Here is a 72,089-nt window from a genome sequence, read left to right on the forward strand (position 1 = left end):
CTATAAAAGATGATGAACTTCTTGTCCAAGAGGTATTTGGCCTGAATCTTAGGCTTGGAGGATCTTGGACTGGCACTGCAGCTTGGAGCTACAATGTGGGACTTTGACCTGGGACTCTGGCTCTAGGACTGCTTCTGAGGCCTCCTGGTCTTTGGCCCAAATCTTTAGAGTGAAGGACCTGGGGCTGGTGACTTGAACTGCTTCTGGTAAGTCTTCTCTTGGATCTTCTCCCTTTAGACTTTGGATTTGGGTGAGTTAAAAAAAAAACTGACCATCCTTTCCTGGCTTCTGGAGAGTTTAGTTCCTGAGAGGCCTCCCGTTCTTGGAGGAGGCTACATGGGTTGAATCCTTGCTTAATTCAACTCTTTACAACTGAGGGATTAATGATCCCTGTGTGGGTTGAGCTAGAGATTGGGGTGACATTTAGGGTGATAAGCTAGACTTCTTACTCTATCCTCTTTCACATTTCTTTACTTTCACTCTTTCCTTCTTTTTGTAAATAAAGCTGCTAAAAAGTCATTCTGACTTGAGCTGTATTAATTTTTAAATGGGCAACTACATTCTCTTACATTTAGTCCAACTATAAATTTAATCCCTACACCAGGCACTATCTTCAAGGAGCTCATGTTCTAGCGGGAGAGAAGATGCGCAAAAAATTATACATATGAGGCAGCTTGGTAGCACAGTAGATAAAGCCCCATCCCTAGACCTGGGAGGACCTGGGTTCCAATTTGACTTCAGACACTTCCAAGTTATTTGACTGTGGGCAAGTCATTTTATCCTGATTGCCTAGCTCTTACCCTTCTGTCTTACAGTTATTACTAAGACAGTAAAGTAAGGTTTAAAAAAAAATTATCTTAGTAATATAAATACAATGCAATGGAGACTAATTTCAGAGGGAAGAGGATGAAAGAGATAAGGAAAGGCTTCCTGTAGAGGGTGGGATTGAATTTAAGAGGTGAAGAAGATCAAGGAAACCAAGAGAGATGGAGGTGAAGAGGGGAAGCATTTTAGGCAAAGGGGACAAAAAAGGAAAATGAACAGAGGTAGCAGACCAAGTATCTTGTGCAAGAAACAGCAAGGAGGTCAGTATTGTTAGATCATAAAAAGGAAAAAAAGCTAGGTGGCTAAGTAGATAGGCCCAGAGACAGGAGCCTTGGGTTCAAATTTGGCCTCAGATGCTTCCTAGCTATGTGACCTAAAGTAAGTCACTTAATCCTGATTGCTTTGCTCTTCTGCCTTTAGAACCAATACTTGGTATCAATTCTAAGATAGAAGAGGAGAGGTTTGGGGTTTTTTGGTCTTTTTTTTTTTTTTTTTTTTTTTTTTTTAAAGAATAAGATTGGAAAAGTTGGATTGGGGAAGGTTATGAAGGACTTTAGAAACCAGACAGAGGATGTGATATTTGATCCTGGAGGAATAGGAAGCCTAAGGTACTCTAATGGAATACTCATTAGTTAATTAAGAATTGACTAGTAAGGTCTCTTACAAGTCTCCAACTAGGTAGAGAGAGGTTTTGAAGATTTTACCTTAAGAAAGTAACTGGAATCTTCATGAAGTTCCTTAAGGAATATGCTCAGAGATGCTCTACTAGGAATTTTGGAGGTTAACTGCCACTCTTTCATTGTTCTCTCAAAAGTAAGGAGGTGACGGATTTCCTCAAAGTTTGAGGGAAATTTGGAGGCAGTTGGTTTTGGAAAAACATTATATGAGTAGAGATGAAGTTGGAGAAAGAATAACTGACAGAGAAGGAAACTTCAGGTTGTTTTTCCCTGTTCTGACTAGTAGGGGAAGGAGAGATGTGATAATGAGATTAAATCTACCCTGCCCATCTTTAGATTTAATCACCAAAGGTGAAAACATCCCCACTTAACTCACAAGGTGGGTGGTCTGTGACCCACATGTGTTAGAATGAGTGACAAATTGGAATTTACTGACTGCTTCCTGGGCAGTCCTAAGAAAAGCGTCTGTTGTGATTGGACATGTAAACTAAAAGGAGGCCACAGGAAGTAGCCTCAAAAGAGGCCCCTTTAAAAAGAGACCTCAGTGAGCTGGGCTCTCTCTTCTGGTTCGTGAACAGGACCTGAAGGAGATCTTCTGGTTCATGGAGGAGTGCTGGCTGGGACCCTGAGGCTTTAGTGAGACTGCTCTTAAATCTCTCTCTTAGAACTACACATGGTGAGTGAAGAAGGCTGACTCCTTTAACCTTCCAAGAGGTACCAGCCTCTGGGAGGCTCCCTTGACTGGGAGAAGCCCTTGTGGCTAAAACCCTTGTTAATTAACTTTTAGGCTCTCCGGCTGGGCCTCTGGAGCCCTGCTGGAGTAAAACCCAGACTTAAATACAATTTCTTACTCTTACCTTCTTCTCATCTCTCTACTTCCACTCTCTTCTATATTTTGTAAGTAAACTTCCAAAAAAGTCATTTTAACTTGAGGTTATTCTTAATTGGGGATTGATAATTGTTCAATCCCCTGGTGACAAACCTTTTACTATTCAACCAAAAACCACTTTTTTCCCCTTACAGAGATCAACATCTCAGTGTAACCTGTAGTGAAGATTTTCCTTTTAGTAATTTAAGCTTAGAGGCTGGAGTGAAGAGACTGAGAAGCTGATTTAAATTTAAGATAATTTATAAGAATACTTAATTTAGGATAGATTTATATTTTGATAGAATAAGGAGGATTAGTGCAGGTCTGGGTTTCCAGACAGAAGCAATTTCTTGTGAAGCTTTAAGTTGGGTCTGAGATTAGTTAGAAGTTTTAGAATAGGATAAAACATATAAAATACTTTATTTTTCCTTTTTCTTTCCCTAAATTCTTATAGTTATAAATGCAATAGTTTTATATATAACCAGTCTCTAGTAGAATTTTCCAACTACCAACTCAATCAGTTTTCAAAATGTCAGCCAGAGAGATCACCTCCACCAAAGAGTTTGACCTAAAACCACTACAACTAGTGGATATTTATAATATCCAAACTCAATATCTAGGGTAAATATTCCCCATAATTAATATGAGGAACCAATTAAAATAGCGAGCCAATGAGAATTCAAAGGACCTGAAAACAAGAATATTGATTAATGAAAAGAACAAAAACAGACAAAGTTTCTAAGCTGTCTGAATTTTAAAGTGCAGTTCCGCACCACAGGGGACACCAAAAGGCAAGCTTTCTCTCCACTGCAAGCTGGTACTGTTGATACTCAGAGAGTATGCATTTAAGAACAGGATTTTTAATTATGTGGTTCAGCATGGACTATCTTAATATGGGTATGGTTACCCAAGTTTTTATGAAGACAATTCCAAGCTATATCCAGGGAATGCCATTATCTGACCCAGATTTCCAACTTTTATTGTTTGAGCATTTTGGACATTCTACAATGGCTCCTATTAGGGAGTGTGAGGATATTAATACTATTTTTCTTTAGGATGTTCATATATTACATCCTAAATATATCCACATCTATGGAGTTAAAGCAAATACAGGAAAATGAGAGATATCTAAAGATGCAATACTTGGAGGGAGTGATAACTGGACAAAGCAAATTGACTGAGGAAATGAGACTAAAATTGAATATGGGCACTAAGATTGAACAGAATACAGTAGGCACTAAATGGAAACAGGAGATAGCAAAGTTAGAGAATTCTGTGGGAGATTTCTTTCCCTTGAGAGAGTGCCAGTAGTTACTAGAGAACAACAAATGTCTAATATAAAATATCACAAGCGCTTTACCCAAACAGACATAGATAGTTTCAAGAAAAACATGCCATCATTTGAAGAAGATTCAGTGGCTATAATCAGAAAGTTCAAGAAAATCATAAAGCAATATGACTACACTTATAACAACATGGAAATTTTATTAGATAAACTATTAACAAAGTGTGAAAAAGAAAAAAAATTGTGTCAGAAACAACTGAGTGACCTGTAAATTTTCCAGACTAGGATATGAATGTTTCTGCAGATTATGAAGAGTTAATAAAGGCAAGGTTGGCACTGATGAACACTCTGAGATAGCATTCAAACAGACCTGGGGCTTGGACCAAATTTGAGAGAGTTAGGCAAGAAGCTGGAGAAACGCCCTCCAAATTTCTGGATAAGCTAGTTGATATGGGAGAATAGTACCTTTCCCTGGACATCTCTAGACAGAGATGTTAAGCAATTAAAAAGGCAATTTGCTAAGAACTCTTGCGTGGTTGTCAGGCAATATTTTCAACAAAATTATCCAGACTGGCCAGAAATGTGCCTTGATGAAATTAGAAGAGTTGCTATGCATATTTACCAGGCTGACCAAGACAAACAAGTGAATGAGGTAAATGAATTAGCTGGGGACATAAAGAGAGAAATAAGGGAATTAAAAATGAAAATTAAGAAAACAGACAAGCAAGAAAAAACTGTGATAGTCCCAGTAAGAAAGTATAAGCAACCAAGGCAGTTCTATAACCAGCAAAGAAATTTTAGCAACCAAGGTCCAAAGTGCTATTTCTGTGGACAGCATGGTCATTTTATGCATTGTCAGGAAGACCCCTACACCCTTATAATTGATTGGATTTTAGGGATAGTGATAAGTTTAAACCTAATCAATATTGTGATTTTAAAGTAATTAGTATAATTCCATTATAATCTTAATTACAATTAGTAGAATTCATGAGTTATAAGGATCTCTAAAGCATAAAATTGCTTCTAAGGGAGTTTCTCACCCCTCCCTAAGTCATATTTCCCTTCTATCACAGATGCTGACCATATGAGTTTCTTGTCCCATATGGTACATCATGTCCTGATATGGTACAAGAATGCTCACCCTTTCCTATTTGGAAATAACGATCTGCCCAACAGATCAGATGAGCCCTGAGATAATGGTCATCAGTATTTCTTAATAAGGGTATTGTCTTATGATTTGACTTTAAGACCAATATGGGTTTTCCCCTTAATAAACTAGCTGATCAGTTTTATAGTTGGGTAACAGTTTCCAAAAGAGTCAACCAGATGCTGAGACTTGTGATAAAATCATCATCCTTGTTTGGAAATATTCACTTTGTCATTGTCTTGGTATAAAACCCAGGTCTCTGCTGCTCAGCCTTTGTCGACTGCTGGTTTCTAACTCTGTAATTGGCATACAGCATGTGGATTTATATGGAGGACTTGGCCCTCTTCCTATAAACTCTAAAATTCTACCTTGACTTGGAGAAATTTGGCTTTTTGACTTTGTTTATCTAAATTGTCTATATCAGAGTGGTGGGATAAAAATTTCCACAACAGCATCAATGCAGATCCTGGAGGCAAATGTCTAGACAAAATGGAGGTTTTTTTCAGGAGCAATGTCAATTACTACCATGGAGATCAATTTTATAACAGAGGGTACTACAACAACCGATATCCTGGCTTTAGAAGAAGTGTGTTCCAGGATAGATTCCACTATGGCTATCAGGACAGGAGACCTGGTTATCCTAATGACTATCAGAACAGACATTATTAGGGGACTGCTCAGGGTGAAGATATGCAAACAATGCAAAATTATATCAAGAATGGAACAAGGCCAAAATACTCACAGGTGGTCAATGGCAACATTCTGAAGGCAAACTCACAGAAGGGGGCATATGGTGGAAGCAGTATCCTATGCACATTTCCCCAGGGAAATGGACTAATTAATGATGAAGACAAGGATATAGAAACACAGGCAATAGAAAAAGAAAAAGTACAAATGCAAGTTAATGAATTTGGAAATGAAGGCCAAGAAGATGAGTACAGGTTTCCTGATCCAGCAATTATGAATCTCATTATCCTGGTCCACATCCCACCTCAAAGCACAGAACCCCATGTTACCCTGAAAGTGAGAACTGCAAATTATGACTGTCTTTTAGATACAGGAACATCTAAATCAGTTTTGAAGAAGACACCTGATAAACTCTGTGATAGTGTGGGATCTATGCAATTTGTGGGTATTTCAGGAACACCACTAGAATAAAGAAGATAACACCAAGAATGGTTTCCCTGTGACCATTGAGTGTAGCGCATTCTTTCTTGCTAATGCCAAATTCACCAGCAAATCTTTTAGGGAAAGATTTACTTTGTAAACTGAGGTCTATAATTATATGCATACCAGAAGGGGACATTCCTCTAGAACTGTCAGAGAAATAATTAGAGCTTTTCCCTATATTGTTTTTAGAATGCCAAGATGCTGATATAGAGAAGCTACAGATATATGAAGTCCCTAAAGACATTCCCGAAGGTTTATGGGCCACATCATCAACAGATGTGGGGTTACTGAAGTCAGCGGTACCTGTAAAGATTGTTACCAAGAATGGTCTACCACCATGCATCCCAAAATACTTAGGAATAAGTTGGCACAAAAAGGAGATTTGCTTTTGTAATGTTGCAAACAAGGAATCTTGAAGAGCAGGAAAGACAGTTGGAGGAGTAGCAGAGGCTTGTGAGAAATAGAACTGGGAGGGGGACCTTTTCCTCTCTGAACTTGGTGGGAAATGGAAGACCTTCTGGATCTCAGGGTTCAACTTTTGAAATCCTGAGATTTTTCCCTGCTTTTCCCTTTGTGCCTGGAAGATCTTAACATGATCGTGTTTCTCCTATATTTCCTGAATAACATCAAAGTGGCTGATCAGTCATTACAGCAGCTGAAGGAGTCCTCGACCCATGAGGCTAGCTGAACCAGCCTGAAGCTTCCTGTTCTAACTCTGTGCCAACAGAGAGAGACTTTTACTTCCCTGTATATAAATTAGAGAGATGACAGACTAGAGGAAGGAGGAAAGAACATTTTGGGCCAAAGCCATTGGCTTGGCCTAGTCAAAGGGCCCTATACATAGTGACAGAGTAGGGTTTCCTACCCCACCCTCCTCACCCATCATTATTCCTTTGTTATAATAAACCATCCTGTTAAAACAGGCAGTCAGATAAGAATTTCTTCAGAAGATACAGTAGAAGTAGAAAGTAGAAGAACGGATTGGGGAAGACTGTCTAATAAGCCTTGGTTATGTCAAACCCAAGGCTGTCCATCATTCAGTCTTACCCTGGTAGGGCTGTGCTCAGAAAGTTTCTTGGAATCCAGGCATTTTGTTAAGTCCTGGGGAAACTGTGTATACCTCAACCCATAGAAATCCCTTATCTGAACACTGTTTCCTATCCATCCCTGTTCTCAACATCATCACAGGGATACCCCTCTGAAAACCTTTGGATTAAGGGGGAGGATGAACTCTACTAAACATATACACATACATTAGTCTATCACCCAAAACACATCATGGCCTTCTCTCTTCATCATTTATAACAGTTCGACTATCATTTTAACAAAACCACTATCTAAAGAAGCCATAGAGGGAATAAAATTCCTGTTATAGAATCCTTGATAAAGCAGATCATAGTACTGTGCATGTCTGAATATAACACCCCAATCCTACCAGTGAAGAAGCCCAAACTAGATGAGCAAGGTAAGCCAGTCTATAGCCTTGGACTTAAAAATTCTGTGCTCAAATCCCAGCCCTGATATTTATTGGCTAGAAAACCTTAAACTGAGTACTGCACTTTCCTCATCTGTACAAGGGAGAAAATATTTGTATTACCTACCTCACAAGGCTGATGGAGGGAATCACTGGGTCTTCCTTAAAGTGCTATAGAATATTATTATTGCCCTTTACTCAGCTGGTTGTCTTAAGTCAGAGAGCAATGTCCTCAGAGTATCAATGAGACACCTGCATATTGTCTTGGGTGGAAAGAAGGCAATTATTCCCAAGGTTGCACAGATGGCCCTCAGGGACCTATGATGAAGGGGGGGAAGTAAGGAACCCAGAATTTAGGCACTTCATTGAATAAGAATATTTAGAGCTAGGAGAAACTTGAAGAATCAAGGTAACTTACTCATTTCATAGAAAAGGTAGCTGAGTCTCAGAGCCAGGATTATTAGTCTCAGACTACAAAGCTACTTAATGGTAGAGAGGGCTAGAAGAACCCAGTCAGGTCCTTTAACCCTGAGGCAGTATTCTTTCCACTACATATATCTATTTCCTCTCAATGAGCCCTACCTACCACAGATCAAACATGCAGGCACTGTACACAGGGAGAGAGAGGCTCTCCTCACTCTGCAGTGTCACTTTCCACACTCTACCCTGGACCTTCATAGTAGCTTCCATTCCTTGGTCAATGTTCCAGCATGACCACTGGCACAGTGTCCTGTCATTCTATGAAACAAGTCAGAGGGACTCAGCCTTTAACATTCCTTCTGGGGAAGATGGGATGTTCTCTTCTCAAGGAGCAGGCCCTGGGGTGGAATGGGGTGTGGGCACACAGGTGATGCCTTTTCCTGGAGAAAAGATGTGTCAGCTGGAGAATCAGTCTGACTCTCCAGGGATAGGAGACATCCTATGCTCTACTGGGGGCTGGGGCTGACTCTACTCCCACCTTTCACTTTTCTCCTGGTTTGTGGCTTTGCTTGAAAGTCAGGAGGCTGTCTTTAGTTGAGGAAGGCCAAACTTGGAATCTCTACTACTGATTTCTGGGAATATCTTGTTAAGACAAGGCCAGAACCCTGGGACTATGGTCTTTGCATGGAAAACATGTATGGTTTCGGGGAGTGCAACCGGGGTCCCCAGAAAAAGTTAGCTCTGTTTGGATTTCAGGATTTGCAGATCACAGGGAGGGGGATATGCTTGACACAGCAGGTATGAGTGAGCATGGGTGGCACCCCCAAGCAGTGGAACATTCTCCTATGGAGCAATGCAGAAACTAGCCAGAGGGGTGTGTGTGTGTGTGTGTGTGTGTGTGTGTGTGTGTGTGTGTGTGTGTGTGTGTGTGTTAGAGAGAGAGAGAGAAGGAGAGAAAGACGGAGAGCGAGAGACAGAGACAGGGAGAGAGGAGGGAATCGGGAAATTCTCACCACTAAGATGGAGTGAACCCTATATTTCTTTAATGGATCCCCCCCCATACCGCCTGCCCCCAACCAACCAAAATGGAAACAAAACAAAACAAAACAAAACAAAACAAAACAGCCATCTCCCCCCACCTCGTGCCTCCAGCAGAGAAACTCCCCTGTAACTCAGACATACCTCAGCAATGGCATAGCAACATCCCCTCCTCCTCTCCGAGTAGCCCCCTAGTCCCCTCTTCAGCCTACTCATCCCCAAAAACCCGTGGCTTCTTCTCCTTCCTCAGGCTCTCCACCTGAGAGGAGTGCAAGTGAAGGAGGGGTGGGGGATGGAGCCTAGTCTACTCCTAGTCCCAGCACCGCCCAGCTTGCACTTTCCTTTGCCCACATACCTTGTGCTGCGGCTTCCAGTACCCGCCCAACTTCTGGAGGAACCTCTGGGCTCTGGGAAGGATGTGATTTTGGCCCACTGCATTATTGAAGTACTGGACCAAAGATATCCTCCGCGGGCCTGACAGCTCCCAGCTGTCCCCGCTGGCCCCTAACTGTACCGCGGTCTTCCCCTCGGTGCACCTAGTGCACTGTGGGCGAGATCTTTGCCTCCTCAGGTAAAATAGGGAGCTGAGAAGAGGCGAAGAGCAGTCATTCCCAGCAGCCCCACTCCCTCGTAGCGCGAGAAGCGAACACTAGCCCATGTGGAGGCGAGGGAGTGAGAATGGTGGAGAAGGAGCCAGGATAAGTCCATGGCTCACAAGGGAGCTCCCCCCAAGCAATCCCCTTTTTCCCAGCCAGAAGACTGGAACTCTCCCTTCTGGGTGGGACTGCGATATCCCTAAAGGAAGTAATTGGCCCGGGGGCATGGGGCTGGGGCTGGGGCTGGGAAGCCTGAGAAACGTTGTCCCCGCCTTCAGAATAAAGTTGTGGTAATGATGGATGGTCCCAATTGGTTTTGCAGCTGGCTTCCAGCAGCAGCAACCTGGAGCTCCAGGTGGAGGAACGAGGCTCCCCCTACCCCGGCTCCCCCAGGGTAGGCTGGTCAGGTTGGGGGAGAGGCATGCACTGTTCGGCCTTCTCTGCCCCAGCCCATGTTCCACCTTCTCTCTCCCCTTCCCTCCCCTTTCTTGCGGGTGTTGGGTGGGTACAGGGGTCCCGATTCCAAGAATTCTTTTGTCTGACTTGGACTCCCAGCCCACTTTCCCTTAGACCCCGAGGGGGGAAAGTTACTTCTCTGCTCAGGGATGACTGGCTCCCTCGTTTTACATCTCTAGCTGCTTCTGCATCTAGCTGCCTGGACCCCTGTAGAGAGAGAAGCCTGGAGGCTCCTGGGCCAGGGCGGGAAAACGAACTTCAGGCTAGCGGCCAGGTCAGCTTGAACTAACCCAACAAAGTTTCCCCTGGAAGGAGGCCGTTCCGCAGGGGAAACTCCGCTCTAAACTTCTTAGACACATTAGAAGTAGCCCATGCCCCCCTTAGGCTCCCTTTTCCCTTTTTCTAGCCCACCTGGGAGAGTCATCGGACCTCCACTGCTCCCTGCCCTAGTAACAAGCCTTTGCCACTCCACCATTGTGGCTAAAGTGTTGGATGGTGGAGGTGGAATAATTACAATCAAAAGAAAAACAAAATCATAACAAAACAGAAAAACCTAGCTCAGCTTTGCAGCCCCCAGAGATGGAGGGAGGGGAGCATTTCACTTTCTCATTGGGAGTGACTGGTGATCTGGAGATAATCTCACTAATCGCTTCCTGGGAGGGGCCTATGCCAGGCTGACTTCTAGTGGGGCTGGCTGTGGGCTGTGGAGGACCTTGGAGATGCTGCTGCTTCTCTGGGGCTGGGGAGCTCCAGAGCTGATGGGTGGAAGCACTGTCCAGCAGAGTTATCTTCTCTGGCCTGACTGTCTTCCCTGAAACCACTTGATCACTATGAAGGATGGAAGGAGACCATAGGAACTTGGCATCTTCTCTAGTCTTTGTGTTTTAAGTCATTTTAAGCAATTTAAATCTAATCCAAATCTCCACCCTGGCCTTGGCTCCAGCCCTGCATGTTGAGCTGCCTTCAGAAGGACATGGTCATTTCCACCTCCTACCAGCACCTTCATTTCAATCATTCAACAAATATTTATGAGGTGCCTAGTATATTGCTAGGCACAGGGAAGACTGAGGCAAAACAAAAAACCATAGAAGAAAAGAAAAAAAGCCCCAACCCTCAAGGACCTTATATTCTATTGAGGGAGTAGGATGATTAATTATTCAATCTCAACAACTCAAAGTCAAGCATATTATTGTACACTATTCCCTACCCCAAAGCTATTTGTCCTTTTGACTTGATTATTTCTATTAAAAGATTGTGATTATTTTCTATTGGAATTTTTGGTCAGTTAAACCAGGTCCTGTCTATTCAACTTCCAAAGTCCTCTCAAATGACTCCCATTTTTTCTGTTCCCACTACCAAAATCCAAGTACAGCTAATATTATAGAACTTAATTAACATATGATCTTCCCACTTCCATTCTCTAGTCTCGTTTGTCCTTTATACTGCTATAGTAATAAACATTTTTGTTGCTTTTCATGGATATGGTCACATTATACCTACACACAATTTTTAATTTCCTTTTTATAAATAATCATTTGAATATATTTTATTGATATTTAGTATAACTGATATTAATCACTTAGACTTCCTCCTGTATCCCACCCCTCTACACATCAGAAAGTCATCCTATCTAATAAATAATTTTTAAAAGATAAAATGAGCAAAATGATTCAAAATCAATATACTGAAAAATATGACAATATAATCCATGTTCCACACCCATGGATTCAATAGCTCTATAAAGGAAGGACTTTGGTTTGAAGATTTCTTTTCATATTTCTTCTTTGGGTCAAGTTTGTTCTTTATAATTTCTCAATATTCATTTTCTTTTTTAAAATACATTTTCTTGATGTCTTTTATTTTTTATACTATCAGAATTTCTCCCAGTATCTCTCCTCCTTTCTTTCACCCCCCTCTTTTCTTCCCTCCCTCTCTGATAGAGCTCTAACTGGAAAGTCTGGAACTTCACAGAGCACTTAGTTTTGAATCTCAAGTATATTATGTCATGCTGTTTATGGTAGTTATCTATGTTTGGGTCTGATTTGCCTATTAGGCTGTAAGCTTCATGAGTGTAGGAACATATATTTTCCTTTTCTAGTTTTAAAAAAACCCTTACCTTCTGTCTTAGAATCAATACTAAATATCAATTTCAAGACAAAGTGGGAAGAGCTAGGCAATTGGGGTTAAGTGATTTGCCTAGGTTCACACATCTAGGAAGTGTCTGAGGCAAAATTTGAACCCAGGTCCTCCTAATTCTATGACTGGCTCTATCCACTATTCAACCTAGCTACCTCAGGAATCTATGTTTTCTAAACTTTTTATTACTATCCCCCCCTGCTTCCCCCCCCCCCCCAGTGCTCAGCACATCTTTGATCAAGCAGATACATAATCAATATTTACTGAATGATTGTTAAATGAATTTTATTTTTTTAAACCCTTATCTTCTGTCTTAGAATTGATACTAAGTATCTGTTACAAGGCCAAAGAATGGGCTAGGCAGACCTAGTGAGGATAGTGGCCCAGCTCTGTGTGTGTGTGTGTGTGTGTGTGTGTGTGTGTGTGTGTGTGTGTGTGTGTGTGTTTGAGAGAGAGAGACAGAGAGACAGAGAGACAGAGAGAGAAACTTGCATTAGTGCAAGTATGGATGGTCTACAGCAGTGATTCCCAAAGTGGGTGCTACTGTCCCCTGGTGGGAGTTGCAGCGATCCAGTGGGACAGTGATGGCCGCAGGTGCATTTATCTTGCCTATTAATTGCTATTAAAATTTTAAAAAATAATAATTTCCAGGGGGCTAAGTAATATTTTTTCTGGAAAGGGGGCGGTAGACCAAAAAAGTTTGGGAACCACTGGTCTACAGCATGTATCATTAGAGGGAGCATCCATGTCAATGAGAAAGTGACTGATCCTCTGGGGTATTGCATTCTGGGCACCAAAGATAGGACACAACATGCAGCAGCTTGATAAATTTCTCAGTATCATATTTTGTGATTGTACAAAATGCCAATGCCTGGAAATTCAGTTCTTTATGGCCAAAAGGTGTGTTTCTCTGTGATGTCCTTTAAACCACACATATTATAGGAAAGACTCAAGCCCGCTTGAGGACAGTAACACAGAGGCACAATTCATCAGTCCTACTTGGGACCCACAAAAGCCTTCTCCAGTGTCCCTGTGGATGTTTGGTTCTGTAAAGATGGGGACAAGTTTGCAAGGATGCAGTAGCAGACCCAGAGCCCTGGCTGAAACTTAAACCTCTAGCAGGGGGAGTGGTGTGAGTGGATGGAATTCTAACCCTCCCCCACGCCCTCCCCACCCCGGGCAGTTTGAAGACTGGCAACCCCTCTAACTGAAATTGCCTCAGTACCAGTAATGGCTGCTATCAGACTTAACTTCTGCAGGGCTAAACTTGATAGTAAAAAGGGAATAATCCCACAAAAATTGATGACTTTAGCTGTTTGAGGTTTATTCCCTAAACTAAGATGGATAAATGGCTGAGGATGTCTTCACCACAGGTTCCTTGGTCTCTGGATCCCAACTGCTCACCACGTCTGCCAAGATGGAGGTTTGGCTTAGGTAATGTATCTATCCTGGCCTATGTGGCTTAGACCAAAGGACTTTCACACCCACAGACTTAACCAAACAAGGGTTTAATAACTTGGAGGGTTTGGGTAGATGGTATATATATATGAAAGAGGGAAAGGTAAAATCTATCTAAAAATCTTCAGGTGTTATCTGGATAGCTTCTCCCTCCGAAGGGGAAAGTCCCAAAATAGAAACTTTCTTTCCTCAACTACCTCACAAGCTAAATTGTATTTTTATATCAATTAATATCAAGTGCAAGATGGCTAAGAAAGTCTTGATTGAATCTGTAGATGTTTAGGTTTTGTTGAGACACTGGCTGTCAGGATTCCTTTGCAGCAGTAGTAGAATCAGAGTCAGTTAGACAGTCTTAATGATTGCCTACGTGGGGAAATAGCTATAATCCACTCAGCTCTTTAGGTAAGAGATAAACTAGGCTTTAGAGAGAAGTAGTAATCCTACCATTTCTTCCACCCAGTACCCTCTTCCCCCAAAGAGTGAAGTCACTCAAGCATGGTTTGCTGCTTTTATACCCACATTCTGAACTACCCTAACTGCCTCTCTCTCTTGGGGTTCTGTGAGGTAGGTCACCCCACTTAAGATTCTTCAAATAACAGTTCTTGGCACATGGTTTTGTACTTATAGCCAGCTCATTGATAAGGCAGAGGCACAGCTAAGGTAAGGTCACAAGGCTTTGTCTCAGAGAAGTAAATTTGGAAGGTACTGACAGTACTTGTATTCCTTTTGACTATAAGTCTAAGAAACAATAGAATCTAGCACCTACTGAGCAAAAATAATTCTTCTAAAATAAAACTCAAACTGATGGTGCTTCAGGGAAAGCTTCTACCCTGCCCACCTTGTTCTCTTCCTTTGTAGCAGCCTCTCCAGCCTTAGCTTCACATTAATGTAATAGGGGCTCTGTGATTATCATGGGGTAGTCTTCCCTTTCCCTCCCTCTGCCTCAACTGTGGGCACCTATTCCGTGTTGTTTGTTCCCAGTGCAGTTTGTGTATTTGCCACAGATCTAAAATTCAGGGTAGAGGGAATTCCTTTTAGTCACCAGGCTGAGCTAGATCATTTCTGAAGACTGGAAATTCAGTGAGTGTGTTTGGGCAAAGTATCACCCCTACATGTTGGCAACTGTCCTATGTTTGGTGGGTCATGAATGCACGTGGGTACATTGTACATCCTGTGACATTCATGTGTACTTTGCATCAGTATATGCTTGTCTCTGGTTCTGTGAGCATGTACAGGTGTACATCCACACATCAATGGGTGAGTATTTTCATACATCTGTAAGTGTCTGGGCTTGATCAGCTCAGTTGGTGAAGGCTCTGTTTTAAGGAGCCTCAAGGTCACGGATAATCCCTGGATGAGCCAATGAGCTTTTTGCTGCTGGGCAGCCCAATCGCTGGTTATACCCTTTGCTTGGACCAGCTGGTTTGCAAATGCTTGTCCTTGATTGAAAGGTGAGTTAAGTTAGAGCTTGGCAACAAACAGGGTCTGCTTTCCAAAGCCTGAGGCTAGGTAATGATGGGGAGGCTCAGCCACCACTAGGCTGCCCATTTGTTGGCCTTGACAGCTCCCGAAACCAAGAAAATATCTCCTCATTGCTGGAAAAATCAACTCAAATGGCACATTGTACAGAGCGGGAAGGGACAGCGCTGCAATTAAGCTATTGTGGGTGAGGAATGTGGAAATGTGGATTGCATGACAGCACTGGTATGACCTCTATGAGACTCTTTACTGCCTTGGGAGGGAGAGAATGTGAATCACGAAATGGTGATTCACTTCAAAAAATGTTTCTACAGGGGGCAGCTGGGTAGCTCAGTGGATTGAGAGTCAGGCCTAGAGACAGGAGGTCCTAGGTTCAAATCTGGCCTCAGACACTTCCCAGCTGTGTGACTCTGGGCAAGTCACTTGACCCCCATTGCCCACCCTTACCACTCTTCCACCTATGAGCCAATGCACAGAAGTTAAGGGTTTTAAAAAAATGTTTCTACATTTAATTGAAAAAACATTTTTTTCAATGTAAAAAAAAGTGTAAAAAAGTGTAAAAAAAAAAAAGGAGCTATTACAGGGAAGCTCAGTAGCCAGACCTGGAGATGGGAAGTCCTGGGTTCAAATTTGGCCTCTGACACATCCTAGCTGTGTGATCTTGGTTGAGTCACTTAACTCCAATTGCCCAGCCCTTGCCACTCTTCTGTCTTGGAAATGATACTTAGTATTGATTCTCAGACATAAGGTAAGGACTTAAAAAGAAGAAAAAGCTATTGCAATTGTAATTGCAATTATATAACAAAGGGTGATACATGTGTCCATTATTACATCAGAGTTTATGAGCCTGTATGGATTTGTCTAAGAGCATATAGCAGGATCATTGTCTTTTACATTCTGAAGAGACCTTGTGCTGCTTCTCCCAGTTCCTGTTACACCCCATTCTCATCTAAAAGACAGATCCAGATTTAAGTAATAAAACTTTATTCTATTCTCAATTAAAGCTGAAGATTAACAATGGTCTGCAGAATTAGAGAGCTTGATGGAGGGACTTGCCCCAGTCCCAAGGATTGAAGCACAACAGGGAGAAAGCAGGATCCAACAGGGATGTGGGCAGAGATGGGTCAAGCTGCCAAGGCCAAACCAATGCGATTGTTTTGCCGGTCAAATTCAATGTAGAACTTTCGGATGAAGGTTGCTCCCAGGACCCACAGAGGTCCTGTTGGTGGTGCGACATCCAGGCCATGGATGCCCACCAGGCACATCGGATCACTCTGTTTATCAGCCTGCAAGGAGAGACAAGTTTGGACTGATGCCCTTTAACAAACCCACCTCGTCCTTCATCCCCTTCCTCTTCCTCTGATCCCAGCTTTTAGTAAATACTCAATTTAGCTCCTGGTTATGATAAACATCACAGAATCTTGGCACTGGAAGGAAGAGGATGACAAGATCTCAGAGGCTCAGTTAGAAGGAAGCTTAGAAGGCATCTAGTCCAACCTGAAGGAGAACTCCTAATGCGATATGCTTGACAAATGTCATCCTGCCTTATGCCAAAAGCAATCTAGAAGAGAGGAACCCATTTGCTTCCTGAGTCAGCCCATTCCACCATGCATTAGCTATTAGCATCAGGAGATGGTTCTTTATATCAGTCCTGTAGTTATAAGCTTTTTTCAACCTCTTTAACCTTCTACCCATCTTTCCTAGCTCTTCTCTCTGGAGTCAAGCAGAAACATACCAATTCTTCTTCCTCCAGTTAGCCCTTCAAGTACATAAAGGTAATGATCACTTCCACCACCACCACTCCATCACCAGCTCTCCCCCCAAACTCTTCTCTAGGCCAGACATCCCTAGTATCCTAAACTGATCTTTTGTACCACCCTGTTTGTCCTCCTCTGCAAAATCTCTAGCTTATCAATGTTCTTCCACAAATGTGGCACCCAAGACTAAATGTAGTGCCTCTGATAGTCTGATCAGGACAGAATGCAGCAGAGCTAGTATCTGCCTTCACACTATAGCCTAAAATGGAATCAGCTTTTTTCCCCTGCTCTATCACCCTCTTGACTGATTTTGAGTGTACAGGTCACTGAATGTCTCTGATTTTTTTTTTTTTTTTTTTTTTTTTTTTGTCAAACTACCTTCTATCTACATCTCCCCATTCTTGCACTTGGGAAGTTACTTTTTGGAACCTGTGTGAAAGACTTCATATTTATCTATTATTGCCTGACCCTCGAGATTATCCATTTCAGATGTGCCAAACTCACTGCTGTGGACCACATATAAAGATCCCAATGCTACCTGAACTAGATTAAAACGTAATTAGGAGGAAGCTAGATGGCTCGTGAATAAAGAGCTGGGCCTGGAGATGAGAAACCCTGGGTTCAAATCTGGCCTCAGACACTTCCTTGCTCTGTGACCCTCACATGTCATTTAATGTCCATTGCCTAGCTCTTACCACTCTTCTGCCTCGGAACCAATACAGAATATTGATTCTAAGACAAAGGGTAAATCATTTTTTTAAATGTAATTGAGAGCACCTACATGAGTAAATGGATAGAGAGCCAGGCCTGGAGATGGAAGGTCCTGAGGTCATGACATTTCCTAGCTGTGTGACCCTGGGCAAGTAACTTAACTCCAGTTACCTATTCCTGATCACTCTTCTGTCTTAGGACCCATACACAGTTTTGATTCTAAGATGGAAGATAACATTTTTAGATGGAAGGTACATTTTTTAAAAATGTAATTGGGGGCAGCTAGGTAGCTCAATGGACAGAGAGCCAGGCATAGAGATGGGTGGTTGTGAATTCAAATCTGGTCTCAGATCCTTCCTAGCCATGTGACCCTAGGCAATTCACTTAACTGCAATTACTTAGCCCTTGCTGTTAGAACCTGAATCTAAGACAAAAGGTAAAGGCTGTTTTTTTTTATGCTATTAGGAAATGTTTAATAAAATAAACAAATACACAATATAATATAGACAATGCTAATTTATCACTTTTGAAGTGAATATGGGTCCCATAGGAATCCTTAACTGTTTAAATTTGATACCACTGAATTAGTTCAACTCATGTCCATTTCCAGACTCTATAAAAATGCTTTTTGTTGGTTCCTTCTTTCTAATGACTATGTAGCTTCTTTGAGATGTATTGACATTTTCCTTTCTTAACACTTATTCATTCATTAAATATTAAATGTCTACTATTATAGAGATTCCCAGAGATTCTTGCCTTTATGGCATCTGTCTCCCTCTTCATAAAACCATCTTTTCAGACCCCTATAGTACTCTCCTACCTTGGCTTCCCCCTTTCCCATAAATTCCACTATCTTCCCATTTCCTTTCAACCTGTGAAATTTAGACACTGCCATTCACTTAACTTTTTTTTTTTTTTTAACTCTAACCCTCTCTCTTAGAATAGATAAGGCAGAAGAGTAGTAAGAACTAGACAAATGGGGTTAAGTAACTTGCTCAGGGTTACATAGTTAGGAAGAGTCAGAGGCTAGATTTGAACCCAGGTGCTCCCAATTACAGGCTTGGTGCTCTTTCCTTTGTGCTACCTAGCTGTCCCCTCTGTTCATTTCTGATGATCAATCCCCCACCTCTAACCCCAATCCATACCCCACTGATGGTCCTCTCTTAGGGGGTAGCCTGCAGAAAAATTCCCAGTCTAAAGCTATCTCAACAAATGAGAAAAAATGTCAAGTGTTTTATAACTCTTAAAATAACATGTAAGAATCTCAATGTGCATAACTATATGATTACAGTTGTAAAGTGCCCAGTAAGGAGCAGCTAGGTGGCTCAGTGGATAGAGAGCCAGGCCCAAAGATGGGAGGTTCCTGTGTTCAAATTTGACTTCTGGTCCTTCCTAACTGTGTGATTTGGGGCAACTTACTTAACGCCAGTTGCCTAGCCCTTACCGCTCTTCTGCCTTGGAACCAATATTTAGTATTAATTCTAATATGGAAGGTAAGGTAAGGGTTTATTTTTTTTAAGTGTTCCTTAAGCCCAAGTTTTTAATCAGTTTATATTCTGCAGAAGGACAGAATTGGTTCACATTCCATTATTTACAAATTTAACTGCTTTAATATATTTATAATATATAATTTCATATAACTATATTACATATAAATGATATAAAATAAATATTTGGTTATGCATGATATATAATCTATATTATATAGCAAATATATAAGTATAATAAATAACTACATAAGCAGTTAATAGTATAAATATATATTTATATATACTACAAATAATATATTATATATTAATAGCATATTTTACCCATGTATTTAAATTTCTAAATACATGATTTATTTTAATTTTTATGCATTTATACATTTGTTATGTTTTTACATTTTAAAATGTAAATGATAGATGATTAATTGTAAAGTGAATTGTAAAGTGAAAAAAAAATAACATGTAAGTCCTATTATTTCCTGTCACTTCCCCCAGGATGTGAAATACAAATCCTCTCCAAAAATATACGTCTGACTTCTAGTTTGGATGGGAAAAGGTCAGAACACTAAGGTTCAATTGGAAAAAGAACCTAGGGTGACTGACCCTGTCAGGAAGGAGACCACCTCCACACTCTTAACCAGGGACATCTTTGGGCAGTTCTGCTTTCCTAAACAGGTCTCCCTCTACCTTCTTCTTCACCCAAGTTTCACAATTCTTTGGTACTTAGATTACCCAAGTAGCTGGAGGCAGCTTAGTCTATTTTTAATTGAGCCATTGAAATTTCAGAAGAAGTTCTAGATGCAGCCCCATTGTGACACTCTCAATAATAATAATAATCTTCAACACAAATATAATAATTGCTAATATTATGAAATATAAGTACTAAGTACATATCCAAAGTACTGCAAAGCTCAGATGTTCTCTGAGATGGCTAATGAAAACATTATTTTATCATTTTATATTATGAGGAAATCAGGGCAGTTTGAAAAGTTAAAGAACTTGGTCATGGTTCTCTTGCCCTGCCATATGGATAGCTTTAAAAGAATCTGTTTTCTTTTTGTTTTTATTTTAAATTCTTACCTTCTGTCTTAGTATCAGTTCTAAGACAAGACAGAAGAGGGAAAGTCTGGGCACTTGGGGTTAAGTGATTTGCCCAGGGTGACACAGCTAGGAAGGGTTTGAGGTCAAATTTGAAACCAAGACCTCTTGACTCCAGGCCTTGCTCTCTATCTACTGGCTGCCCCTATTTAGTAGAATCTTAAAGTTGGAAGCATTTTAAGAGATAATACAGGCCAACTGTCTTATTTTACAGGCAAGAAAGTTGAGGACCAGAGAGGGAAAATGAATTGTCAGCTAACTAGTGACAGAGCAGCCCCTAGAATCCAGGTTTCTTAATTCAGTTCATTTTAACAAACCTAAAGCACATACAATTGTTACTCTATGTGATAGGTGTCGGCAATACAAAGACTAAATGATAACCAGAACAGCCCTTAAGGAGTTCCCATTCTTTTAAACCCTTACCTTCAGTCTTAGAATCAATATTAGGTACTGGTTTCAAGGCAGAAGAGCAATAAAGGCTGGGCAATGGGGGTTAAATGGCTTGTCCAGGGTCACCTAGCTAGGATGTGTCTGAGACCAGATTTGAACCCAGGATCTCCCATCCTTGGGCCTCTCCATCCACTGAGCTATCCAGCTGCCCCCTGGATCTCCCATTTTATTGGAGATGACAGTATACACACGTGGATAAATAGATGCAAGATAATTTGAGAAAAGAATACTGACAATTGGAAAGAAGGAAAAATTTCCCAGTTGTACTTGAGGTGAACTTTAAATGAAGGCAAGAAATCTGAAAGGTAGAACTGGAAAGGGTTGGAATTCTAGCTTTGGGAAATAAAGTCTGCAAAGGCATGAGATGGAGTTTGGAGTTTCCAGTTTAGCTAATCCATAGAGTTGGTACAGGAGTGAACTATGCACTAAGATTGGAACAGATAGGTAGGAGTCAAATTGAGAAGCCTGCATTTTAGCAGAGAGGGAATATGGTAGGCTATGAGGTTTATACAAGGCATGATAAATTCTAATATTCTAGAAGTAGGGAGCTATTGGCGATTTTTGTGCAAAAGCATGGCAGAGTCAGAGCTGTGCCTTAGGAATATAATTTGTATAGTCGTGAATAACACATTGGAGAAGGACAAGACTAAAAACAAAGAAACCAGTTAAGAGGGTTTTGCAGACCAGTTATTAAAAAATGGAGAGGAAAAATAAATTGGAAACAAAAACCCTACAGCACTGATAAATAAAACTAAAAGCTGAAGACTAATAAAATTGATAAACCCTTAGCTAATCTGACTAAAAAGAAAGTGGAAAATCAAATCAATAAGATAGCAAATGAGCAAGGTGAAATCACAGCAAAATCAATTGAAATAAAACGAATAATCTGAACACAATGTGCACAGTTGTATGCTAACAAAACAGGACACAAAAGAAACATTTTTATGCTTAAAATGCTGCAAAGTATGGGCATAGATGGAGACCTTTTTTTTTTTTAATGCAAAAAGCATCTATCTAAAACCAAAAGATCATCATCATATGCAGTGGGGATACACTAGAATTGTTTTCATTAAATACAAAAGAGAAGCAAGGATGGTCTCTCTCTCCACTATTATTTGACATAGTTCCAGAATGTTAGCAATAACAATAAGACAAGAAAAAGAAAGAGAAGATAACAGTATTTCTGTTGCTGATATATTGGGCTTCTTGGAAAATCCTAGGGAGAGGCAGGCCTAGAAAGAGGAAATTCTGGGTTCAAATCTGACCCTTCCTAGCTGTGTAACCCTGGGCAAGTTACTTAACTTTCATTTGCCTTAATCCACTGGAGAAGGAAAGTAAGAGAAAGTATGGAAAGAGGGTCCAGGACAGATCTCTTTCCTCATTTAGCTGTATGACCTTTAGCAAGTCCCTTCACGTCTCTGAGCCTGTTTCCTCATCTGTCAAATGGGGATAATATTTATTTACGACCAACCTTACAGGGTTGTTGGGAGAAATGTGAGTTATTTCTACTATCCCATTCTTCTGGGTAGCAAATAAAGTACTTAATTTAGAGGCAGGAAGACCTAAATTCAAATCCCACCTCTGACATTTACTAGCTTTGTACCACAGGCAATTGGGGATAAAACTTATATACTACTAACTTTCTAGGGTTGTTGGGATACAAATACTTGTATCCCTTTCACTTTGGGGCTAATTAGTAAATGAACCCTCTTTTATGGAGGAAGTATAACTCTATGCTCAACAGTCCCCAACTCTGGTTTTTAGCCATTACTGTAACTGATTCTTAATTCCCATGGCCCCCTACTTAGAGAGAGAGGCAGAGAGACAGACAGAGAAACAGAAACAGAATGATCTAGAAGCTTACCTCTAAGACATAGTCAGGACCTTGGAGTGTGAAGTCCTTGCCATCAAAGTTGAAAGAGATATCCGGGAGTGTGGTTTTCTGGTCACATTTTACAAGATACTGTGGACAAAAAGAGTCCCAAAGCCTGTGTGAGTTCCAGATATTCTAGACCTCACATGTGCACAGATCAGTAAGGAAGGGCTGAAGTGTCACCTGGGTCCCCTTTTTCAGTGTTAGTCCAAGTTTAGGAGCTTACACAGTCAGAATAGAAAGTAACCTCAGAGGTCACCGAGTATCACGTATAATCAGAACAGGGAGATCCTCTGCCTCTATAGGGGCAGTGAGTGGATAGACTATTGGACCTGGAGTCGGAAAGACTCATCTTTCTGAGTGCGGCCTCAGATACTTACTAGCTCTGTAGTCTCCCAGACAAGTGATTTCACCCTGTTGGCCTCAGTTTTCTCATTTGTAAAATGAGCTGGAGAAGGACATGGCAAAACCACTCTAGTAGCTTTGCTAAGAAAACCCCACATAGGGTCATAGAAATTTGGACAGAACTGATGATGACTAAACAACTGCCTCTATAGCAATGGTATCAAACCGAAAAGTCACAAATTAACATTAGCTATGTTGTATTGTATTTTATCTATTTTGTTAAACATTTCTTTTCAACATTTGCCAGTTTTGATCTCCAGCATAGCCATCAGGTGATCACCAACTGATCACTTGCTTCCTTAGGTAATGGGGGATTCATTTTCAGTTAAGGCAGCCCAAAGTGGAATGGCACTTTGGGGCAGCCCTCATTTTTAGGAGATTTTTTTCATACATTGAGTTGAAATCTGGTTTGACTACTTGCACTCATTGCTCTTAGCAATGGCCCTTTGGGGACAAGCAGAACAAATTTCTATTTTTCTCCTAGTTGATAATCCTTCAAATGAATATATGTATGCATATGTATATCATATGTAAATTTTTTAATTTGAAATTCCCTCTATTTAGAGGCAGATTTGATCTATCTCAGGGAGAATTTTCTAACATTTGAACTTTTGGTTGTTGTTCAGTGTTCAACTCTTCATGACTTGGTGTGGGGTTTTCTTGGCAAGTCTGGAGTGGCTTGACATTTCCTTCTCCAGTGCATTAGGCAAACAGAAGTTAAGTGACTTCTCCAAGGTCACACAGCTAATAAGTATCTGAGGCTGAATTTGAATTAAAATGTTTCTGATTCCAGAACTCTATGCATTGAGCTACCTCAATGGTGCTGATGGTCAAATTTTGTTGCAATAAATAGAAATGTCTATCTTGTGTAAGGTGGTGAGCTCTTTATCAGTGGAAGTGTTCCAGTGGAAGCTGGATGAATACCTGTAAAGAATGCTGTACAGGAAATTTCTGAACTGCGTAGCATTAAGACTTCTAGGGTCCTTCCAACTCTGAAATCTATGATACCCTCTGAGTAATTATTGCATTTGCAGGGAGTGGGGCAGACTGAACTGGGACAACCATCTTTGAGATAACCACCTCTGAATCAGCCCCCAGTGGCCCTTCATTCTGTGGAGGGGAACTTCAGGATCCTGGTTTTTACTCAGCCTTTTTGGTAACCCCCCACTCTCTTCTTCTTCCCAGAGTTTGGCTTGCTCACCTCATGCCCATCTTTCTTAGCTCCAATTGCCTTCATCAGTGCCCCTATGGAATTGGATGGGCCTGTGATGAAGGATGTTCCTGTGTCCACAACTGCAACGCAGCCAGCCTCGCAGGACACCACCTGAGACTTGACAGCCACCCTGTATGGAAAAGTCAGAGACAGAAAGAGGGTTCATAGGCCAGCAGGGTCAGCCACTTGCCCCACCCCCCAGAGACTGAGAGCCTCAGATTAGGATCTTGGGGACAGAGCAAAGAACAGATACAATCCCTAATTCAAGGAGTCGATAATTGGATACAGGAGAGGGCAGATGTGATGCTCCAAATGCATGGAAAGGGTATTTCAGGGAATGTGTTATATAGGTGGAAAATAATTTAGCTGGGGGACAGTTGGCTCAGTGGTTTGAGAACAAGGCCTGGTGTCAGGAGGACCTGGGTTCAAATTTGGCCTCAGATACTTCCTAGCTGTGTGATCCTGGGACATCCACTTAACTCTGCTTTTCTAGCCTTTGCCTTTTTGTCTAGAGTTGTTTTTAAAAGAGAAAGTAAGGGTTTAAAAAATAGTCCATGGCAGTGTTCCTTTGTGAAGGATATTAGTGGATAGATAGAAGTCATTCCAGAGGTATCTGAATGTAGAGAAGTGGGTGACAAAAACTCTTTGGCTTGGCCAATGTAAGATGTGTCTGGATTTCAGGGTGAATTAGGAGGTGAAATAGAATCAGAACCAATGGCAATTCCTCACCCTTGCATCTGGATCTGCCAGAAGTGTAGACGGCTGGTGTTGATGTAGTGAAAGGTCCCTTGGTAATAGTTGGGGTCACTGCCTCCAAGTATCAGCTCTCCACCATTCTTCCCTGAACTCCTGGAGGGCAGATGACAATCTTTTCACTCTGAGGTTTGAGGACTCAGGGTCAAGGGGAAATTGGGAGAGGGGTTTGGAGAATAGGAATAGTCAAGTCAACAAACATTTATTAAGTGTATGTCAAGGACTATGCTAAGCATTGGACTGGGCCATGGGATATAGGAGGCAGTAGACAATATGAGAGAGCAAAGCCATTTTCCTCCTTTCCTGGATCTCATAGCTGGGACCTCATGGGCCCTTCATACCTTGAGTTTATATCCTGCTACATCCCTGAATAAGGAGCTCCTCTCCAGGGCCCCCAACAAATGGTCATTGAGCTTTCCCTTGAAAGACCCCATGATGGGAGAATTCATTTGCTCCCAAATCAATCCTTGCCATTTTTGGACAGCTCTAATTTTTCCAGGATGGGTCAGCCCAACCTGATCCAGCAGTCACTGCAGCAATTAGTAGAAAGGAGGAGGGATGGGGATGTGCAAATGAGCACCATGAAAATCAGATGCAAATTGGCACCCATTCTCTTGCTTTAGGCACTTTCAGGCAGGTCCAGGCCCCAAAGAGTGGGGCTTGGCACCTGGGAAAAGATTCTGGGAAAGATGAGAGGAAGGTAAGGATAGGAATGCACAAAGATTGTGACCAAAGGGTTGGGGAGGGTGGTTTGGTGCAGAGAATATCAGCAGGTAGCCTCCAATGAGCCTGGGCCTCTTTGGGGCTTCTCTGGGCTGGTAGAGTGTGTGACTTTGGGTCATGCTACTAAGGATGCTCATGGACAGGGAAGCTGGAGTCATGTTGGGATGGGCTTGCATCCTCACTTGGATTTCCTGTAGAGAGACAGGGAAGAACTGATTTATTGACGAATGATGAATTATTTGGCTACTCTCATCTCCCATCCCTTTCACAGTTAGGATTTCATTTAATCCCCAGAATACCCCTAGCAGTGTTTTAACCAGGCTTAAAGATTGGAGGTTCTGGATTCAAATGTGATCTCAAGACACTTCTTTAGCTATGTGATCCTGGGCAAGTTACTTACCTCCCCCATTGACTAGCCATTACCACTCTTCTCCCTTGGAACCAATACACAGTATTTATTCTAAGATAGAAAGTAAGGGTTTAAATTTTTTTAAAAAAGTACACATAGGGAAATGGCCAAGGAAATAGGAAGAGAACCAGGACAATGCTGTGTCATGGAAGGCCATACCAGAATTTTGAGAAGGCTGCAGAGAAGTCAAGTAAAATGAGGAAAACAATTGGGTTTGAAACTAGAAGGTCACTGTTGTATTTCCCAGCTGTGTGACCCTGGGCAAGGCACTCAACTCCATTTGGCTAACCCTTGGCCTTTTGTCTTAGAGTTGTTACTAAGACAGAAAGTAATGCCTAAAAAGCACAAAAAGTCACTACTGACCTTTTAGCAAAGATACCTTCACCTTACTTGAAAATTTCTCTGCATCTTCCTGGAATCATAGAATCTTATAGTTGGAGGGGTCCTCACAGGGCACCTAAGAGGTATCGAAAGCTGTCAAACAATACCCTGGTGCATCCCAAGAGTTGAGTCAGGGCCCAGATTAAAATGTAGTTGGAAAATGTTTAACAAAACTAAAACAGAAGAAAATGCCGAAAATATCAATTTGTTGTTTTATAAGTTATTCTGTGGCCCATTCAGATCCTTACATATGGTTTAGCGAAGCCCCTTTTCTATGTGAGTTTAGCACTGTTAAACTGAAAAAACAAAAACAAAAACAAAACTATAGAACTGCTGAAGTAGTTAGAAAGACCAAGTCTCTAATCAGGAGAGGAATAAGTCCAATATTTGGCAACTTCCAGAGGCAGGCACCAAAACCTTATAGAGTCTCTACTGTGGGACTCTGAGGACAGTATCCCTGGGAGAGGGATAAATCCTATATTCGACTATCTACAGAGCCAGATGCCAAAACCTTTACAGGGTCTACACCCTGGGACTCTGGGAACAGTATGCCTGGGAGAAATCACAGTGGGAAATTATAGCTCTAAGGAACCCCTAAACCTGGGGAATTTGTATACCTCCTGGGGAACTAGTAAATGTGAGCATGATTGATTAGATTTACAATGGCTAAAAAGAAATGAGGAATTCTAGACAGGATGATCAGGGAGAGGCAGATTGCTTTACAGTGGACACAAAAGGGAAAGATCCAGCCCAAAGGCTCAGCTACCAGAAATAAGGGACACTTTGACACTAGGGAGAATCTACTAGGACAAGAGGGTATTTAATATCTGATTTGAGTTGGCTAGTTCCACCTAAAGCACTTTAAGGTCTATTATTAGTCTGAAACTTCTGAAGCTGGGATTTCCTTCTGGGAGAAATCCTTATGTAACAGGTCAAACTTGATGTCTTTAGCTTTCAAGCTAACCAAACTTGGGGGTTTCTAGATTCCAAGTTGACAACACCATTGTCCAATGTCCAGCACAAGCCTGGAAAGTATCCTTGCACTATCCCATACCTTTCGCCAGAGGGTCCATTCAGCTTTTGCTTTAAGAACTCCAGTGAGAGGGAACCCATTATCTCACAAAGCATCCTCCACTCTTCTCACACAGTTCTAGTCATTAGGAAATTTTTTCCCCTACACCAGCCTAATCATCTCTTTATAACTTCTCTGGATTGCCATTGGCTCTGCCTTCTGGGAATAAATCTCTTTTGAACATGGTAGCCTTTCCAGTACTAGAAGACAGCTATCTTGCTCACCACCCTCCTCCCTAATCTAGTCTTCTTTTTTCTCCCACCTAAACATTCTACCTTTGTGGTTGCCCTCCTTTGGACCTCCTCCAGATTATGAGCATTCTCTTTGTCTTGTGGTATCCAGATTCAAACAGGGTTTTCCAGAACTGGTCTGAGCAAGAGGACTGGTCAGTAGTACTACCACCTCCTTATTCTTGGAAGTTATACAGCCTCAAATCACAATTGGTTTTTGGGCTGTGGTAGCCCATCATTGACCCGGTCTGCTCAATTGGCCCCCAGACCTTTCTCAATCAAAGGGCCACCCCCTACCTTGTTCCTGCAAAGTTGATTTTTTGAAACCATACAAGACTCTATGAATCCCTGTGAAATTTCATCATATGAGACAGTCTACTGTTCTAGCCTCCTGAGATGTGGGGGGATCCTGATTGTCCTATAGTGTTAATTATCCATCCTAGCTTCCTGTTTTCTGAAAATGGGATAGCCATGCCATCTAGAACCATCCTTTTCTTACTTTTTCCTTTCCAAAAATTTTTAAAATTTGGAATATTTTTCCATGATTCCATGATTCATGATTCCCACCCCCAGTCCCCTGTTCTTTCCTCCCCACTTCCAAAGCTGACAGGCAGTAGAATCATCCTTTTCTAGCCACAGAAGAAGAAATGTCTCTCTTCCCTACCAAGACCAATGCCTCTACTTCTTGATTTCTTGTCCCTCCCTCCTATTCTTCAGGACCCTTTCTCTATCTATCACAGCTCCTCTTGATTTTTCCATCTCTTCTCCAATGACTCTCCTCTACTCACAAACAATTCAGGTCCCCCTTATCTTTTTTTTTTTTTTTAACTCTTACCTTCTGTTTTGTATCAATTCTAAGACAGAAGAACAGCAAGGACTAGGCAATTGGGGTTAAGTGACTTGTCAGGGTCATACACCTAGGAAGTGTTTGAGGTCAGACTTGAACCCAGGTCTTCCTGACTTCAAGCCTGGTGCTCTGTCTACTGTGCCACCTAGCTGTCCTCCTTATTTCACTTTAATCTGGTTAGGCTATACTTTACAGAGCTGTGACAGTCTGGGAGATGGTGTTTGATGCTTCTGGCCTAGAGCACTGAGTAGTTAAGTGATTTTTCCCAAGGCCACACAGCCAGGCTATATAACAGGCAGAACTTAAACCCAGGTCTCCTAGCCAACTCTTTATCCACTCTTTATATGTCTAGACCTAAACTAATTAACTTCACATTCACATTAGTCCACAGCTTTTGGATTTTACTGCTTCACTTATCAGGATACCACTACTCTCTCATTCACTCATGCTAAAAACCTAGGAATCATCCTTGATCCTTCTCTTTGCCCCAACTCCCAGAACCAATCTCTAAGTCTTTGAATTTCTTTCTTTTTTGTGTTTCCAGACTCCATTATCCTCTCTTTCTACTACCACTACCTTGTGCTGCCTCTCAGTCTAGGTCCTTAACACCACACTCTTGGATTATTTAGTAGCTTCTTAATTGTATTCCCTGCCTCCTGGGTTTCTTCCCTCCAATCCATCCAAAGCAGAGCAGTTGCCAATTCAGTCTTCTAATAAGACAGCTTTGTCAAGTGGAATCTAGAAGCCCCCAAACTTGTAGCCTAAAAAGATTTAAGTGACCCCAGTCTACTTAGCTCGAAGGTGATAGCCTCAAGCTTGGATCCATCACATGAGAGTTCCTCCCTAAGGAAAGGTGAAACCCAAGCCTAGTAACTCTTTGGCACAGTAGGAAGGAGGTGTGGTATACTAGAGAGGCTTCTGGAGACTAGAAGAGACACTAGGCTTGGGTTTGGTTAGAATTCTCCTACATCATGTGACTTCTCTCAATGCTCCTGCTTTGTATTAAGGCATCCAATTTAATTCTATTTTTTAAAACCCTTCCCTTCCATCTTAGAATCAGTACTGAATATATTGGCTTGTTGACTTGGAATCTAGAAGTCCATCAGTCTTCTAAGCTGAAGGTCCTGAGTTTGATCCTCAAAAGGAGGGTGTGATACAGTGGGAAAGGCTTCTGGAGACAAGGAAGAGTCATTCAGCTTGGGCTTGACCCTGATGGGAATGATCATCCTCACTCAAGCTCAGATAATGTCTTTTATTGGTCTGAGACTATTGAAGTTGGACTTTCCCTTAGGGAGGACCTCTCATGTGACAAGGTCAAACCTGGGGCTTTCACCTTTAAGCTAAGTAAACTGGGATTCATTAAATCTTTTCTAGGCTACAAGTTTGGGGACTTCTAGATTCCACATCAACAGATTCCAAGGCAGAAGAGTGGTAAGGGCTAGCAAATGTTGCCCAGGGTCACATAGCTTGAAAGTGTCTGAGGTCAGATTTGAACCCAGGACCTCCCATCTATAGGCTTGCCTCTTAGTCCTTTCCACTGAGCCACTCCACAATTGCTGCCCTCAATTCAATTCTTACTAAACACATTGTTCATTTTTTGTATTTGTCATCACAAATATTTAGTCTTAAACTACCTGTCCCTACCAGTTGGTGTGGGCTCAGAGAATGAATCCTGACTACAGTCTCAGCCTAAGATGGACAGGAGGAGGAGGAGGTTGAAGTTGCTGCAAACACAGTCAACCAAAAGTCACTTTGCTGTCAAAGAAGTTTTATGAATGGGACCTTGAGTAAATACCAAGAAAGTTCAATGGCTGCCTGCCAATCTAAGATATACACTTGGTCAAGGAAGATAACACCTTCTAGTAGAACATTGTGTTCATCAATCCCTATATTGTTGAAATTTTTTTTTTGGTAGGGGGTAAAAAGAAAGTACTAAAGAGCCATGATTCTATTGATTTAGGGAGCTCTGGGTGGAGGGAGAAAGATCCTTGTATCAGTGCAGATTGACAATTGACCTGTTGCCTACAATCTTGGGCATTGCCTTTTTTCACTCTCTTGGAGATGAAAGTGAATTGTTTAGTCAAGGAATAGGTGGCAAAAAGGAGACTTAAAATCCTAGTCTTGCTGACCTAGAAGCCAGCACTCTTATCCATTCTGCTATGTTACCTCTCACATGTCCATAGAGAGAGATGACAAAGCATCACAACATTTCCCCTACCTAGAATAACTTTTCCATTCATATCTCTCCCATATATGTAGGGAAGCACTGTTTTTGAGACTGGAAGCCCTGGATTTTAGTCTTTACTTTAGGTAAAGAATGGCAACAAGGTACATTGAAAAGAAGATTGGATTTTCTTTTCTTTTCTTTTTTTTAACCCTTACCATCCATCTTAGCATCAATACTGTGTACTAGTTTCAAGACAGAAGAGCGTATAAGGGCTAGGAAATAGGGGTTAAGCGACTTGCCCAGGTCCACTCTGCTAGAAAGTGTATGAGTCCAAAAAGACTGTATTTTAAATCAGAAAAACATGAGTTCAAATCCCAGATCTTCAACTCAATTGTGTGACCTTGGGAAAATCCATGAAGCAGAGTAGGAAGAACCTTCCACTTGGAATTAGAGGAGAACTGGGTTTGGCTACTAACCAAGAGACTAAATAACAACATGGAACAGTGGAAGAATACTTAATCTAGAGCCAGAGATTCTGAATTTGAGTCTTGGCTCTGTACCTTACTTAAACTGTGTGATCTCATGTAAGTTATTTAATAAACACATTCACTTTTTTGTATTTGTCATCAGAAATGTTCAGTCTCAAATTACCTTTCAGCCTCAGTTTCCTCATCTGTAAAATGAAGGGGTTGGACCTAATGACCACTCAATTTCCTTCCACCTCTAAATTTATGATTTAATTACGCTATTATCTCATAATAGCTGTATGATCAGGGACAGGTCACAGTTATTCTCTCTGAATCTCAACATTCTCCTCTGTAAAATGGGGTGGAGATAATAACCCCTTACCTCACAGAGTTTTTGTGAAGATACCATAAAATATCATTTCATCAGCATCATTAGTTAGCTTAAAGTTGTTTCCATAACACTTTATAGTTCCAAATCACTTCACACACAACAACAATAACAAGGTACTCTCCTACCCTGGGCCTCAATCTCCTCTTGTAAAATGAAGCAACTGAACTAGATCAAGGTATTCTTTTTTTTAATTTTAAACCCTTAACTTCTGTGTATTGACTTATAGGTGGAAGATTGGTAAGGGTAGGCAATGGGGGTCAAGTGACTTGCCCAGGGTCACACAGCTGGGAAGTGTCTGAGGCCGGATTTGAACCTAGGACCTCCTGTCTCTAGGCCTGGCTCTCAATCCACTGAGCTACCCAGCTGCCCCTAGATCAAGGTATTCTTAACCATTTTTTGGTGACCTGGATCCCTTTTGTCAGTCTGGTATAGCCCAAGGTCCCTTTCTCAGAATAATGTTTTTGAATAATTGAAGGAAATGCTAAATTAACATTTTTTTCTCATCCAAGTTCATGAACCTCTTGAAATATACCAACAGAATCCTTGAGGATTTCTGGACTCCAAGATAAGAATTCCTGAACTAGATCATCTAAGTTCTTTCCAGTTCTAGATTTTTATAATCCCAGTTGGCTTCACCTATATGAACTTCATTTTATTATGAACTTAGAATTATAAAATTATTTCATGACATAAAATAAAGATAATAATCATGCCCTGCCTATGTCACAATAATCACAGCAAATGCAATAGAGAGGTATAAAGTGTTTTATAACATACGAAGTTTAGGCAAATGTTAGATTACATATACCTCTGTGAATACACAAAACAATGCTTTCCAAAGCTAAATAAAAATAATTTCCCCATGATATCTTACTGGTCTATGGGACTCCCTCCCACTAATATGGATTAAGGGTTCAACTATCTCTTTGAGGCACCCTGGACTCCACAGAGCTTTTGGAAGTGAATTCTTCTACACTTCTTGCTCCAGCAGAGGGCATAGTCATGGGCACAATTCCTTTTCTTTCCTCCTCACCAGGGTGTGGAATCCCAGCCCAGAAGAACAGCCTCACCTGCTGTAGTAGATAGAGAAGACATCTTTCTTCAGCACCCCTTGGGCCATTATGTTGTCAAAGACAGGAGTGATTCCGCTCATTGACCGCTTAGGGTAGCCCAGGCCCAGGACTCCATCGAACCAGGCCAATCCAAAGGGTATCAGGGGCAGTGCTGTGACTTCACCAAATAACTGAGTCACCTTGATTCCACCAATCTGTGGGTTTAAGAAGCCAGAGTAGAGAGCTGGCAGACCAGGGATATTGTCCTAACAGCCTGACCTGGTGCTGACCATGGTCACAACAAATCAGGATACTAGTCCTTAACTTGGGATGTAGTCCATTATTAGATTTGGAAGAATTAGGGAAGAAAAAGAAAAAAAATAGGTAGTTTGAAGATAGATTGAGGATGCAGCCTTTTTGAAGAGCTTTTTAAAGATTGGTATGGATAGATAGTCTGAGTGGTTTTGGCTTTTGGGGCTCCTAAGCTGCCATCTTGACTTTGCCCCCCAGATTTAGAATTCAAAGGAATCATTGAAGTCACTGAGTACAAACCCTTCATTTTATAGATGAGGAAACTGAGGCACAGAAGATTAAATGATTTGCCCCAAATCCCACAGTAAGCATCAGATTGAAGATTGGAGCCCTGCTCCACCCTAATCCTCTCTGGGTATGGCCAACACTCCCCTTACCCAATGAGTTGGATTGCATGACAACCTAACCCCTTCCCTATGAGCCCCCTGGGCTCCAGGCTGCCTTCTTATCCTCTTCCTGGATGCCCTTGCTATTCATCAAAACCTGATTTCACCTAGATAAAACTATGAATGGAGGTGTGGGAGGCATAGCCTAAGTTGTCCTGGGCCTTCTCCCTCAGGAATGACCTGACCTAAAGTCAAACCAACAGATCAGGACCTGGAGAAACACTGGGAAGAGAGGAGCAGATTGGACTCTGGGCCAAACTGGAATAAGTTGGATCTTTTGGTCTGTCTTTCACTTCCTTCTCTACCTCCTTTAGCTCCTTCTTCTCCCAATGACATCCCTAATGCCTTCCTTCCACTCACATAGATTCCCACTCAGTCACAGTCCCAAGGTATTAGTCCAAGCTTCAGATTATACCCTGCTCCCCACCCCCAATGTCTCTCTTCCAAAATAAACTGTTTTCAGGCAATTCATTTCCCAGGATCTTCTCTCTCAGCTGAGGGCCAATAGGATGCAGCATGGATTCATACAGTAAGTCCTTCCTTACCACTAATTGGCCTGTGATTTATCCTCTAAGCTAATATAACACCCAAATCCATTCACAGTGCTAGTGTCCTCTCTTAGGGAAATGAGGATAGAGGACTTGGAGAAAGAGGGAAAAGATTTATAAAAGAGAGATTTGTGATTTTCTCCAATCATATCACAGGAGGAAAAGAACAAGGAATGGACTAGAACCTCCAAGTATTTTACCCTTAAGTGAATCACATGCAAATTACACATAAAATACCATGCAAATAATGGAGATTTTCTTTTTTGAGGCAATAGTTGAACCACCTTTTAGGATAGGTATGTGGGCTGTATTACTTCTCCCTAGTGACCAAAGGGAAGTAGCAGAACTCCATTGTTTCCCAAGCTCCCTTTGTTCTCAGAGTAGGTTGACATCCATCACCTCTCCTTAACCCTCCCCCTCTCCCACAAGGATTCCTCCAAGATCCTAAATTATGGGAAAGTGGTAAGCAGAGCATTATTTCCTATGGGAGGAACTCACAGTCACTATATCCTGGCTCAGGAAGCCCTTGACCCGACCTGATGCATAATGGATGGTGAATTCAGACCCATTCGATTTGTAAGTAGAAGATTTTGAGGAATCATATCGCTTGTGTAACTCTGGGGAGGAAGCAAAGACCCAGGTATTAGAGGAGGAAACCAGGCAGGGCAGTAAAGGCAGGAATGCACTGAGGTCAGAAAGAGATTGGGCTCCCTTCTCTGCCATTAACAAGTGACCTCCTCTGTCCAGAAAGGGGCCAACAGATGCTCTCTAACATCCTGCTAACAGTCAAAGATTCTATAAGCTGGTGTCACTGGGTGGAAGCAGAGTTGGTTGGGTAGGGTTAAAAGTTTTAGGAATGTGCCTAGTTGTGTGACTCTGGGCAAGTCATTTAGCCCTATTTGCTTAGCCTTTGGCCTTCTGTCTTAGAGTCATTACTGAGAGAGAAAGTTAGGGTTAGGAAAAAAATAAAAAAGAGATGTACCTAAAGGCATCATGGTTGAATGGAAAGAGTCCAAAGCAAGGAAGACTTGGCTTTAACACAGATTGTCTTGGTGACCCTTGACAAGTCCCATACTGTCTCTGTGCTTAGCCAAGACCCCAAGTCACAGAGAAGGTGTCTATGTGTACTTGTTGAGGGTTTTCTTCACCTGGGAGTACCTATCTCAGTGAAATCCCAGGTCAGTCTTTATCCCTCAATAAACCTTTAAAAATGTTAAAAATTACTATCTGCTATGCTCCCCCCCGCCCCCCACTCTGTCAGGCCCTTAACTAGGTTTCAGTTTTGTTGTTTTTTCACATACTTCAACCCAAAGCCTGCTGCAAACCACAGGAAGGGTGACTATCATTTGGGACATAAACCCTGACATTATCCCTGTTAGCAGCACAGAGATTCTGGGGTAGCAGAGCTCATTCTGGGTACTTCCTGGGTGGACCTGGATAGTTGGGCTCCTCTAGCCTGTCATCTGTTAGCTTCGTATTTTAACCAAAGCAGTTATCTGGTGTTTACATATTGCTGAAGTTTTTATGGACTCTCAGCGTATGCTAAGCCCCACTGGCCTTAACCTAGGTAAGCCTCTGTTCTCTGATTAGCATTCCTCCTGAGCTTTGTTCCATCATTTAAATGAATCAGCTTAAAGTCTCTAGTCTTGGGGTGGGGAAATACTTGATGATTGATGGATTGTCAGAGATAGGGGCTAAGGACCTGTGACAGATACTAAAATGGTATTGATGGAGATCTAATTGCCAGGAGTTATGAGAGTTCCTTGAATGGAGGTTAAATGCCAAGGATGGAGCAAGCCTAAGTGTCAGTGAGAGAGGGCTAAGGGACAGAAACGGCAATTCATTGTAGGGAATGAGAGGGACCCAGTCTTGGCAAGGCAATGTTAAAATCCATGTGGCTTCCTAGTTGTATGACCCTGGGCAAGTCACTTAACCCCTATTGCCTAGCCCTTACCTCTCTTCTGCTTTGGAACAATATACAATATTGATCATAAAATTAAAGGTAAGGGCTTAAAAAAATAGCCATAGGGCTTGAGTGATGAGAATGGGGTACAAACATAGGGTCATGATACAAAGGTGGGGTGGGAGTGAGGAGAGGCTTAGAAATTCGGGCTTGTCCCAGGCTGAAGAAGACCCAGATGCATCTTGGGTGGCCAGGGTCTCAATGCTTCTTCAGGGAATCAGATTTGATTTTGTATTTCCTCCCCTTATTATCATTTATCTTTTCTGGTTGAAAGAACAAAGTCAGGACTCCTGGGTTCTAAACACAATTCTGATCATCCTGGGCTTTTGTTTCTACTTTTTAGAAAGTGAGAATTATCCCTTCCCCTATTGAAAGGATGGATGGGTAGATGAGAGGATAGGAAGAGGAATGGCTTTGATTTAGGATTGTTTGGGGACAAGCACAAAGGTCAACCTCCAAAACAGGAGAGCCTGGACATTGGTGCCCAGGGGCTAGGATCTTACCACAGGCTGTGTAGAGTGGGTCACATTGGCTGGAGGGTACCCAAAAGTCAGAAGAGCCAGTGTCAAAAACGACTTTGAACTTTTGGGGTGGACTGCCAATACTGATCTCACCATAATACTGGGTCTGTAGGTATAAAAAAGGAGAAATGGACAGAGGGCAAATCACCTTACTACCTTGGACTTTCTCATCTATAAAATGAACAGATTAAATGAAATGATCTCTTAAGGTATCCTCTAGTTCTAAGATGCAGAATAGTATACTGGAAGGTGTGAGGGACTGGCCTGCTTTTCAATCCCAGCTCTCAAAAACTAAATGTGTGGCCTCGGGAAACTCACCTAAGTTTGCTGAGCCTCAAGTTGCTCATCTATAAAATGAGAAGGATACCTTCTTGAATCACATACCTCTAGTATAATCAAAAACACTTTATAAACCTGAAAAGTATTGTAAAGACATGAATTATTTTTTATTATTTTTACTTTTCTATGGCTTGCAGTGTTTTTTCTTTGAGGTAGAAGCTGGTTATAACATTCCTAGAAGTATTCATGTTGGGGTTTCTTTCAAAAAGTGACCAGTGTGTTCTATTTCCATTTTGGCCACTGATTCTAAGTACTCTGGTTATTTCTTTTTAAAATTTCTTGAAATAATGTCTAGGCTCTTTTTTTAATGGTGTTCCATAGGTAGTCCATTGTTTCTTATATTTTTTTCTCCTTGATCCATTTTCTAGTTTAGTCATTTTTGCTATGAGATATCTTAGATTTTCTTCTATTCTTTAAAGTCATTTAGCTTTGTTTTATTGCTTTCTCATGAATTCACTGGCTTCTTTTAGGTCCAGTGTAATTTTTAAGGAATTTGTTGCTTGGGCAAAGTTTTTATCCCTTTGCAAGCCTTAATTCCTTTCTAATTCTTTATTTCATAACTCTTATTTATTTTCCAATTTTTTCTTCTAGTGCTCTCATTTAACTGATAAAAACATTAAAAAATAATGAATTAAAACTCTTGTTTCATATCTTCTAGAAATTCTAGTTTAATTTGTGCCCTGGGGGCTTAGAAAGGAAGGGTAAAGGATCATTAGTGGAGGACTTACATCCTCATAATTGGTGAGAACAATAGGGGACACTACATCATGCAAGGAGTTCTCTGCCATATCCAAGTACTCCAAGTGCTGGCCCCTCATCTTCATGCTCTCTTTGACTGTCATCATTTTCTTGAGGGCAATCCTGACCAGAAAGAGAGGAAAAAAAGAGAAGCATATTAGAATTTCCCAGGCACCCCTATTCTATCCCTTAATATTATTTCACTCATTCCCTTGCCCCCACTTAAGACTACTTCAACCACTTAGACCAAGCAGTAGAGAGCTGGGACTGTTTCTAAGATGGCCAGAGAAATTCTAGGACAGAGGTTTCAAGGGAAGTTTTAACTGAACCAGATTAAAATGTAATTGTGAAATGTTTAACAAAATAAATAAAAATAATGAAACATGAAGCCTTGTGATTTTCCAAGTCAATGTGTGACTCAGAAGGATACATTTTTAGTGGAGTTTGACACCGCTGGTCTAAAAGCTTCCTTGGCTCCTCTTGTTCAAGGACTTTTTCTTTCATTTAACCTTAATTAATTCCTCCAGCTTATTTTCTGCATTAAGATGAAAACTGCAATGCTCCGACCCCCCTCTCCACACACATATACACCTCTGCCACTTCTTCACAAGGTAACAAAACATAACTCTTCCATATGTAATTACAGAGGTATGAGTGGCTACTAGGCTGAGTGCTGTAGACATTTGGGGTCAACTAGAGGTTCTAATGGATAGAGTGCTAGACTATAATTCAGGGAGATTTGAATAAAGCCTGTCATAGACACTTACCAGTTTTGTGATCCTGGGCAAGTCATTTAACCTCTTCTTGTCCATAAAATCAGGACAATAATAGTATATACTTCACAAGGTTGTGTGAATTAAGTGAGATAACATAGCAAAAGTATTTTGAAATCTTTTTTTTTAAATTAAACTCATATCTTCTGTCTTAGAATCAAAACTGACACATAAAGGTGGGTACTGAGGGAATAAGATGATGGAGGAGTCTTGTGGAGAAGAGTCAGCAGTCCTATTGCTGAGACCCCTGAAGGATTTTTGCCCCTCTCTGTCCACCTCAGTGTTGCTGCCCTGACTGCTATGTACAAGCTGAGATGCATCCTTGATGACCAAGGAGGGCTCTAGCTCAAAGGGGTTTTGGAGGCCATCCAACCCAGCCTTCCATTTTAGAGGTTGGGAAACTGAGGTTAGGAGACTTACCCAAGGTCACACCTGAGGTAAGATTCAAACTCTCTTTCCACTGTGCCAGTCACACTAGCAATTGCCAAAGGGCCACCCCCTTTCCCAGGAGCATGATGCAAGAACTCATCTCTGTCCTAACTTTTATTATTATGGGTTTTCCTCTTTCCCAGCATAGTCTTCCTGTTTGAAGATGATGTGTTGGTAAATGATTAACAACTGGCTCTCCAGGGGAGGAATGTGCAGAAGACACCATTTAAAGCTTAATCTGCATTATTAACCTTTTTTCCATCAGTTTTTTAAGTTTAGACTATCAACAAAATAAGAAATCGAGGTCTGATTTGTACTTTTGCCAATTTCAGAGGTGTAGATGCTCCCCTTGAAAATTAACCATTAGCTCTAAGGAGCCTGCATGATTTACTCATGACATTTCCCTTACCTAGAATTCAGCATGCTCCTTTCTTTTCTCTGCCTTCTGAAAGTCTGCCTAGCCTTCTGTGAAGGCTTTCTGACTCTTCTGTGAAGCCTTTTCCCAGCTCACTTTTCTTCCCACTACTTCCTTTAAAGGCCTGTAGAATTTCCTTTCTCTACTACATAATAGATAGCTAGGTGGCACTAAGAATTGAGTTGTCAACTCTGGAGTCAGAAGCACTTGAGTTTAAATCCTACCTCAGACACTTTAATAGTTTTGTGACCCTGGGCTAGTCAAGTTACCCTGTTTGCCTCAGTTTCCTCTTCTTTTAAATATGCTAAAGTAGGAATTGGTCAAATGCTCCAGTATCTTGGCCATGAAAACCCCAAATGAATCCACAAAGGGCAGAACATGATTGAAACAATATATCAACTGAGTAATATAATAATTAATTAAAAAATGAAAGCTCCAGTTCCACCATTTTCATGATACTTTTCTAAACTATTCCCCACCAAGTTAGTTTTTCATTCTTCCAATCTTCACAGAGTATTGTGCTCTCTTTTGCTGCTTTCACTCCTTACATTGAATTATAATTAAGAAATTAATTATAATGAAGGGCCAGTTGGGGCAGCTGAGTGAATAGAGAGCCGGGCTTCGAGACAGGAAGTTCTAGGTTCAAATTTGACCTCAGATACTTTCTAGCTATATGACTCTTTTTTTTTTAAACCCTCACCTTCTGTCTTGGAGTCAATACTGTGTATTGGCTCCAAGGCAGAAGAGTGGTCAGGGTAGGCAACGGGGGTCAAGTGACTTGCCCAGGGTCACACAGCTAGGAAGTGTCTGAGGCCAGATTTGAACCTAGGACCTCCCGTCTCTAGGCCTGGCTCTTAATCCACTGAGCAACCCAGCTTCCCCCTAGCTATATGACTCTTGACAAGTCACATAACCACCATTGCTTAGCCCTTACTAGCCTTTTGCCTTGGAATTGATGCATGGCATTGATTCTAAGATGGAAGGTAAATTTAATTTTTTAAAAATAAATAAGTAAAGGGCTAACTTCCCTCCCTGGTTGCATGTCAACCTCTTAAAGGTTGGAGTCATTATATTATCATTTTTCTATCTACAACATCGAACACAGCATTAGCACAACTGTTTCTCTTCTCCTCGATAGTCTCTCATTTCTAACTTTTCTTGTCACTACTCTCTTTGGGTCTCTTCCTGCCTACCTGACCTCTCTCTTAGTGTCCCTCATTCTCTCCAGTCACACAGCCATCACTGGTACAAGCTCTCCTAAATTCTACTTCAGTACTTTCTGGATGATCCCCCCTTGCCTCAAGTCTCTCTCCCCTCCATTCATCCTCCACTCAACTGCCAAAGTGATTTTCCAAAAGCATTCCATCCTTCTTATTTTGGATGTTTCAGTCCTTTTGGACTCTTTGTGACCTCATTTCAGGTTTTCTTGGCAAAGATACTGGAGTGGTTTGCCATTTCTTTCTCCAGCTCATTTGATAGATGACAGAACTGAGGCAAACAGGGTTATGTGACTTGGCCAGGGCCACACAGCTATTATGTATCTAAAGCTAGATTTCAACTTAGGTATATGAGTCTTACTGATTCCAAGTCCAGTCTCTGACTACTGTGCCACTTAACTGCCATTTATGTCACCCTCTCTACTAAATAAGCTCTAGAAGGCCTTACAGTTATATCTACCATCAATTCTTTTTGTTAGCAGTTCTTTTTAAGATATGATATAATACTTTTGATTATTAATATATCCTCATCCAAGAGAAACAAATTCCCATATTAGCTATGACCAAAAATCTGTGTCCCATTTTTCCCCTCCCTCTCATCCTCTCTTCCCCAGAAGGGCGGGTCATATGATACAGGTTGTACATATATTATCATATAATACATATTTCTCTGTTCTGCATGTTGTCAAACAAGACACATAGTTCTTATACCAGAGAAATAAATGAAATATTAATTCCTCTGCTTGACTTTCAAAATCCTTCCTGACCTGGCCCCTCCCCATCTTTCCAGTCTTCCCATTTCTCCCCTCCATACTCTCTATGATTTAGTGACACTTGTCTTCTCTGTGTTCCTCACACAAGATAATCCGTCTCTGGACCCCATGCCTTGCATTGGCTATTCCCCCAGGCCCTGACAATTTCCCTACTTCCCTTTCACTTCTTGGCTTTTGCCTACCTATGAAAACAGGTGTGCATGGTACAACTCAGGCCCCAGATGCTAAGAGATGAGAGATTGAGCATTGATCCTTTTCAGCCTCTTGCTAGAATGGTCCTATGAGAGACAAGTCTTTGCCTTCCCTGCTTTTCATTACTATTTCTCTCATTCAGATGCTTTATTCTTTATTAGGCAATTAATTTATTTTTAAAGACCCTTAACTTCTGTCTTGGAATCAATACTAAGTATCAGTTCTAGGGCAGAAGAGTGGTTAGGTCTAGGACACAAGGGTTAAGTGACTTGCCCAGGGTGACACAACTAGGAAGTATCTGAGGCCAGATTTTAACTCAGGTCCTCTTGACTCCGGGCCTGACTTTCTATCCACTGTACTACCTAGCTTCCGAACTCCTGCATTACTTCTTCAGGATTCAACACAAATCTCACCTTCTGCAAAAGACCTTTTAAAATCTCGTCCTCTTTAGTGGCTTTCCATGGAAATTATCTTCCATCCAAGTTGTCTACATTCTCTCTCTATAGCTTATATAAATACCTATTTGTTTGCACATCATCTCCTCATTATGTGAACTTCATTCTTCACTCAGACTAGATCTTTCTTTCTAACTCTCCAGCTCAGCACAGTGCCTGGTACACAGTAGCTGCTAAATAAATGTGTATTGATTGTGTAATTGAATTGCATCTGAAAATAGCTCCTAGTCGATTGATAGAAGCTACAATTCTGATCATTATGGCTGAAGGAATGAATGAAGGCTGGTTCTACTCTGTCTCTCAAAATGGTTCTGTCTCCACAAATGGCTTCCTCTTTCCAAATGGCTCCCTCTCCCCAAATCCCCCCTTCTTCCTTGTGGGAATTGGCCACACAAGAATCACAAGGCCTGATTTTGTCAGTTTTGCAGGCAAGAATGGTGTAAAACTGTACTAGGTTACTATGGGGGAAATTAGTTATTCTTTATGGGTCTCAGTTTCCCCATCTGTAAGAGGAAGCCATTACAGGTTTTTGAGAGAAGAGGAAAGTTGACATAGTCAACAGGTACCCCTGGACCAATTTTTCTCTGCTTATCATCTTTAGCCTTAGGTACTTGCTGCTCCTTCTATTGGCTTACTGCCCTGTTGCCTATACCTAGACAGAGAAGCCCTTGTCTCTGCTTATTGACCCACAGATGTTGCTTTCCTCCTGATGATCATATGGAAAGCCCTCTCCTCCCCAAGGTTCTTTGGTCACATTATTTTCCCCTACAGTTAGCTCAGACTCCCCTTAACTCCCTTCCTCTTGGCCTTGGTGTTACCTTTGTAAGCCATCACTGGGCAGACTGAAGAAGCAGGTGATCCAGGCTACCAGCAGGAGCTCCCAGCAATCCATCCTGGTCTATCTGTCTGTCTGGCCTGGGATTGAGGCTGCTTGTTCTTTTCCAAGGCTCCATTTGCCTTTATATACTACTGAATTCTAGTTGGGATCCTCCTCTCCTCTGATTTATAGACTGGAAGGACAGGAGTAATAAATCCCCAGCTGAGGGCTAACCCTTGGTACAGAGCCTGGTTTCACCTGTTTCTAGTCAGGGCAATGGGGGAAAAGGGGGGAAGGTTGGCGGTGGGAAAGTAGACCACTATTCAGTAACGTCAGCAGGTCTATAAATCTGTCACACTGGTTACACGGCCTGTCCTGGGTTCCATGGTGTAGATGACCTCAGGAATGAGACAGGAAAAGAAACCCTCAGTGGGTCCAGGAGAGAATAAGCCAGAATACATGTTCCTGAGTTTTCAGGTCTAGGTTCCCTCTCTGAACCCACAGTCCTTGAGGTTTTCTCATCATTCTTCAGATAGTGCAGAAGTATTATCAGTCTCAATCATGTCACAAATATGTTGTATAACTGTACTAGGTAACTCTAGAAGAAATTCATTATTCTCTATGGGCCTTAATTTCCCCATCTATAATGTAGAGGAAACCCTCCAGGCTCAAGGCTGATTTTTTTCTGGGCAATACCAAGCTCTGGGTATAACAGAGAAGGGAAACTTTTGGGTTTCCAGCCTCCCAGTGCTGTTCCATTCTCCCTGTGTTGATGACTTCTCCCACTCATTCCCTATAGGGGATACTCCTTCTCTATGAAAGCAAAAAGAAGTTCCTTTATAGGTGCAACCCAAATTTGGCGGCCTTTTTTGTCATGTCTTTTGACAATATCAGCATTATTATTACACCCTTCCCCATTCTTCTTATCAAAAGTGTTTGACTTTACTGAGAAATTTGTAGTTGAGGCAGTTAGGTCACATGATGGATAGAGTATCAGGCCTAGACTTGAGAGGTTCTGGGATCAAACCTGACCTCAGACAGTTTCTAGATGTGTGACCCTGGGCAAGATATCCTTTGCCTACTCTTAGAATTTTAAGACAGAGGGTAAGGGTTTTAAAAAAATGGAAAAGAAAGATTATCTATTGTAAACTTCTTCTTTCTCCCATTCTCTTATTCAGACTCTTTCAATAAGATCTTTCATTCTCTCATGCTTTGCTCTGACTCCAGAGGAAGAAGAGGCCCTTTTCCTTGGCAAGACTAACCCCTCTACTTGAGCATTCAGCCCATTCCCTCCTGTCTCCTCCAGGACCTTGTCTCTTCAGTCCATCCCTTCATCTATGTCATCACATCTACTTGCTCTTTTCTTGTTGATTACAAAAAAGGCTATGGCTTCCTCTATCCTTATAAGGATTTCCCCTTAACTCTGACACCTTACATTGCCTACTTCTCTTCCCTTTCTGGGTTTGGGACTGGCACTGTGATTTCATCCATGCAGGGACCTCTCAGTAAGGACCACCTTCTACCAAAGCAACTTAGTCATTTTTTTTTTTTTTTACTTTTCTCTCTTAGAGTGTCTGAGACTCAAAAAGTTCCTAGTTGTGTGACTCTGGATAAGTCACTTAATCCCCATTGCCTAGCCCTCATTGCTTTTCAGACTTAGAACCAATCCATAGTAATGATTCTAAGACAGAAGGTAAGGGTTAAAAAATTAAAAAAAAAACACAACTACATCACGTACATTTCTATTTATCAATTCTTTTTCTCAAGGTGCACATTCACAGTTGTTCTTCAAACAGTATTTCTTGCATATATTGTTCTCTTGCTTCTTTTCATTTCACTCTTTATCATTTCATTTAGGTCCTTCTATATTTTTAAAATTAACTGACTCATCATTTCTTACTGAGCAGTAGTATTCCAACATAATCATAAGCCACAATTTGTTTAGCCATTCCTTCATGATGGGCATTCCCTCAGTATCTACTTCTTTGCTCTCACAAAGAGAGCTGCTAGAAATATTTTAGAATATATAAGTTCTTTTCTGTTTTCCCTGATCACCTTGGGAAAAAGAACAGTGGTATTTCTGGATCAAAGGGTATATGCAGTTTTATAACTCTTTGGGCACATTCCAGACAACTCTCCAAAATGGTTGGATCAGTTCACAGTTCCATCAACAGTATATTAATATCTCCTTTACCCATATCTGCTCCAACATTTGTCATTTTGCCTTTTTTGTAATTTTTACCAATATTATAGATGTGAGGTGATATCTCAAAGTTGTTTTGAAAAGTGGGGTGCGGGTTCAGCAAGCTAGCGCAGTGGATAGAGCACCAGGCCTGGAGTCAAGACATTGACATTTAACTGCAGGCACTTACTAATGACTTGACCCTGGGCAAGACACTTAACCCCAATTGCCTAGTCTTTACCATTCTTCTGCCTTGGAAATGAGACTTAGTGCTCATTCTAAGACAGAAGGTAAAGAAGGTAATGGTTTAAAAAAAGCCCCAAGTTTTAAAAATTTGTATTTCTCTAATTTGTAATGATTTAGATCATTTTTTCATGTGGCTATGTAAAGCTTTTATTTCTTCATCCAAAAATTCTCTGTTCATATCTTTTGACCATTTATCAATTGAATGGTTTGTATTCTTATAAATTTGACAGAATCCTTGCTATATTTTAGACATATAAGACTTTTATACGTAAAATCACCAACAAAATCCCCCTCCAATTTTTTATGTTTCTTCTTATCTTGATTATTTGTTTTATTTGTACAAAAACCTTTTAATCTATTTTTTTTTCTTTTTTCAGAAACTAAGTTACACCATGGTTAAGACCCTATGAAAAGCCCACACTCCGTCACAGTGATGTATAGTCAGACTTAACAGCTCCAATTGTCAAATACTTTGATCAAGTCATGATCAGATTTATTGCAAAGGGACCCTGTACACATTGATATCCATTCCGGTACCTTACAATTCTAGTTACCCAACAAGTCTTTAACATATGGAAACATGCATCATGAAAAGCAAGAAATACTGCCCATCCCTTCTGCATATTCACAACTTGTCCCTCCTGAGCAACAATGCTAGTCACATCACAGAGGTCTGTGCAAAATTATCTATTTTATACATTACAACATTCTCTATCTCTTATTTATACATAACTTTTTCCTATCCATAAATCTGAAAGCTAATGTGTTCCAGGTCCTTTTAATTCTCATTACGTCCAGGTCACGTTAATTTAAGATATGGCCCTAAACCTATTTTCTGCCAGATAAACCATTGTTTAATATAACTGAGAAAAAGAGAAGAAAACTAAATCACTAACATCCAAAATAAAATAGGTGAATTTGCCAGGAATGAAAATGAAGTTAAAACAATTCTCAGGACTTATTATGGTGAATTACATGCCAACAAATTCATCAACTCGTGAAACAATGAAAGAATATTTATAAAAATATAAACTGCCTAAACTAACAGAGGAGGAAAAAGAAAAGCTAAGGACACCTATTTTAGAAAGAGAAATTGAACAGCCCCTCAGAACCAGAGAGATACAAGAGAATTCTGCCGATATTTAAAGGTTAACTAATTCTAATATTGAATAAACTATTTAGAAAATTGGTAAAGAAAGGAGTCCTGATAAGCTCCTTTTATGCTACAAATAAGATGCTGATGTTAAAACCAGAATGAGCAAAGAAAATTATAGACCAAAAAGAAAGGAAAAAAAGAAAGAAGGTAAGAATGTGTAGCAAGGAAAGAGGGAAGTGGGGAATTTAACCCTCATGGTTCCATTCTAATAAGAGGCCAAAAAGGGTTCATGCTCAGTTTCTGGGTTTATTAGCATCCTGGAGGTCTGAGGTTATATTAGGCAAACTAGTTTTCACCTGCCAACCAGGATGAATACACAGAAGCATGAAGAAATTCACTTGAACTGATAGAAAATGAAGTCAGACAAAATGATAGACCATGACTGCAACAATATAAATAGAAAAAGTAGCCAGAAAACTGTGTGGGGGGTGAGTTTTGCCAAACTATTAAGAACAATGTTGGGCCCAAAGAAAGGATTCAAAAAGACATTTCCCAGACAACTGTGGGCAGAGATGGGAAGGAGGGACTTTGGTCCTCAAGCTCACCACAGCCTGGCCCCTTCCTGTCTTTCTAGCTTCCTTCTACAGCATTCCTTCCTCCACACTTGATGATGTAGCTACCCACTCACCAGTCCTCACACACCTTGATTCAGTTCTTTGATTTGAGCTTCTGCTCTCCTGTATCCTCCCACCCCCCCATACCCAGAATGCTTCCCATGTCACTTCTGACTCTAAGAATGTCTGATCTTCTTCAAGTTCCACTTTACTATTAGTATTCAAGCGTATTAATGCCAGGGCCTCTACGGTTACCTTGTAACTATTGTGTATGTATCTTGTTTCTTTGTATTATATACATACATACATACAGATAGATAGATAGATAGTTCTTTACACATGTTTTCTCTTCTTCCCTTTTAGAATGTAAGATCCTTAAGAAACACTTTTTCCTTTTCTTTCTATTTTCAGTGCTTGCATAGAGCCCCACATAAAGTAGACACAATTCTTTTTGATTAATTGGAACACTGCATATAATATCAGATGTTTTTTTCCTTTTACAGCAGGACTTCATTTTATGCAAACTGAACACAAGTGAATTCAGGTACACATGACTGGCAACCTCCAAAAATAAAAGCAGAAAATATTTAAATTAAAAAATTTAATTATGCTCAAAATCCATTTCCCCAAACAGCAGAAAGTCTCATTCTGACTCTATTGTTGTGTGCCAAAGCATTAGCTCCCACATCAGTCTTTGTCCAGAGTTCTAGTCTGGTTCTATCAGGAGAAGACAGGAAAGATCTGGCACATTATGATACAGTGCAAAGAGCACTGGATTTCGAGTCAGAAAGCTTCGGTCGAGTCTTATATTCCTATTATAAATATGACATAAAAAAAAAACTCAAACCCTTTACCTTTTGTCTTAGTATTAGGTCTGAGATAGAAGAGGATCAAGGGTGAGGTACCTGAAGTAAAGTCATTTATCCAGGATAACACAGCTACAAAATGTCTTCAGTGACATTTGAACTCGGGTCCTTCTGACAACCGACCTCACACTCTATCCACTGTGCTACTTACCCTATCAGTATCACTTTGAAGAAAGCATTTTTTTTTAACCTTTCTGAACCTTAGTTTCTTCATATGTAAAATGTGTGAGCTGGACTAGATGATCTTTAAAGTCTCTCTTAGCTCTTGATCTCTTACCCTTTGACCTCACTGAGCCTTCAGTTCCTTTAGCTATAACGTGACTAGGTTCAATGAGACAAACTGTAAAGTTCCTTCCAATTCTAAAAACATTGTGAATCAGTGTCTGATAATATCAAAAGGGCTCTATGTGGAAGAGGGCAGCTAAATGGCCACGTCAGGAAGACCTGAGTGCAAATCCAGCCTCAGATACTAGCTATGTGATTTTTGGCAAGCCCCTTAAACCCACTGGTCTCAGTTTCCTCATCTGTAAAATGAATTGGAGAAGACAATGGCAAACTTCTCCAGTATCTTTGCCATGAAAATCCTAAATGTGGTCATGAAGCATCAGACAGACCTGAAATGACTCAACAACAATAACATGGAGAAGAAATGGGGCTTGATTTGTTTAATTAAGCTCTAGATAACAAAAATAAGACCAAGGTAGTTGGAGGATTTCAGCTCTATAGAAGGATGAATTTTCTAATAATGAAGAACTGGTCAGTGATGAAACTGGCTGTCTCATGAATCAGTGAGTTCATTCTGGAGAGCACTATGGAGCTAGGCTCAAAGGGCCATTAAACAATGCCTACTATTTGACCTAGTAATACTATTACTGCACCTAATCCATACCAAAATATTTTTAGCAGCTCTTTTTGTAGTGACAAAGAATTGGAAACTGACGGGATGTTTGTTACTTGTGGAATGGATGAACAAGTTGCAATGGAATATGGAATACTAATGTGCCATAAGATATGAGGAACAGGATGAGTTCAGAAAAACCTGGACAGATTTATAAGAACTGTTTCAAAGTGAAGTGAGCAAAACTAGCAAAACACTGTATACAGTAAAAGAAATATTATACAGTGATCAACTGTGAAGGATTAAGCCATTATGAGCAAAGCAAGTCTTCAAGAAACCATCTTGAAAAAGTTATTCACTTTATTTCCTTCATGAGATTTCTATTGCAAAGTATGATATGTGTCTTCTATTGGGACATGGGCAATTGCATGTAGGTATTGCATGAAAGTACTAAATTAATGTAATGAAACTATTTGCTGCCCTGTTGGAAAGGTGGGAGGGAAGAGGAAAATCTGAGTCCTAAAATGTCAGAAAAGAATTGTCAAAAATTGTTTCTGCATGTACCTGAAAAAGTAAATATTTTTTTAAAAAAATGAATTAATGAGTTCTCTGTCAATAAAAATGTTCAAATAAAGGCTGTGAGGCATATCTAAAAAATTTAAAAAAAGATTTCAGGGGTGGGGTGGGGTGGGAGCTAAGCAGTCCAGTGTTAGAACTCCAGACCTAAAATTGGGGGGGTCCTGACCTCAAATCTGGCCTTATACATCCTAGATGTCACCCTAAGGAAGTCACTTAACCCCCATTGGCTAGACCTTGTTGCTCTTCTGACTTAGATCCAATACATAGTATTGATTCTAAGATGGAAGGTAAAGTTAAAAAAAAAACTTCTGCATTTTATGGGTGGGTGGATTAAACAATGTCTATGGTCTCTTTCAGCTCTAAGATCCCAGGATTCTGTGAGTCCCTGTAGCAGCTCAGTACCATATCCACTTGCCTCCACCTCCGGTAGAGGAGCTGAGGGGTGTGGGGAGACTTTTATAAGAATTTCAGCTTCTCTTTCTGAGCTGGTGACCTTGCCTTACTTCTTACTCCCTGAGGGCCTCGACTGTGTTGAGAAGGAAGAGAACACAGTTGTGTCAAGATTTTTATCAATCATCTCCCAGGCCCTTCATCTCAAGGGTCCAGTTTTTCCCACAGAAGCTCCATGTCAAGACTCTACTGGCAAGGCCAAAAGGTCCCTTGATCTACGTCAACTCTGAGGTCCAAGGTAAAGGGAGAGAGTGGAGGAGAAATGGGGGAAGGTGGTTATATTTCACTTGCTTTTCTTTAATGGGACCCAGGGCAGCCTGAGGTATCTGAGAATCAACCAGAAGATAAATTCAGACTCAGGCTTTCAGGTGGGAAAAAAGGAAAGAGGCCTTTAGGAAAAAGAGAGTCCCTCTCATGAGGAAAAGTAGGACTCAAAATCTCTGAAAGTGAACCTTCAATGCTTACTTATTTCTGAATAATTGTTCTTTGGGGGTCTGGGAGGCTAGAATTTACCTCTATGCATCACTGGCTCAAAGATATCACAAATAATATCATGCCTGGATTGTTAGGTTAGGTGGCCACTCTGAGGAATCTTTGGAGGACAAGGAAGGAGGCTAAAATGAAGGTGACAGCAAGGCAGTATAGTGTAGTAGAAAGAGCCTTGTTTGGTTAATCAATGGATCTGGGCTTAAATTCTACTTTGTGTGTCTTATTACATGTGTGACTTTAGGTAAATCACACAATCTCTTAGTTTTCTCATCTGTGAAATGAGATGGTTGCACTAGATGGCCTCTGAAGTCTTTTCCAGCTGTCAATCTGTGATTTCAGATCCCTAAAGTTTTGGATGTTGTCAAGGAAGTGTACAATTGAAATGTGCAATGAGGGACCAGCTAGTCTCTGTGGATTGAGAATCAGGATTGAGAGATGGGAGATCCTGGGTTTAAATTTGGCCTCAGGTGCTTTCTAGTTATATGACCCTGACTAAGTAAGCTACTTAAACCCCATTTCCTAGCCGTTACCATCCTTTTGCTTTGGAATCAATACACAGTATTGATTCTTCCACAGAAGGGAAGAGTTTTTTAAAAAGGAAGTAGTGGAGGGGAAGGGACGGAAGACAGGAGGAAAGAAGGAAGGAAAAGAAAGGAAGAAAGAGAAAAAGAAAAAAAGAATTAAAGAAAAAATGAAGGAATGAAAAAGAGAAGGAAAAAGGAAGAAAGGAAGAAAAGAAAGAATGGAAACATTTAATGACTTGTGATAAAAGCAAATTAAATGAAAATTTTTTATAAAGTTCTAAATTTAGAGGATAAAGCTTATAGTGTGTGTGGGGTGATAGTGAGAGGGTTAACCCTATCTCGTTAGGGGGGTTAATTAAATTTTATTATGTTAATTAAAATTAAAATTTGTGGGTTCTATAAAGCAAACATAGGACCAGGAAGAATGTTTGCAGGAAGGACAGTCTCTCTCTTCCATTTGCCTTCATTTCCTGCCCCACCCCCACATTCCCATACATTGCTTCTGACCTCCAGGGGGCCCCAGCTGGTTCTTCCAACGAATGTTTCAATCAGGTCAGAGCTCGGAGACCAGAGATGAGCAACTGGGCCTTGAAGGGAAAGAAAGGACTCCAAATAGGGGTTTAATAATTACCCAGGGCCAGTACTGTGTGGGTGTGGTCGCTATTGGAGAGAAAAATTTTAATGAAGTGCACTAAGGAAAAGTCAGAGGTTGGGACTTCGTGGGGCTCAGGGGTGGGAAGGAGGAGACATGAAGAAGGAGGGTGCTGGCATTTTTAAGAGGAACCTTGAAAGAATCAGAATTCAGGTTAGGGTTGCAAGGATCCCATCCTGGGATTCCTCAGGCTTCACTGGTCTTGGGGAAGCCCAGGAAAGTTGGAGACAACCCTGACTCACTTTCAGAATAGTAAAGTGTCTGGAGAAATACTACTGCATTCTCACACAAGATGAGCTGATTAACTTGTTAAAAACAAAACAAACAACAAAAAAAAAAAACTTGGAAAGATCTACCCGAAGTTATGAAAGGCAAAAGCAGTAAAACCAAGAGAATATTTTATACAATTACAGAATGAAATTTGCAACATTATTGAAATGTTGAAAATGGGGTTGTGAATGTCCACCTCCAGAGAACAAACTGAAAAATAGAAAGCAGAGAGCCACTCTACAGAGACATATCTTTTTGTTGGGTCAAATCTTCTATGGTGTGAGTAAGGCAGGGAGGGGTTGAGATACCTGTAAATAAGTTCCATTAAACAACAGAAAAAAAAAATTTTAAGTGTCTGAAGCAGATGGAATGAATGACTGAAAATAGGTTGCTGGGATAACACCTTTGGTGGTGGTGGTGTTCAGTCATGTCTGACTCTTTGTGACCATATTTGAGGGTTTTTTTTGGTTGTTGTTGATTTAATCCTTCCCTTCCATTTTAAAATCAATTCTGTGGGTTGGTTCTAAGGCAGAAGAGTGGTAAGGGCTAGGCAATGGGGATTAAGTGACTTGCCCAGGGTCATACAACCAGGAACTGTCTGAGGCCAGATTTGAACCTAAGTTCTCTAGTCTAAAGACCTGGCTCTCAGTCCAATGAGCCACCTAGGTGTTGGGTTTTTTTGTTTTTTTTGTTTGTTTTTTTTTTGGCAAAGATATCTGAGTGGATTACCATTTCTTTCTTTAAAAACTTTTAAAAAATGTTTTAAAATATTTTTCCATGTTTACAAATTTTGTTTTCTTTCCCTCCCTTCTCCCCTCTACCCTTCTGGATCCAATAAGCACTTCCATTGGGTTATACAGATGTTCACTTACACCTATTTCCATAGTATTCATTTTTGTAATAAAGCAGTCATTTAAAACCAAAACCACAAATGATATATCCATATAAACAAATAATAAGTGATTTGTTTTTCTTCTCTGTTTCTACTCCCATAGTTCTTTCTCTTGATGTGGATAGCATTCTTTCTCAAAAGTCCCTTGGGATTGTCTTGTATTAGCAGAGTATAATGTTCTCCTGATTTCATTGTGTTTCATATGATTATTGATAGTTCTGATTTTTAATCTGAGAAATGCCAATTCATATCCCTTGGCCATTTGTTGATTGGGGAATGCCTGGATTTTTTGAAAATTTGACTTAGTTCTTTATATGTTTTGGAAATTAAACCTTTGTCAGAGAGGTTTGCTATGAAAATGTTTCCCCTGATTTGTTGCTTCCCTTCTAATTTTAGTGAGATTAGTTTTGTTTGTACAAAATCTTTTTAATTTAAGGTAATCAAAATTATTCATTTTACATTTTTGTAATATTCTCTATCTTTTCCTTGGTATAAAATTCTTTACTTTCCCATAGATCTGACAGCTACACTATTCTATGTTCACCTAATTTGCTTATAATTTCCCTCTTTATATTTGAGTATATATATATATATATGCCCTTCTGAATTTCTTTTGGTATAGGGTGTGAGATGTTGATCTAAACCTAGTCTCTCCCAAACTGTTTTCCAATTTTTCCCAGCAGTTTTTGTCAAATAGTGGGTTCTTGTCCCAAAAGCTGGGATCTTTGGGTTTATCGAACATTATTTTGCTGAGGACATTTACTCCAAGTCTATTCCATTGATCTACTTTTCTATCTCTTAGCCAGTACCATATTGTCTTGATGTCTTTATAGTACAGTTTATGATCTGGAACTGTTAGGCCTATATCCTTCAAATTTTTTTTCATTAGTTCTCTTGATATTCTTGATCTTCTATTCTTCCAAATGAACTTTGTTATAATTTTTTCTAACTATAAAAAAAAGTTTTTTGGTAGTTTGATAGGTATGGCACTAAATAGTTAAATTAGGTAGAATTGTCATTTTTATTATATTAGCTTGTCCTACCCATAAACAATTCATGATTTTCCAATTGTTTAGATCTAGTTTTATTTGTGTGAAAAGTATTTTGTAGTCGTGTTCATATAATTCCCGAGTTTGTCTTAGCAAATAGATTCCCAAATATTTTACTTTATCTAGAGTGGTTTTAAATGGTGTTTCTTTTTCTAACTCTTGCTGCTGATTTTTTTGGAAATAAACAGAAATGTTAAAGATTTATGTGAATTTATTTTGTATCTTATAACTTTCCTAAAATTGTTGATTATTTCCACTCACTTTTTAGTTGATTTTCTCAGGTTCTCTAAGTAGACCATCATAGTATCTGCAAAGAATGATAGTTTAGTTTCCTAACTGCCTACTTGAATCCCTTTGATTCCTTTTTCTTCTCTAATTGCTATTGCTAGCGTTCCTAGTACAATATTAAGTAAGAGTGGTGATAATGGTCATCCTTGTTTCACTCTTGATCTTATTGGGAAGGCTCCTACCTTATCCTCATTGCAGATGATATTTGCTGATGGTTTTAAATAAATGCTGTTTATTATTTTGAGGAAAGGTCCTTTCATTAGTACATTTTCTAGTGTTTTTCATCAGAATGGGTGTTCTATTTTGTCAAAGGTTTTTTCTGCATCTATTGAAATAATCCTGTGATTTCTGTTAGTTTGGTTGCCATTTCTATAGGATAGAGCCTTAGGCTTAGGGCAATGAAAAATGCTTACATAATGGTGAGATATTTTTGAGAGCAGAGAAACTGTAGCCAGAGGACCTAGTTTCAAATTCTTTGCAACTTGGACCTTGGGCAAGTGAATTTGCAAGTTTAGTACTTGATTTTCTCATCTATAAAATAAGGGAATGGAACTAGATATTCAGTCTAGGTTTTAAACCTGGGGTTCATGACTCTTTCCTTCCTCAACAGGTCTATGGATAGACTTAAGGGAATCTGTAAACTTAGGTGGGATAATAATTACTGAACACTCTTATTTTCACCAGCCCTCTGGTTTACTTTGTAATACTCTGTATTTTATACATTTAAAATATCCTTTTCTTTTTGTTTGTTTTATTTTAATTTAAAACCTGGATCTCCTTTCCTTATCCAAAATTGAAGAGGGCATATTCTAATGCTTAAAAAAAATTATGTCTTTCATGTTTCTATTGATTCTTTCTCTGGAGGTAGACATCCACAAATTATTCTTTAAACACTAATTCTGTAGCTGAATATAATGTTCTCTGGCTTCTATTCATTTCACTTCTCAATTTCATGTAGGTTTTTCCATTTTTTTAAGTTAATCTGCTCATCATTTCTCACAGTTAGAGGCCACAACTTGTTCAGCCATAAGTTATTCAGTCATTCCCCAAACAATGAACACCACCTTAAAGTCCAGTTCTTTGCTACCACAAAAAGAACTGCTCTAAATATTTTAGAACGCAGAGTTTCAGAGGCAGCTAGGTGTTTCAATGGATTGAGCCAGGTGGAAAGACAGGAGGTCCTGGGTTCAAATGTGGCCTCAGACACTGCCTATCAAAGAATTAATTCTAAGATGGAAGGTAAGGGTTTTAAAAAAACAAACATGATTCTGAGATGCAGTCCATAGATTTCATTAGATTACTCAAGAGACCCATGTCAGCAAAAAAGGTTAAGCACCTCTGGACTAGGCTTCTAATTCTAAATTCTGCCTAGGGTTATTAAAAGCCACATATCAAAGCATATAAATAAATCAGTTTTTGAGAGGAAACAATATTTTCCCTATATCAGGGTTGACTTTCTTTTTTATGCCAGGTAAAATGGTAAGCTACACCAAGCCTTTATATCTCCAAAAAGCTATATATCTATATTTATCTTTATATCTCCAAAAGCACAGACTAAATTTTGTCTCCTCCTCCATTTCTTCTTCCACTCTGTACCCTATGTTCAGTCCCCGGTGTTCAAAAACATTTTTTTAATTTAACTGTAACTTTTAAACATTTTATATTTTTTCCAGTTATAATCAAAAACAATTCTAAAGATTCTTTAAAATTTTTTTTGAGTTCCAAATTTTCTCCCTCTCTTTCCTCTCTCCCCTCATTGCTAAGGCAAGCAATTTGATATAGGATATACATGTCTAGCCATGGAAACCTTTTCCATACTAGTCATGTTATAAAAGAAAATAGACAAAAACATTTTTTTTAAATTAAAAATAGTATACTTCAATGTGCATTCAGATTCCAAGAGTTCTTTCTCTGGAGGTAGATGGCATTTTCCCTCATAAATCCTTTGGGATTGTCTTGGCTCTCTGTATTGCTGAGAATAGTTAAGTCACACATTGATCGTTGTACAATATTGCTGTTACTGGGTACATCATTCTTCTGGTTCTGCTTATTTTCTGCATCACTTCACATAGGTCTTTGCAACATTTTTTGAAATTATCCTGCTTATCATTATTTATAGCACACCACCCAGCTTGTTCAGCCATTTCCCAATTGATGGACATTCCCTCAATTTCTAGTTCTTTGCCAACATAAAAGAGCTGCTATAAATATTTTTGTACATTTGGCTCTTTTCTTACTTACTTTTTTTAAAGTAAGTAAAAAAAAAATCTTTACTTACTTTACTTAAAAATACTTAAAGAAAATCCAAAACACCTTAATCTTCCATCTTAGAATCCACATTATGTATGTATCTCCAGGACAGAAGAGAGGCAAGGACTAGGCACTGGGAATTAAGTGACTTTCCCAGTTTTATACAGGTACTAGGCATGTGAGTTCAGATTTGAACCCAGGACCTCCCATCTCCAGATCTAGCTCTCAGTCCACTAAGCCACCTATCTGTCCCCTTTACTTTTAATAAAAATATCTTTGGGATATAGACATAGTAGTAGGATTTTTGCATTGAAGGTATGTATGTTTTTGGTGCCCTTTAGGCATAACACAAATTGCTTTCCAGAATGGTTGGAGCAGTTGATAACTCCACCAGCAGTAAAAACATTCTGTCATATTCTGAAACTTTCCTCAGAGACCTCCTCCCCCTGGAACATCTTTGGAAACCTTTGGAAAGAGATATCTAGTAGGATGTCCCAATTCTAATTACCTTTTTCTTTTTTAACCCTTACCTTCTGTCTTAGGATCACTATTGTTTATTGGTTCTAAAGCAGAGTAGGCAATGGGGGTTAAAGTAATTTGGCTAGGGTCAGACAGCTAGGAAGTGTCTGAGGCCATATTTTTGAACCCAGGACCTCCTGTCTCTCTCTAAACCTGGCTCTCAATTCACTGAGCTACCAAGCTGCACCCTGCCTTTTTTTTAATCAACCAAAGACTCAGCACAGTAGTTGGGGGTCCGGGGACCTTCCTTCTTCCTTTTCCTTAAACCCAAGTATTGAGGCTTCCTTTGTATAACTTTTAAGTTGAATTGAGCAGGAGGTTCTGTCCTGTGGTTAGATTTGGTTTTCTGTTCCCTTGAAGTACTTTTTTTTTTGATTGGTGTGGAAGGGTTTTCAAAGAAGACTTATCTTTTGTTGCTTCTAAGCCATCTTAACTCTGTTCCACCACCTGCTCCTCCCAATTTGTTTTTTTTAAGGTAAGAGAAGACACAGAAAGACCATTGACTGACAGTTGTGCAGATGCTCCCCATTCTCTGCCCCTCCCTTTTGGGAAAGACTCCCCATATTTATTATTGCTTAGTTTCACTCCTTTTCAAGTTTGTGTGACCCCACTTGGGGTTTTCTTGGCAAAGATACTAGAGTGAATTACCATTTCCTTCTATAGCTCTTTTGATAGATGAGAAAACTGAGGCAAATAGAATTAAGTGACTTGCTCAGGGCACAAGACTACTAAGTGTCTGAGCTGGATTTGAACTCAGGTCTTTCCTGATTCCAGGCCCAGGACTCTATCAACTGTACCACCTCAATGTCCCATTAGCTCAAACATAAGTACATGCCAATAAGTGCTTATTCATCTATTGCTGTAACAAAGTCAGTGTGAAGATCATGTGCTCACAAGAGAGCAGGAAAAGCTGCCCAGGTGAACACTTTCGTGCTTCTCATCCTCCTCTCTCATTTGTCCAAACTAAGAATGGAGTTTGTCAGAAAGAGGTAGAGGAGACTCATGGGGAAACGAGACCAGACCAGCAGAAAGTAGGATTCAGAAACTGGAATGACAAGAGTTCCTGCCCTCTTATAGTCTCCATCAGTGGATAAATCAGAGACTAAATTGGTCCCTGATGGAGAAAACTGCTCCCTGACAAGTAGGTATGGGTTCCTTGTCCTTCATAGAAGGACATGTGTGGCTCCCCATAATAATAGCATTTAAGATTTGCAAAGGACTTATACATGTTATCTCATTTTCTCATTTGATCCTCACAACAGTCCCTGACTGGTGGGTGCTGTTATCCATATTTTACAGATGAGGCCAAGGAAGTTAGGTGACCTGTCCAGAGACACACAGCTAGTATAAGTCAGAAGTAGGATTTCAACTCACGTCTTTTTGACTCCCAGTCCAACACTCTATCCACTGAACCACCTTGTTGTCCAGATTTGGGTTAAGGTAGGGGACATCCCTGGCATTCTGGGACATTTAAAGGCTTTTAAGGGGTAGACTTTCTTTCTGAATGAGAAATGGCATGAGGGCTATTGCAGAGGATACCATCCTATCCACACACATTAACTAAAAGGGGAAAGTAGAGAAAGGGTTAAGAATTGTCAGGTAGCTATGTTTCTATAGCAACTTGCCACATTACCATAGGAACAGAATGCTACCTACCTCCATATTCCCATCATCAGAATTCCTTTCAGGGCTGAAACATGGCTGGGACTGGGTAGAAAACTTCCCCCAATCATTTAGCCTGGGCCATAGCCAGGAGACTTGGGAGCATGTAATTGGTCTTTCTCTCTAGTTTAATGTCTAGATAGCCTGTCCTCTGTTTTAGTTGGACCACATATGGGATGATGTTTATAGGTCTGGTTGGTAAGGTGATTCAGAAGCAAGTTCCATGAGAAAAGAAGGACTGGGAATGTTTAGTCTAGAGAAAAGGAGGCTTGGGGGGTAGGGAGGGGAGGCAGGGACAGATTCTTTACTTGAAATGTTTGAAAGGATGTCAGACAGAAGAGAGAGTAGACTTGCTCTTTGTAACTCCAGAGAACAGTGCTAGGATCAGTAGGATGGGAGATTTCAGCTCAGTTCAATTCCCCTGCCAATTGGATCCATCTCTTTTATGACATTCCTCAAAAGTAGTCATGAACAGGGCAGCTATGTACCTGGTGGATTGAGAATCAGGCTTGGAGTCAGGAGACCCTAGGTTCCAATCTGACCTCTTATTCTTCCTAGTTTGTGTGACCCTGAACAAGTCACTTAATCCCCATTGCTTAGCCTCTATTGCTCTTCTGCTGTTATAGGGATTTTCTTAATATCTCCCTCTGTCTCTTTAAGAGGCAAGAGTGTAGAATTTCTAAGTAGAGCAGAGATAACTGGAATCTGTGGGCCAGAAATGGAGACTAAGAAGATATATAAGGAAGGAATCAGTTGATAGTTGGGCTTTTGCCTCTGGATCCCTAGAGAGCAGGAGGTCAGTCTGTCTTAGTCTCTGCTACTAGCAGTTTACTACTGACAGTTGGAGGATAAAACCTTATTTAAGGAGGTAGTGGGTGGTGGCTATTTATTTATTAGTGCAGATAGGTAGTTAATCAATTTTAGGTAGAGTACGTTAGATAGGCCTGGTCTGGCCAGGGAAGAAGCACCAGTCCTTGAAGAAAGATTTTTATTTTACAAATTTTAGATAGTATTAGGAATTTAGGTATAGTCATAGGGTATTGGAATAATAATCTCTCTTTTCTCCTTTCTATTTTTTTTCTTTTTAGAAAAATTTTCCATGGTTACATAACTCATGTTTTTACTTTCCCCTTCACCCCCTCACCCCCCCCCCCCGTAGCTAATTTGCATTTCCACTGGTTTTATTATGTGTGGTCAGTCAAGACTTATTTACACATTATTGATAGTTACATGGGTGTGGTCTTTTCAGGTCTACATCCCCAATCATGTCCTCATCAACCCAAGTGTCCAAGCAGTGGTTTTTCTTCTGTGTTTCTACTCCTGTAGTTCTTCCTCTGAATGTGGGTAGGGTTCCTTTCCATAAGTCCCTCAGAATTGTCCTAGGTCATTGCATTGCTGCTAGTACAGATGTCCATTACATTAGATTTTACCACAGTATATCAGTCTCTGTGTACAATATTCTTCTGGCTCTGCTCCTTTCACTCTGCATTAATTCCTGGAGGTCTTTCCAGTTCACATGGAATTCCTCCAGTTTATTATTCCTTTGAGCACAATAGTATTCCATCACCAACATATACCACAATTTGTTCAGCCATTCCCCAAATGAAGGGCAGACCCTTGCTTTCCAGTTTTTTGCCACCACAAAGAGCACAGCTATAAATATTTTTGTGCAAGTCTGTTTATCTATGATCTCTTTGGGATACAATCCCAGCAATGTTATGACTGGATCATCTCCTTTCTATTTTCTATCTGTACTTCTTCTCAAATTAAACTAAGTGTTTTATCACACTGCTCTCCTCACTTTTGTCAAACTCTTAAGATTTAACCTTACACTGCCTTGGAACCAATACTTATACTATTGATTCTAAAATGGAAGGTGAGGGTTAAAAAAAAGTCATCTAACTTTAAGCATCTTCAGTGATGGGGAACTCACTCTCTCACAAAGAAATCCATTCCATGTTTGGACCTCTGTAATTTATCAGACAGTTTTTCCTTTAATCAGCTGAATCAAGGGGCAAAGCTTAATCAGAAGGAATTTTGCTTATGAGATTTTGAGAAACTCTAGGATAGTTCCCTCAAACCCCAACTCTGGAACTCTACAGTTGGAAGAATCAGAATAGCATGTATTTAAACCCGTTTGAGAAGCAGCAGGATGCTTCTGTAGGTGAGCACAGGTCACGGAGTATGGGGTCTGGTACATAATATGTGCCAAATAAATGCTTATTGATTGGTGGGTTGATTTGATATAACAGAACCATAGTTGTAAAGACCTTCAAGAGGAGTTGATAAGCTGCTTAGCTGCCTGGTTACCTCCTCCCTGCTCCTTATTCTTGAGGGGGACAGATGGGTTCAGGTCTCAGACTGCTACAAAGTACCAGGCTAAGCGAAGCCATCATCTCTACAAAGTTGGGGCTGACTCACTCCCTCTTGGAGATAAGGAAAGTACTTGAGTATTATAGCTCAAAACAACTTCTACCTCATGTGAGTGGCAGACAAAAGGAGGGATAATGCCATGGGTAAAGGAAGTAACAATGGCATTATTCCAGAGAGAAAAGATAAGTTTCCAACTAGAATAAGTCACAAAGCAGATGAAAGGGAGTTGATACAAATTCTTTTATCTCTAGGACATTGTTCTCCCATTCCCTCCCCCAAAACCCCAGCCTCCTTTTTTGAAACCCTTGTGTCCCCAGGTTGAAATTTATTTCAAATGCCAGGACACTCATGATCTCTATCAGGCAGGCACCTGAACCTTTCCCCTATTTGTCTGGCACTTTCCATAATGCAGGTCGAAGGAGTTCCAGTTGTAGGCTGACAGGTCCTTCTCCCACTCCACTGAAATGCTTCTTGGGGTGCTGTGATCAGTCAGCTGCGAGTAGGACACAGACCTGTCCACAAGGGGTCAGAAGCACAGAGCAGGGCCAGTCTCTGTGTCTGTTCTGGCTTTTCAAAGCACTGTGGCCTCCCCTCCCAGGGAATCAGGTGGGCCAGGAGTCAACCTGGCTGTCCTAGAGCAGGAAAGTCAGATGAAGATGCCTAATCAAAGAGTGCCATTTGTGAAATGAGGGGGTTGGACAAAAGGTCCTTAAATGCCCCTTCCAGTACTCTATGATCTTAAGTTTGTTAAGCTTTCTGGGTCTCATTTTCCTACTCTGTAAAATGAAAAGGTTGGGTCAGATCATCTCAAAAATCCCCCCTTTCCAATTCTGACATTCTGAAAATATGAATCTATGATTCTCGATTGTGCTGAAGACCAGAGGAGGTGCCTAGAGACCCCAAGCCACAGCTATTTCCTTTCTTCTATTCCCCAAATCCACCCCAGAAAAGGACAGTGGTTAGGTAATCCTGTTTCAGAATATTAAGTACATACTCTACATTCCCCTTGCAGGGCCCAGTACAGTATGCCATAGGGAAATGTGTGTTGCTTTTGACCATCCCTGTGTCTGGAAGTCAAGACACTAGGAGGCAGTTGAACTCTACTGGGCTTTACAGTGTGGTCGACAGTCAGCACCTTTTCATGTGGAATTCTCCACTGCCTTCTAGGGTGCCCTCCATAGAGAAGAGTTAATAAATGATATTGAACACACTCAGAAGCTGCTTTGGAGCCATATAATCACATAGTATTTCAACTTAAATTTCTTTAAAGGAATCCTTGATATTATCTCATCCCATCTGGAAGGAAGGAAAGAAGAAAGGGAGGAAGGAAGAAAGGAAGAAAGGGAGGAAGGAAGGAAGGAAGGAAGGAAGGAAGGAAGGAAGGAAGGAAGGAAGGAAGGAAGGAAGGAAGGAAGAAAGGAAGGAAGGAAGGAAAGCAAATGGAAGCAAAGTAAAATTGAGCAGCTCTGTCTATTCTCCATCTCCTGTTAAAAATCACCCTATCCGCTTTACCCATTAATTCTATCCCTTCTTTGAGCATTCCTTTTGTCTCCATACAGCTTTTTAAAGTCCCTTTTGGTTTTTCTTAGCTTGCCTCACTCTTCTCATCTCAGTCCAGAGCTCTAGCACTCCCAACAATATTTTTATCGGACCATGCATTCCCTTTTCACAGCTCCTGTTACTTTTTGTTGATTCCCTTGTCATCTGTATCTTTAAAAATATGTTTGTTGGCCTATGAATTCCCTGTGAATCCACATGAATCTCTTTAGAACCTCCCCTTTTCCTCTTCATCAAAAGTGGTTTCTCTGCATCTTCATAATCCTATTCTCTTTGAGTTTCCCATCTCTACTAGGACTACTTCCTCTGTAGAATTTTAGACTCTGGAATCCTAGCTATCCTTTCTCCACAGCCTCTGAAATCTTTGTTCTCCAAATCCTAGGTACATGTCTGACTTTGACCAGTCTCCCCTATCACAAGTTTTAAGATGCTGTGGTTGTTTCTTTTCTTTCCTCTGCTCCACATTCCCATTGTTTCTGCTTAAGCCACCTCCTCAGGTCTTTTATTTCAGAGCTCCTTCTACTTCAATACATTACCCTGTCTCTTAGGCTGAATTTCTATGAGTAAATCCCCCAGTCTTTCAGAAAACAGAAGGGAAATGATAAACACAAGAGACTCCACTGTCAGGGACCAACAGGGACTATCTGGTTGAGGGTCCCAAGGGGTAAGAATGCAGATGGACTCAGGAGGGCTGGTGGCAAGTTTATTGAGGAGGGTGATGTCATTTATAGGAAGTTGAGTTGTGGCCTCATTCACATGGTTATAACATGATTACATCATGGTTAAGGGCAATGTTGATAGTGATGAACGGCCAATCATAGAGGACCTTGAGGAACAATGCATCCTGTCAGGGATTTATCTATGGTACAATCTTGTACTGTGATTGGAGGATCATGACACATACAGAAGTCTTATGTACAAGCCCAAACTTGTCCTAGTTCTTGTCCATGCCTGTCTCAGTTCATCCTTACGTTACTTAGGCTTTTTTACTGTACTATGGATTTTTACCTAAGGACCTAATCAATGTACTATGGGGCTCAACAGCCTAAGGGCCTATCACTCCACCACCTCCCCAAAGATTCTGATTGTAGAAATTGCTGAACCCAATAGGTGATCTCACTGCTTAATGCAGGGGTCGGCAACGTATGGCTCTCGAGCCATATCTGGCTCTTTTGAGGGCCAGATATGGCTCTTTCTGCAGGAGCCATAAAGTCAATTTTTTTTTCAGGCGCTGTCACAGGAGCGCACACTGTGAGCACTGTACGGCTCTAATGAAATTACATTTTAAAAAATGTGGCATTTATGGCTCTCATGGCCAAAAAGGTTGTTAACCCCTGGCTTAATGGATTGAATTTTCTGGGTGATCTTAACTTGAATTCTCTCCCCCTCTCATTTCCTCCTTCAGCTGATGAGGTTAATGAGGCTAATTTGGAAGGTACTTCACTTCTGAGATCTTGTTAAGCTTCCTGTGATTTCTGGCAGGAAGAACAGCATTGCCAGTGTCTTCACACAATAGCTCCAAACAATTGTGGTAAGATCAGTTGAAATGAGAACTCTGTGTTTGTGGCAGGGGGAGGATGACTGACTCTTGAAGGCTCTAAGTCCTGCCTCCCCCAATACTGCAGTGAAGGAGGAGGTGAGAGAGTCAGGATGGCCCAGAGTTGATGAAGTTCTCCATCCTGCTTCCCCCTGTCCACCTCTATCTCCTCCTTGAGATGGCAGAGATGGAGAAGAAAATCCAGGGAGGGATGGCCCTTCCAGACAATAGGCAAATGGCCAGTGTGGCAGGCCACTGGGAGGAAAGTCTTGGGCCATTGTTGCAAACTCCCTTAAAAAAATCCCCTAAACAACCCCAAAGGTATCCCTAAGGGTAAAGCCTTACTGTCTTCAGGGGAAAACCCTATCCTAAAGCACACAATTCTTAGGTTAGGAAGTAATTGTCTGTAGAAGAACCTTGGTGATCTAGTTCCCATTGTTTTCAGTGCTAATGAGACCATTTGGTTGAAGGCTAAGATACTGGGTGATGGAGTAGAAGACCACTGAATCTGTAGTTTAGTGACATGCGTTTGGCTGCTAGCTCTGATACTGCCTACCTGTGGCCTAGGGTGGATCACTACTCTTCCTTAAACCTTCGTTCCTTTATCTGCAATATGAGGCAGTTAGGAGGTGGGGGGCTATTCTCTCTGCTTCCTGTTAGACAACGTGAAATCTATAGCAACCCAGCAAACAAGCAGCCAAGTAGGGGTCCAACCTAGGAGTAGACTTCTTTTCATTTCAAGATGTTCTTTTAGATCATGGACCACACTGGTGGACTATTCTCCCTCCCACTCCCAGGCTGGAACCTGGACCTGATGCTCTATTGTTTTACTTTGTGACTTTAAGGTCACAAAATATTTCTGGGACTCAGTTTCTCCACCAGTGCAACTTCAAAATGACCACATCAGATTTTCATATGCCAAACTGATCTTTTTTTAAAATTTAGAATGTTTTTTCATGGTTACAGGATTCGTGATTTCCCCCACTCCCCTTTCCTCCCCACTCCCAGAGCTGAATATCAATTCCCCTGGGTTATACATGCATCATTGGAATTGATCTTTAAAAAAAAAAAATCCTTACTTTCGATCTTAGAATCAACACTGTGTATAGGTTGTAAGGCAGAAGAGTGGTAAGGGTTAGGTAATGGGGGTTAAGTGACTTGCCCGGGGTCACTTTATTAGGAAGTATCTGAGGCCAGATATGAACCCAGGACTTCATATTTCTAAGCTGAACTTTCAATCCAGTGAGCCACTTAGCTTATTCTTCCTACACTGATCTTAATGTCACTTANTTTTAATATTTTACTTTTCTCAATTACATATTAAAATAGCTTTTGATTTAAAAAAGTTTGAATTCCAAATTTTCTCCCTCCTTCTTTTCGCTCCTCCCTGAAAGAGCAGGCAATTTAATATAGGTCATACATGTCCAGTCATGCTAAACATATTTCCATAGTAGTGATGTTATAAAAGAACACACATAGAAAAAAACAAACAAGAAAAATCAAGAAAGTCTTAAAAAGTATGCTTTGATCTGTATTAAGTCTCTTTCAGTTCTTTCTCTGGAAGTAGATTTCATTTTTCATCAGGGATCCTTCAGAATTGTCTTGGATCTTTGTATAACTGAGAATAACTAAGTCATTCCCAGTTGATTATTGTAGTTTTGTTGTGACTGTGTACAATGTTCTCCTGGTTCTGGAGCAAGTTTTCTTAATCCTATCCTGAATAGTATATGCTATTTAATCTTTATTATAAAGATATTTTGTTTTTATCAATTACACATAATAAATTTCTATATAAGTTTTTTGAAGTAATATGATCCAAATTGTCTCCCTCTCTTCTTCTCTCCCCCATTCCAGAGCTGGCAGGCAATTTGATCTGGGTTATACATGGATTTTCATGCAAAACATATTTTGATATTGTTCATTTTTGTAAGAGAATAATCAAAACCAAATATCCCAAACAAAAACCCAAATAAGTTAAAGTGAAAAATTGTCTGCTTTCATTTGCATTTTGAGTCTAGCAGTTCTTTCTCTGAAACTGGATAGCATTCTTTGTCTAAGTCACTCAGAATTGTCCTTTTTTTCTTTTCTTTTTTTTTTTAATATTTTATTTTTTTAGAAACATTTTCCATGGTTACATGATTCTTGTTTTTACTTTCCCTTTCACCCCTCTTTAACCTCCCCCCACCATATCCAACACGAATTTCCACTGGTTTTACCATGTGAGATCAATCAAGATTTATTTACATATTATTAATAGTTACATTGGTGTGGTCATTTAGTGTCTACATCCCCAACCATGGCCGCATCAATCCATGTGTTCAAGCAGTTGCTTTTCTTCTGTGTTTCCACTCCTGCAATTCTTCCTCTGAATGTGGGTACCATTCCTTTCCATAAATCCTTCAGAATTGTCCTGGGTCATTGCATTGCTGCTAGTACAGAAGTCCATTACATTCTATTTTATCATAGTGTAACAGTCTCTGTATACAATGTTCTTCTGGCTCTGCTCCTTTCACTCTGCATCAATTCTTGGAGGTCTTTCCAGTTCACATGGAATTCCTCCAGTTTATTATTCCTTTGAGCACAATAGTATTCCATCACCAACAGCTACCACAATTTGTTTAGCCATTCCCCAATTGAAGGGCATCCCTTTGTTTTCCAGTTTTTTGCCACCACAAAAAGCACAGCTATAAATATTTTCGTACAAGTCTGTTTATCTATGATCTCTTTGGGGTACAAACCCAGCAATGCTATGCCTGGATCGAAGGACAGGCAGTCTTTTATCACTCTTTGGGCATAGTTCCAAATTGCCATCCAGAATGGTTGGATCAGTTCACAACTCCACCAGCAATGTCCCAATTTTGCCATATCCCCTCCAACATTCATTACTCTCCCCTGCTATCATTTTAGCCAATCTGCTAGGTGTGAGGTGATACCTCAGAGTTGTTTTGATTTGCATTGCTGTAATTATTAGAGATTTAGAACACTTTCTCATGTGCTTATTGATAATTTTGATTTCTTTATCTGAAAATTGCCTATTCATGTCCCTTGCCCATTTATCAATTGGGGAATGGCTTGATTTTTTTATACAATTGTTTTAGCTCCTTATATATTTGAGTAATTAGACCTCCGTCAGAGTTTTTTGTTATAAAGATTTTTTTCCAGTTTGTTGTTTCCCTGGTTTTTGGTTGCATTGTTTTTGTTTGTACAAAAAGTTTTTAATTTAATATAATCAAAATTATTTATTTTACATTTTGTAATTTTTTCTAACTCTTGCTTGGTTTTAAAATCTTCCCTTTCCCATAGATCTGATAGGTATACTATTCTATGTTCACCTAATTTTCTTATAGTTTCCTTCTTTATATCCAAGTCATTCATCCATTTTGAATTTATCTTGGTGTAGGGTGTGAGATGTTGATTTAAACCTAATCTCTCCCATATTGTTTTCCAATTTTCCCAACAGTTTTTGTCAAATAGTGGATTTTTATCCCAAAAGTTGGGCTCTTTGGATTTATCATACACTGTCTTGCTGATGTCACTTACCCCAAGTCTATTCCACTGATCCTCCCTTCTGTCTCTTAGTTAGTACCATATTGTTTTGATGACCGTGGCTTTATAGTATAGTTTAATATCTGGTACTGCTAGGCCCCCTTCCTTCACATTTTTTTTCATTATTTCCCTTGATATTCTTGATCTTTTGTTCTTCCAAATGAACTTTGTTATAGTTTTTTCTAATTCAGCAAAAAAGTTTTTTGGTAGTTTGATAGGTATGGCACTAAATAGGTAAATTAATTTGGGTAGAATGGTCATTTTTATTATGTTAGCTCGTCCTACTCATGAGCAATCTATGTTTTTCCAGTTGTTTAGATCTAGTTTTAATTGTTTGGAAAGTGTTTTGTAGTTGTAGAATTGTCCTTATTCATTTATTCATTCATTCATTCATTCATTTGTTTATTTATTTGTTTGTTTGTTTGTTTGTTTGTTTTTATTTTTAAACCCTTAACTTCTGTGTATTGGTTCATAGGTGGAAGATTGGTAAGGGTGGGTAATGGGGGTCAAGTGACTTGTCCAGGGTCACACAGCTGCGAAGTGTCTGAGGCCGGATTTGAACCTAGGATCTCCCGTCTCTAGGCCTGACTCTCAATCCACTGAGCTACCCAGCTGCCCCTAGAATTGTCCTTTTTTAAAAAAGTTTTTATTCAAAGATATTTTATTTTCCCAATTACATGCAATAACTATTTTCAACATACATTTTCCAAAAGTATAAGATCCAGATTGTCTCTCTTTACTTCCTTTCCCTCTCTCTTCTTGGACATGGTTAGCAATTTGATTGAGATCATATATGCATTATCATTCTGCAAAATTTTCAACAATTTACAAATGTCAGGGTTGTTGCTAGCATAGACTTTCCCAGAAGATACCAAGGGTAGGAAAAAAGGTGAATTGCACTTGTGGGCAAGAAAGGTGTGTTTTAGAGACACAAGGGGAATTACTTAAGGAAGATTCCTATTTTCAAATTCAGAATCTTGAAACTGTGCCAGGACCTTAAATGTCATCTAGCCTATTCTACTGACCTACCTTGGTGGCATGACGGATAGAGTGTTGGCCTTGCAGGGAGAACCTAATTTCAAATCTAGCCTTGGACACTTACTAGCTATGTGATCCTGGGTAACCCACTTAACTCGTGTTTTCCACATTTTTCTGAACTATAAAATGGAGATAAGAATAGCCTTTACCTCCCAGGGTTGTTGTAAGGATCAAGAAGGATAATGTTTATTTAGTGCTTAGAGGGCAACTATGTAGCATGGAAGCTAGAGTTTCAGGCCTGGTGTCAGGAGAACCTGGGTTCAAATCTGACCTCAGACACTTCCTAGCTGTGAGATCCTGAGCAAGTGATTTAACCCTGATTGCCTAACTCTTGCTGCTCTTCTGCCTTAGAACTGATACTGACAGAAGGTAATGGTTTAAAAAATTAAAAAATAAAGTGCTTAGTACAATACCCAGCACAAAGTGGGTGCTTAATAATTGCTTGTTTCCCTCCTTCTCCTCTTACCATATTTGACCTCTATTTAAACAGATCAGAGATCAGGACCCCAGTGACTTGGGGATGGTTCTTTTTTTCTCTTTAAAACTAGTATAGTGACAACATGGCCTCTCGGGTAGAAAGCTGTCCTCCAAGTCAGGATTACCTAGATTGATTCATTGCCCAACTGTTAGCCACATGAGTTGTGTGACCTTGGTAAGTCACTGTCAGGACCCCAAGAAGATCTCTGACATGGGTCACTGTAGAGCAGGTACTGATGATCTTTGGCAGTGTGAGAAGGGAATTCACCTCCCTTTGTTTTTAATTTAATCAATCAGGCACTTGGAAGTCCTTTACCATTGAGATGTGCAAGAATACACAGCCCATAGTGAAAGGAAGTTGAAACCAATAAGACAGGAAACTGATCCTACAAGCACTGCCCCCCTGGACAGTGTCAGGTGTAAAGGGTAAAATTATGGTTGGACTGAATATTTAAGAGTAGAGTTGCCAGGAATTAATTACTTAATTCCAAATGAAAGACTCGAGTCAGAATGACTTTTTATGGTAGTTTATTTACAAATAGAAAGAGTGAAAGCAAGGAAAATAGAGAGAGAGAAAGAGAGAGAGAGAGAGAGAGACAGACAGACAGACAGACAGACAGACAGAGACAGACAGAGAGAGAATTACTCTGGCCTGGTCCAAATCAGGCAGGACTTCAGAGGCCCCAGCAAAGGAGGGCACAGAGGTTAATTAAACAAGGCTTCTAGTCTGGAGGCCTCCTCCAAGACTAGGGTCCTCAGCGGAGGCCAGTGTCTCAAGAAAAGCCAAGAAAGTGAGTCAGTCTTATTCAATCATCCATTGTGGCAGTCCAAAGGGAAGCAGTCTGGGGTCTCAAGTCCGAGCTCCTCCAAGGCCAAGTTTAAAGGTGAAAAAAACCTACCCACAGGAAGTTACCACCATATTTAAAGATAGTTCTTTGCATCACTTCCTGTGTCTTCCTTCCACTTTTATATGGACCAATGACAGCTTTAATTTAGCTTCAGATTGCTGGAGGCAGTCAGGTTTTTTTTTTTTTTTTTTTTTTTAACCCTTCCATCTTGGAGTCAATACTGTGTATTGGCTCCAAGGCAGAAGAGTGGTAAGGGTAGGCAATGGGGGTCAAGTGACTTGCCCAGGGTCACACAGCTGGGAAGTGTCTGAGACCAGATTTGTACCCAGGACCTCCTGTCTCTAGGCCTGGCTCTCAATCCACTGAGCTATCCAGCTGCCCCCTCAGTCAGTTGTTTTTGATTTGTCACTTGCTAGTGCTCCTGGGTTATAGACCTCCCCCGCCAATCCCCATTTAAGGATTAAGTGGGGGTGTATGCATTCCTGCTGGCTAAAGTTTAAAGAATAAATAGGGGAGAGTTAATCCCATCTTCACAATCCTGCTGATCCCCCAGAGGCCTGGTATTGGCTCCTGCTTAATTAATTCCCTTATGTACTATGTCCAAAGGCTTCTAAAGGCAGTCAAACTTTTGGTCTTGTGGTCTTACTGCCCTTCTGTGCCCACTGAAGTTGAGTCAAAGGTTTGACTTTCACATACAAGAAAAGGAGTGATTGAAGTGAGGTAAACTAAGTCATTGGCCAGAAAACCTATTTTTCCCTGCAGAAAGTAGAAATCAGAAATGAGCTTTCCTATGAAGGTCAGTCAGCTCAGAACCAAAACAACATACAGTCAGGATCTATGAGAAGGTAACTCCTTACTAGCAAGCAGCCAGCCTAGGATAAGCTATACAATGGAACGTCCTGTACCTCACTCCAATGATGAATATGGCTTCTAAAGGATAAGCGTTGCTTGCTTCATCAAGGTTATGTCTCCTTAATGAACACTGTTTGCTTTGTATCTTGCACTCTATAAAAACTTCATTATAATTTCAGTCCAGCACAACTTTCACTAGGAAGGCTGCCCTGGCCAGTAGGTACATTTATTAATCAACAGATGAATAAATATTGGTTCCATTAATTTGAACTTCTGGGTATGTGGACTCATTTTGTGAAGTGCCACTTCAAAATCCCGGCAGGGGACCCTGGCCATAACCTGTGCTCTCCACCCAAGCCTTTTGCCCTCCCAGGCCAGCTCAGAATTCCTGCCCACTGGGAAGCACGTGGCTGCTGGCTTTTTACCCCTGGGGGGAAGGGAAGAGAGAGAACTCTTCCCAACCTCTTGGCTAATATTCAGGTTGTACCCTGAGGATGGTTTTACCTACTAGGAAGTGTGTTTTATTTTGCCTTAAGTAAAAAGTCTTTGCCTCAGGGTAAGTAGGGAGTGTCTCCACCTATACCATTTTTTTTCTTCCTAGTCTTTAGGACACCCCACCTTCTAGCCCTGTGAGACCATAACCCCTAGCCAGTACACACTAGGGTAGCACCATCTAAAGACAGGAAGTAGAATGGCAGGTAATTGAATAACTGAATTTAAAAATAAATAGGCACCAAGGATGGTGCTAGAAAGCATGGCTCACATTGTGAAAGTGCAGATTCCGAAATATCTCAAATAGCTCCTGTTCCTGGAGAGCATTTCTGAGTTCGCACAGCTCACAGTTTCAGAATGTCTTGGTTTAGTATGGTTCCTGGGTGTACTTGTACTGATAGGATACCTTGCAGCTTATCCATTCCTCCCCAAGATAAAACAACTGAAAGATATGTTGCGTAATTTTTTCTAACTACAGGTATGTAAACGATGAGCAAAATATCCAAGCCATAAAGAAAGGGATTTATTATGGAAGGTGTGATCCCTCATCATAGCTGGACCCCTGGTCATGACCAGAGAACCGCAAGCACTGTGAGAGACCTTCCTTTATTCCTCAAAGAACTTTTATACCAGTATAAAAATAGTACAAAATAGTTATGCTCCTCAAAGAATAGAAATACCCAGAACCAATACTCATTGGTTAGGTCAGCTAGGAAGCACTCCTTTGTCCATTTGTGAGATCAACTAGGAAACATCCTTATTTGGTGGGATACATCTTCTGACCATCTTTTGACCATTACTTAAGAATCAGTTGATGGAAAGGGGGAAGTGGTGATACCTGAGCTAAGACTGGGTGGTGATAAGTGGTACCAGGTTCTGAACTAAAGGTCAGGCATCCTGATGTATAATGTGTCAAGTAGGGTGCCTGATAGAGCAACATTGAAGTGTGGGGCTGGTTCTAAGGCCTGGCAAAGGTAGTTTTTTCTTTAATCCAAAACCTTAATAATTATACCAGAATATTCACAGAAGTCTGCTAAATTCATGACTTATGCTAACTATCTTAGAATTACAGTTATGATTATCTCACGACTACTGACAACATTAAAATTGAATCTTCATATAAGGGAGTAGGGATCTTTTTCTCTCGTAGATAGCTTGATTAATCTCAAGACTCAGAAGGAAAATCCACCTCCCTACCCCACCTTGCCACTTAAACCTATCCAGTTTCTGCCTCACCCTGTCCACCCTTCCTCTTGCCCTGACCTTTGCTCTTGCCCTGGTTCAACTTCTCCCCCTGCCTCCCCTGCCTCTTCCCCTTTTTCTACTGGCCCAGCCCCCATCCCCCTTTCCCCATCTTTACACTCCCTGATTGCCTCCTCCCTTCTGCAGTCCCTGTTCAATCTCACTTCTCCCTGCCCAATCCATCTCTCCCCCTACCCAACCTATCTCTCCCCCTGCCACTACCAATACTCCTCCCCTCACCCACTCCATTGCAACCCAAACAACAAGC

At 40.6% G+C, this 72,089-nt stretch overlaps 1 protein-coding gene across 2 annotated transcripts; it reads right to left on the reverse strand.

The window, feature by feature from the left end:
• Nucleotides 1–15,996: 15,996 nt before the first annotated feature.
• LOC123243981 (renin-like) lies at nucleotides 15,997–42,494 on the reverse strand. 2 transcript variants are annotated; one of them, XM_044672189.1, is made up of 10 exons: nucleotides 42,395–42,494; nucleotides 37,313–37,445; nucleotides 36,228–36,351; nucleotides 34,260–34,378; nucleotides 32,534–32,730; nucleotides 25,682–25,690; nucleotides 24,753–24,872; nucleotides 24,012–24,153; nucleotides 22,397–22,495; nucleotides 15,997–16,315 (listed from the first exon to the last, which is right to left on the reverse strand). In XM_044672189.1, exons 1-10 carry the CDS (start codon nucleotides 42,466–42,468, stop codon nucleotides 16,154–16,156), a joined length of 1,179 nt encoding a protein of 392 aa, XP_044528124.1. In that variant the 5' UTR covers nucleotides 42,469–42,494; the 3' UTR covers nucleotides 15,997–16,153. The 2 variants fall into 2 exon arrangements, with proteins under 2 accessions (XP_044528124.1, XP_044528125.1); XM_044672190.1 differs by lacking the exon at nucleotides 25,682–25,690.
• Between the last annotated feature and the right edge of the window lie 29,595 nt (nucleotides 42,495–72,089).

The sequence above is a fragment of the Gracilinanus agilis genome, chromosome 4, assembly GCF_016433145.1.
Source record: "Gracilinanus agilis isolate LMUSP501 chromosome 4, AgileGrace, whole genome shotgun sequence".
NCBI classification, from domain to species: Eukaryota; Metazoa; Chordata; class Mammalia; order Didelphimorphia; family Didelphidae; genus Gracilinanus; species Gracilinanus agilis.

Bases quoted from the DNA above. Each gene is read 5' to 3' on its own strand.
- LOC123243981 (XM_044672189.1), bottom strand. From the start codon at position 42,468: ATGGATTGCTGGGAGCTCCTGCTGGTAGCCTGGATCACCTGCTTCTTC. The intron at 24,154-24,752 runs GTGAGGAATTGC...TTTTCCATACAG, and splicing joins TGGCAGATCCAGATGCAAGG to GGTGGCTGTCAAGTCTCAGG. The intron at 22,496-24,011 runs GTGAGCAAGCCA...TTTTGTCCACAG, and splicing joins CTAAGAAAGATGGGCATGAG to TATCTTGTAAAATGTGACCA.